This window comes from Pelophylax lessonae, assembly GCF_965119305.1.
Source record: "Pelophylax lessonae genome assembly, contig: HAP1_SCAFFOLD_356, whole genome shotgun sequence".
Taxonomy (NCBI): domain Eukaryota; kingdom Metazoa; phylum Chordata; class Amphibia; order Anura; family Ranidae; genus Pelophylax; species Pelophylax lessonae.
The window spans coordinates 41,528-113,616 of record NW_028119988.1 but is presented as its reverse complement, the minus strand read 5'-3'; the positions used below and the strand labels follow the sequence as shown (position 1 = coordinate 113,616).

Sequence of the window (72,089 nt, the reverse complement as noted above, 5' to 3'; positions counted from 1 at the left end):
CAAATTATAGGTGTAACTTATAACATGCTCTGAATGGTGAACTTATCCTTGAAAACCAGCACACCTTTCCCCATATCTCTTGTTCTGGTGACAATAACATTTAATTTTCCCGTCACCTTCTGTCCCAGTGGGAGAGGTCACCAGAACAAATAGAGGGGTTACTCTTCCCAAAAGACATACAGAGAGCAAATAAAACTTGAAAGGGTTTCTAACCTCCCTATCATTACTGTATTTAAAGCTTTAGAAGTTACACAAAGTACTGAAGCTTTTCGTTCGACATAATGGCCAAGCAACCAGCCTTGTTAAAATGATGCAATAAAAAGCAACAAACTCAGGTAAACACTTCTCCATACAACCCAACTGAAAGTTTCCAAAGCTGCATGCCAGTCCCTCCAATAATGCTTCACCGGTCAGCAGCAAATCCCGAACCCCAGTGTACATAAAGCTGTAACATATACCTAGCTGAACATTCCATGAGACACAAGTGAATGTCTTTATCCAGTTTTTCTTTATTCTTTTTTTTATGTAGGCTGAAGCAATCATTACAATGTAGAGGGAGGCACAATTACAGCAAAAAATGTATTGAAACAATTTGAAAACAACCCGCACAGGGAGAGAGAGTGAGAGATCAACTCTCAATTAGAGATGTATAGAACTGTTCGCCGGCGAACAGTTCCCGGCGAACTTAGCATGTTCGCGTTCGCCGCTGCCGGCGAACATATGCGATGTTCGGTCCGCCCCCCATAAGACATCATTGAGGCAAACTTTGACCCTGAACTTTACAGTCAGCAGACACATTTCCAGCCAATCAGCGTACCTCCCTCCCACACCCTCCCACCTCCTATAAATAAGCAAGGGCAGCATCCATCTTAGATCATTCTGAAGCAGTGTGTGTAGTGAGAGTAGGGAGAGTGCTGCTGCTGCTGCTGTTAAGCTAGGGACAGTTAGTCAGTGTTCCTGGTCTTGCAGTGTTCTTGGTCCACTACTGCTGTAATATCAGCACCCCAAAAAGCCCTTCTAAGGGCTGGTATTTGTGGTTTTTTTATATATATATATATATATATATATATATATATATATATATACCTAGCGTCCCCAAAAGCCCTTTTAAGGGCTGGTAATTGAGTTGTTTCTTCATATATATATATATCTATATCTATCTAGTGTCCCCAAAAGCCCTTTTAAGGGCTGGTAATTGAGGGTTTTTTTATTTATATATATATATATAGTGTCCCCAAAAGCCCTTTTAAGGGCTGGTAAGGTAATAGATTTTTTTCTTTATATATATATATATATATATATATCTATTGTACACTGCAGTTGCCTGCCCGCTGTGTGTGAGAGGCCACAGACCTACCACAGACTGTACTGTGTGCACACCACACTCATTTCGGGTGGCACAGGCACAGTACCTGGCATTTTAAAAAATATTTTTTTTTCCTCTGTCATAATTGCAGTGAGTGCTGTGTCAGGTCCACAGAGTGCACTGTACCCACTGCAGTGCACTGCCCACCACTGATATATATACGGTGGCACAGCATCTTGTTGCAATAAATTGAAAAAAAAAATATTTTTTATTATTGCAGTTGCCTGGGCTGCCAGTGACTGTCAGGTCCACAGAGTGTACTGTGCCCACTGCAGTGCCACTGTGTGCCCACCCACCACTGATATATAAGGTGGCACAGCAGCTTGCAAAGTAAAAAAAATATATATATTTTTTTAAATTGCAGTTGCCTGGGTGCCAGTGACTGCTGTCAGGTCCACAGAGAGTGTACTGTGCCACTGCCCACCCACCACTGATATATAAGGTGGCACAGCAGCTTGCAAAGTAAAATAAAATATATTTTTTTTAAATTGCAGTTGCCTGGGTGCCAGTGACTGCTGTCAGGTCCACAGAGAGTGTACTGTGCCACTGCCCACCCACCACTGATATATAAGGTGGCACAGCAGCTTGCAAAGTAAAAAAAAATATATTTTTTTTTAAATTGCAGTTGCCTGGGTGCCAGTGACTGCTGTCAGGTCCACAGAGAGTGTACTGTGCCACTGCCCACCCACCACTGATATATAAAGTGGCACAGCAGCTTGCAAAGTAAAAAAATATATATATATTTTTTAAATTGCAGTTGCCTGGGTGCCAGTGACTGCTGTCAGGTCCACAGAGAGTGTACTGTGCCACTGCCCACCCACCACTGATATATAAAGTGGCACAGCAGCTTGCAAAGTAAAAAAAATATATATATATTTTTTAAATTGCAGTTGCCTGGGTGCCAGTGACTGCTGCCAGGTCCACAGAGAGTGTACTGTGCCACTGCCCACCCACCACTGATATATATGCCTGCAAGAGAAAAAGACAGCCGCAGAGAAGCCGTATTCCTGAAAATATAAGAAAAATGCTGTTTTTTAGGGGTTCTGGACATGCTACAGAGCTGAAACTTGACAGGTACACTTTTTAGACCCCCCAGACACTAAATACAAAAAATGACATGCCTGCCTAAAAAAATGCCCGATAAATGCCTGCAAGAGAAAAAGACAGCCGCAGAGAAGCCGTATTCCTGAAAATATAAGAAAAATGCTGTTTTTTAGGGGTTCTGGACATGCTACAGAGCTGAAACTTGACAGGTACACTTTTGTGACCCCCCAGACACTAAATACAAAAAATGACATGCCTGCCTAAAAAAATGCCCGATAAATGCCTGCAAGAGAAAAAGCCAGCCGCAGAGAAGCCGTATTCCTGAAAATATAAGAAAAATGCTGTTTTTTAGGGGTTCTGGACATGCTACAGAGCTGAAACTTGACAGGTACACTTTTGTGACCCCCCAGACACTAAATACAAAAAATGACATGCCTGCCTAAAAAAATGCCCGATAAATGCCTGCAAGAGAAAAAGACAGCCGCAGAGAAGCCGTATTCCTGAAAATATAAGAAAAATGCTGTTTTTTAGGGGTTCTGGACATGCTACAGAGCTGAAACTTGACAGGTACACTTTTTAGACCCCCCAGACACTAAATACAAAAAATGACATGCCTGCCTAAAAAAATGCCCGATAAATGCCTGCAAGAGAAAAAGACAGCCGCAGAGAAGCTGTATTCCTGAAAATATAAGAAAAATGCTGTTTTTTAGGGGTTCTGGACATGCTACAGAGCTGAAACTTGACAGGTACACTTTTGTGACCCCCCAGACACTAAATACAAAAAATGACATGCCTGCCTAAAAAAATGCCCGATAAATGCCTGCAAGAGAAAAAGCCAGCCGCAGAGAAGCCGTATTCCTGAAAATATAAGAAAAATGCTGTTTTTTAGGGGTTCTGGACATGCTACAGAGCTGAAACTTGACAGGTACACTTTTGTGACCCCCCAGACACTAAATACAAAAAATGACATGCCTGCCTAAAAAAATGCCCGATAAATGCCTGCAAGAGAAAAAGCCAGCCGCAGAGAAGCCGTATTCCTGAAAATATAAGAAAAATGCTGTTTTTTAGGGGTTCTGGACATGCTACAGAGCTGAAACTTGACAGGTACACTTTTGTGACCCCCCAGACACTAAATACAAAAAATGACATGCCTGCCTAAAAAAATGCCCGATAAATGCCTGCAAGAGAAAAAGACAGCCGCAGAGAAGCCGTATTCCTGAAAATATAAGAAAAATGCTGTTTTTTAGGGGTTCTGGACATGCTACAGAGCTGAAACTTGACAGGTACACTTTTTAGACCCCCCAGACACTAAATACAAAAAATGACATGCCTGCCTAAAAAAATACCAGCTAAATGCCTGCAAGAGAAAAAGCCAGCCGCAGAGAAGCCATATTCCTGAAAATATAAGAAAAATGCTGTTTTTTAGGGGTTCTGGACATGCTACAGAGCTGAAACTTGACAGGTACACTTTTGTGACCCCCCAGACACTAAATACAAAAAATGACATGCCTGCCTAAAAAAATGCCCGCTAAATGCCTGCAAGAGAAAAAGCCAGCCGCAGAGAAGCCATATTCCTGAAAATATAAGAAAAATGCTGTTTTTTAGGGGTTCTGGACATGCTACAGAGCTGAAAATTGACAGGTACACTTTTTAGACCCCCCAGACACTAAATACAAAAAATGACATGCCTGCCTAAAAAAATGCGCGCTAAATGCCTGCAAGAGTAAAAGCCAGCCGCAGAGAAGCCATATTCCTGAAAATATAAGAAAAATGCTGTTTTTTAGGGGTTCTGGACATGCTACAGAGCTGAAACTTCACAGGTACACTTTTTAGACCCCCCAGATGCTAAATCCAAAGAAATTTTTTATTTTTATTTTTTTTTAATTTTTCCAATAATTGGCTCTCTATCAAAAAATTATAATTTTTAAGAACTTTTTTTTGCGTGATCCCTCTCCGGCATGCCACAGTCCAGGTGTTAGTCCCCTTGAAACAACTTTTCCATCACTATTGTGGCCAGAAAGAGTCCCTGTGTGTTTTAAAATTCGCCTGCCTATTGAAGTCTATGGCGGTTCGCCCGGTTCGCCGGTTCGCGAACATTTGCCGATGTTCGCGTTCGCCGTTCGCGAACCGCGAATTTTAGGTTCGCGACATCACTACTCTCAATACAAACTATCAACTAAACACACCAACATAGCAGAAGACCTCTTTATTGTCATGTACATAGCTCTTCTGCTAGGACAGTGCTATACAGGATGCAATAGAACACAAAGGAACAGTCCTATGGGAAAAGAGGGCAGAATCCTACAGTGAACGTTGACTCTATTGTGATATATGTATTGCATAAAGTGTACCGATTGCCTAGCACTGTGCAGACAGCCATATTGTAGGGGTGAGCAAAATAACCATTCAACCAGTCTGCCAGGAACTAGCAATATCACGTAGCACCAGAAACCATCATTGTCTGCACTTCCCAATGTGGCTTATGTTTGAACTGAATGGCATTGCCATTGTTAATCATTGCTAATTAATTGATACAATCCTTTCCAAAGTGGCCTTACTAGATGGCAAAGGTTGGCATCGGTTTACTCGGCCTTGTAATAAATTGATAGTGCCATTGATTACTTCTACAAAATGGCTTCTGTGCTGTCAATAGTCTCTGCTCAAATGGTGAGCAAATTTGTCGGATCATAAAAATCACTTTGTATGTTCATTATGAAATGGATCAACTATTTTCAGTTCAATGCGAAAAAGCGACCTTGGTTTTTCCCTTTTTTCCAGTGAACAGATAGGCTAATTGTAAGAGAACCAGTGGCCAAACACTAAAGGGCATATTTCTAAAGCTGTGGGGGTGACATTCACTGGTGTAGATGAACATGAAGCACCACCGTCACTTTTGAACGATGGGGAGTACAGCAGGTAAAAATGCCAACGCGTTTGGCCATAATTAAGGCCTGGTGGCCAAAAACATTGGCATTTTTATCTGCTGTACTCCCCCTCTCTCAGTAAGGGATATCCATTCGTATTGATCTATTTGTGTTCCAGCGTTTCCTTGTGGACTTCACAGTATTGGAGGCTATAAAGGCCCGTACACACGTACTGATTGTTGGCCGTAAATATTCGGCCAACGTCCGATCGGCCGATTGTCAGCATGATGCTTCCGACAACCGACTGCGACTTTTCGGCCGAACAAAATCTGGTGTGCCGGCTATAAAATTTTTGTAGGCCAACAAAGAACGGCCGATTGTTCGTCAGTCAGTACAGATTTTGGCCGACAATAAGCAGATGAGCAAAAAAAAACACACGGAAAGTTAACTATCACATGACATCACTTCTGCAGTCGGTTGTTGTTGGCCGACAAAATTCGTGTGCAGTCTTTAGCACTTTTCAACCTACACGACAGCCCTTGGACAAAAGACGGCAGAACGGGCGGCCGACAACCGGTGCGTGTGTACGAGGCTTAAGAAGCTCTTTTGTCTGAGCACCTGGTACTTGGAGCCATAGATATTGGGGATGTTGTAGCAATGTTTCACATGCTTGTGTAGATGAGCATGAGACCTTAGCTTATGACTAGTAGTCTCGATATGGCTATTGCACACTTATTGGGATAAGGCTTTAGGAGTAGCGGGTGCTGTAGCAAGAACCAGCTGGAACTGGAAACATCACAGATCAAATGTACATATTTAAAAGCTCACCACGGATGGTCAATTACGTCCAATTCTTTTTTGAAGAATGATCACATCACAGAAGACACAGTGCAACATTTTGGAGCCGCGCAGGATCCCTTCGTCAGGCATGCGGTCCCTACGCGGCTCCGAAACCTTGAACTATGTCTTCTGTGATGTGATCATTCTTCAAAAAAGAATTGAACGTAATTGAGGATCTGTGGTGTGCTGGCAAATATGTACATTTGATCCTAGCTCATGACTATTGATAAAATAGTCAAAATTTGCATATCAGTAAAAAGAGTGAGTTTGAAACATCCAAAAGAACAGATTATGCTTACTGTACATTATGTTTACGTGCTTGAAAAACAAATCGCTTCACTTTAAAGATAGGTAAAAGTTTAGTGTAGTTACATACTCCTGGTTAGCAGATGGGTTGAAACCCTATTCACACAACAAAATACTCCTGGTGTTTCCACCGGAGACAGGGAAATGAAGACTTCATTGCTATTCCCTCATTTGGTTTTGCATATGTTCAGCAAAACAAGATGGCTCTGGTGTTGCTACAAGTTCCTGGTTCACTTTAAAACATGGCTGCCCCCACTGAGTACAGGTAAGGGGTACATTTCAAAGAAAAATCTTCCAAAGGCCTAGCTTGCGGACAGTGCCAATGCCATTCTTTGTATTTAAAAAAGTTGGCTTTCCAATACCTTTTTTTCTCCCCTTGTGTGGTCACTGCCCCAACTAACAGTAGCCGAACTTACCATATTGACACCAAAAGGAGGCAAAAAAAATGACATACTTTTGAACCATGCCCTTTAATATTAATGTCATACTGTAACATAACATCTTGAAAGGAGTCACATCGGTGTACATCTTCATATATTAACACGACAACTTCACATACTACTTTACGCCATTAACAACAGCCAACAAGAAATTTGCAGACATCGTTTCTCTGAGACTAGCACCTTTACAGTATGGATATTTTGGCATCAAACAAATTCGGTGGCTGGACAACTCACTTTGCATTTCAGCTAAGCCACAAAAATCATTGTTGTCCAATGAGCGTAGACGGTGACATTAAATATATATATATACTTTAATAGGTTAAACAAATGATATTGCTCTAGAAAAAATATGTATTTGTATGAACATGCCTTCTCTATAAAAGAGCATTCTGTGTGGGAGATTTGTTTCTTTTTACAAAATGATTGTGGAGTGGTTACTGTGCACTATGGATGGAATATAAAGCATTGGCAATGCTTCCTTTATGTGACTTATAAAATGACATATGACATGGTGAACAAAGGGCGATTTAGTTATATTACAAAGCAGGAACTGGCAAAAAAAAAATGATTTTTTTCCATGTTTTTTTCCAATCAGTGTTAAACAAAAAGCAGGAAGCCATTTTGAATCAGCTAGAATAAACAGTATATCATATTACAGCTATCCACGGCCATTTTTTGTGGTGCAATATAATTGGCTATATTAGTAGCTTGGTATATTGCAAAAAATATAACTGGCTATATTTGTAGAAATAACACTGTAGTTTGTTGATCCAGACCAGGGAATATCTGATTGCCTTAGAGCAGTGGTCCTCAACTCCGGTCCTCAGAGCCCACTAACAGGCCAGATTTTAGGTATTACCTTGGGGAGATGCAGACTAGAGTACTGCAATCATTGAGCAGCAAATTATATCACCTGTAATGGATTTCAGTTATCTTGCAAACCTGGCCTGTTAGTGGGCCCTGAGGACCAGGGTTGAGGACCAGGGCCTTAGTGGATCAAGATTTGCATTAGAGTAAACTGGACCATGCTATATAAGCATTTTTGGTATTCTGAGGGTTTAGGGTTCTATTGATGGAAGTATAATTTATTAGGTTGTAATTTAATTGAACTCAAAAGGACAGATTATTGTATGATGCTAACTAGGTAACTCCTTTTCAGCCCACTGACTAGTTTCAAGAAACGCTTGATTCATCTCTGACACCCACTGGTTCCAAAATGGCAGCTTCCATTGGCATGGCCAATGAATGGCTGCCCATTCTGTCTTTCAGAAAAATAATGGTGGCTTTTGCCACTGGTTTACAAACTCTAATTATAGTATTTAAAGGCTTTGTGCATTATTTTACAAGCCAATTATCTTAACTGGTAAACTGTGGAAATTAGGAGGTTTAATAATGTACATATTTGTGTTCACAAGCTCTTCTGTTATTCCAAATGTTGGTATAAAGAGCTAATGACTGTATTCATTGGTAAAGCCTACAAAATGGCTGTAGCCATTTGGTGCATCTTTGGTGGACAATGATACATATCTATCGTCTTTCCCTAGCATTTGTACTTTTGTTTTTAGAGAAATTGATTATTTTCGGAGATAAAAAATTGTGTTTGTAATTTTACCCTCAAATTATTCTTATGGCACAGCTGCCTTGACGTTAAAGTAATGTAATTTCCCTAATTTAGTTTTCTAGACAGTTTATGTGGTATGTCCATCTAGGATTGCAACCCAAACTGAATATTCCTGTACCCTGCGTTTTCTAGACAGTTTATGTGGTATGCTTACTTGCTTATCCATCTGTAGCCTATCCCTCCTATGTTTTCTTACCTTAAATTTACAACCATTATAGCCTTTAACCTTTAGGGGTATCTGCCAGTTATCTTTAAATCTTTGTGAAGTGAAACTGCAGTATATGTCCAGCCCTAATTTATCAATTCCTGATTACTAATTGGATAAGCCCCCACCCCAGGTCTAATAGTATAAAATCAGCACATCACTTGGGGAAGGCACGTGTGCAGGGGGGGGGGCACGTTTGCTCTCGGGGGGCTCTCTTCTCAAAGTAGGGGCGATTTCTCTAAGTGGGACACACTTCTGAATCTGCACTTCAGAGAATGCACAAAGTGAGGGAACATAGGAAAGGCTGAGATATACACCACATATACTGCAGGTGATCTCCTCTTTTTTTTTTTTTTTTTAAAACAAACCTTCAGCTCTATCCTGGTAAAATGCACTCTCTGGCACTTCTTCTGACTGCCCTATCCTCCATCCTTAAATTCTCTCTACTTCACCCCTCTTCTCCACCCCACATCTTTTATATATCACCCTCACTTCTGTCCTCACCTTATTACTGCACTCACCATCTCCTGCTACTTCTAAATCCACATGCACACAAATCCTCCAGGAAACTGGGGCATGTCCCCTCATATAAATCCCACTCTCATATTACCACCCTCACCTTTCTGCTTCTCCTGGCCTCTGGAGACATATCCCCAAACCCTGGGCCTTCATCTACCCATGCTCGATACACCACGTACCCTACACCCTCTGGCTGCAGTCGCAGTCAGCACAATCTAGTTCCTATCTCTCTTCTTCCCAAGACTGGACTCCCTTTCTCTTGTGCCCTTTGGAACGCCCGCTCCGTCTGTAATAAACTCACCTCTCTCCATGACCTTTTCATTGCCAACTCATTTAATCTACTCGCCATCACCGAAACCTGGCTGCACGAATCCGACACTGCGTCTTCTGCTGCCCTATCCCAAGGTGGTCTTCTATGGACTCACTCCCCTAGACCCAACGGACGCAAGGGAGGGGGTGTCGGGATCCTTCTAGCCCCACATAGCTCCTTTCAGGTACTTCAGCCGCCTCCCTCTCTGTCACTCTCCTCATTTGAGGTACACTGCATTCGTCTTTTCTCCCCTGTCTCTCTAAGGATAGCTGTGATCTACCGCCCCCCTGGACCAGTATCAACCTTTCTTGATGACTTCTCCGCCTGGCTACCCTACTTTCTCTCTTCTGAAATCCCCACAATCATTCTCGGCGACTTCAACATCCCTGTTAATACTAACACTCCTACCACTTCCAAACTTCTCAATCTAACCTCCTCCTTTGACCTAAAGCAATGGATACACGCTTCTACTCACTCTGAAGGCAATATCCTTGACCTTGTTTTCTCCCACCTATGCACCCCACACAACCTTTCCAACAATCCCTTCCCTCTCTCTGATCACTACCTTATTAGTTTCACTCTCTCCCTCTACTCCACCTCCTCTCCCTCCAGCTACCGTACAGTTACCCGCAGAAACCTACGCCATCTCAACCCTTCTCTTCTCTACTCTGCTACCGGCCACCTCTATGACAATATTGCACCCCTGTCCTGCACCAACCTAGCCACTTCTGTCTACAACACTTCACTCTTAGCCTCCCTGGACACATTGGCCCCCCTCACCACACACCGAATCAGGCCCCGACCCCTTCAACCTTGGCAAACCGATAACACTAGAAGTCTGAAAAAGCATAGCCGTGCTCTTGAGCGCCTATGGCGTAAGACTCGGTCTCAGAAGGATTTCAACCAATATAAATCCGCCCTCCAAAAATACAATTCCAGTCTCCACACTGCCAAACAGACCTATTTTATCACTCTCATTAACAGCCTGTCATCACGCCCCCGGCAACTCTTCGCTACCTTTAACTCTCTACTCCGTCCTCCACTACCCCCTCCCACTGACTCACTCACTGCCCAGGAGATTGCCAACCACTTCAAACAGAAGATTGACACAATTCGTAAGGAGATTGTTGCTGTTCAGATACCTTCCTCCATGCCTTATGCTTCACGCCCACAAGTGCGATCATTACTTCCCTCATTCAACCCCACCACTACAGCCGAGGTTGCTAAACTACTTGCTAACGTCCACTTAACAACCTGCCCTCTGGATCCTGTTCCCTCGCAAATGCTACGTTCACCTTCTGGCTCTATTCTACACTCTCTAACCCACATCTTCAATCTCTCCCTCTCTTCTGGCATCTTCCCCAACTCTCTAAAACATGCACTAGTCAGCCCCATACTTAAAAAGCCCTCACTGGACCCAACCGATCTGAACAAACTACGCCCTATTTCCTTGCTCCCCTTTTCATCCAAACTCCTCGAACGTCTAGTCTACAACCGACTGTGCGACCACCTTGCCGAGAATAGCCTCCTTGATCCTCTTCAGTCTGGATTTCGGCCTCAACACTCCACTGAAACTGCACTCCTAAAGCTGACAAACGATCTGCTAACAGCCAAAACCAATGGACACTATTCTGTACTCCTACTTCTGGATCTTTCTGCTGCCTTTGATACGGTTGACCATCCCCTCCTCCTCAAAAAACTCCATGCCTTTGGTCTCCGTGACTGTACTCTTCACTGGTTATCTTCTTACTTATCCAACCGCACCTTTAGCGTTTCTTACAATTCTACTTCCTCCTCTCCTCTTCCCTTCTCTGTTGGAGTCCCCCAAGGCTCTGTTCTTGGACCCCTCCTATTTTCAATCTACACCTCCTCTCTAGGTCAGTTGATAGCCTCCCACGGCTTCCAATACCACCTCTACGCTGATGATACCCAAATCTACCTATCCACTCCTCAGCTCTCTCCCTCAGTCTCCTCACGCATCACTAATTTACTATCAGATATATCGGTCTGGATGTCTCACCACTTCCTCAAAATAAATCCATCCAAAACCGAACTTATAATTTTTTCTCCACCGCGAGCCCCTTCCCCTGATTTCTCCGTCAATATCAATGGCATTACCATCAGCCCATCCCCACATGCCAAGGTCTTAGGTGTTGTCCTGGACTCTGAACTCTCCTTCAAACCCCACATCCAATCGCTGTCCAAATCTTGCCGCCTCAGCCTCCGCAACATCTCCAAAATACGCGCCTTTCTAACCAAAGACACAACAAAACTCCTAGTTCACTCCCTGGTCATCTCGCGCCTCGACTACTGCAATTCCCTTCTCATTGGCTTACCTCTACACAGGCTATCCCCCCTTCAATCCATCATGAATGCTGCCGCCAGACTCGTCCACCTCACCAATCGCTCAGTGTCCGCCGCTCCTCTCTGTCAAGCCCTCCACTGGCTTCCGCTCACCCAACGAATTAAATTCAAAATACTTACAACATCTTACAAAGCAATCCACAGCCTAGCCCCCAGCTACATCACCAGCCTCATCTCAAAATACCAACCTAATCGCTCTCTTCGTTCTTCTCAAAACCTCCTGCTCTCTAGCTCACTCATCACCTCCTCCCATGCTCGCCTCCAGGACTTTTCCAGAGCCTCTCCAATCCTATGGAACTCCTTACCCCTATCTGTCCGATTATCCCCCACTCTATTAGCTTTTAGGCGATCTCTGAAAACCCTCCTCTTCAGAGAAGCCTACCCTACCAACCCTTAACAAATGTACCTCCTTTTCTCCATCAACCCATCCCCCACAGTTATTGCCTTTTGTTTCACTTGACCCTCCCTTCTAGATTGTAAGCTCTAACGAGCAGGGCCCTCTAGTTCCTCCTGTTTTGAACTGTATTGTAACTGTATTGTCTTCCTTCACATTGTAAAGCGCTGCGCAAACTGTTGGCGCTATATAAATCCTGTATAATAATAATAATAATAATAATAATAATAATAATAATTTATAACATAACCCAGCATTGTTCTAGCTTTTTCCACAGAGGAACCCTTAAAATATTTTTTATGTCTTGAGGATTCCCTTCAAAGCCCCATATATTCGAGTCAGTGGGAAAAATTCCCTTTACAGTGGTGTTCGGTAAGAACAAGGTCTCTTACAGTGATGACGTCAGCACGGCCTGACGAAATGTGCGTCGGGAGCGTGAGACCATAGATTTCCGGGTTGGCGGAACGCAGGCGTGGAGCGGCGTTCCATATACCAAACCTGTCGGTATTGTGACTGCTATAGAAGGCGGACTGTATAGTGATATGGAGTAAGTGCAATTTTATTATTAAATTGTTGATTCACTGGCATACTGCACTATTGGTCACATCCATTTGTTGGTGAGAAGATATTGATAAGGATGACCTGTAGTTATTGTGAATACTAATGCTGATTGCGACCCCCTATAATCAAGGGGTCATATCCTTCTGGTAAGGCGTATTTAATAAAGAGCACTGGGTGAAGGTGTGGAGGTGAAGGTTTCACATCACTTCTATCAAGTCCACGCTTCTAAACATTGCTGCGATTAACTATTTAATCACCTTGATTTTAAGCACTTTAAGGACTTTAATTATTCATTAAGGACTTTATTTATATAAGCTGGTATTGTGCTTTTACCTATTTTTGTGGTTTCTGCTACTAATGGTTTTAAGCATTGTGGAATTTTTATACCAGTCTTTATTCATTTTACTACATATTTATGCACAAGCACTTTTTGTGAATATTATTGTTGAGCGCAATATTTATCTTTGTTTCACTCTTACAGTGATGGTCAGAATGCCACTTATATAGACAGTTAAAAAAGGCCATTGGCGTCATGCTGATGGCTCTGCCAAGTGGCACTGCCCTGGAGCTAGGCAGGTACAATCTGATAAAAGTATAAACAAAAACAGGACCCAAGCTCTACTGCTTTGTTAACCTTGTGATGCTGAAAACCAGTGCACTGGGCTGGGATATTCACTCCAAAAACACAAGTCCATGATGAGTACAAGCCAGCTACTTGGTACGTTCTGAATTCTCAATCTTTATTTGCTACATGATACATTTACAGTGGATACAGCTATCAATTATATGATTAAGGCCATCATGGCCAAAACATGTTGGCTGTATCCACTCTAATTGTATCAAATAAAGATTTGGGTTTTCGGAACGTACCGAGTAGCCGATTTGTACTCATCACCTACTGATAGGTTAATTCAAAATCAGCCACAACTCAAGGAATACCTAGTAACCTCTGGAGGAACCCTAAGGTTCCATTGAAATCTTGGTTGAGAATGTCTGGCCCTATTCCTCAGGCCCGTGTTGGCCTAATATTCCATATCTGCCCTTGGTCCCACGAACCAGCCCTGCTTACCGTACATGCCAAGTGCACAATAGACAAAAAATTCCTTTACTATAAAAAAAAAAAATGATTGAAATATTTTCTTCTGCTTATTTTTTTAATAAAATCAGAAATATTCTTGTAAAAATATACCATTTATGCTTGGCACTTCTTCCGCAAATATTCAAGTACAAGAATGCCATCTTGAGTCACCTCACACCTTTGATGCTGGGTACTACCTCTGTAGATAGCTTTAAGTACACCCGGATTTATAATACTTATTTTCCCTTACAGTATTAATTTTATATTTTTATTTTTCTATACAGCTTTTTTTAATTGTTATGCCTAACCGAATTACGAATACAAAAGCACTCAGTTTAACCACATAAATGTAGGCCTCAGTGTGTGAATGAGATTCTCCCTTTCAGTCTCCACAGAGAAATTAAGATGTTGCTTCCTTCAGACACTTGAGCATGCAATTTCTATAATACCAATACTTATGTGATAATAAATCTGACCTGGGAAATAAGAGTTTGAATTTCCAAATAGCCATTTCTGAAGATTTCCTATGACCTCTAAAAGTGGGTATCACAGCAAAAGACAGTGTTAATTATTCACGTCTATTTTAAAAGAAACGAAAAACAAAATCTATACAGTTTTCTTTTCCATCTATGAACAATCCTAAAATACATAGAATACAAAAAAAAAAGGTCATTCGTGAGAACAGACTTCATAAAATTTAATTTTGTCCCTTAAAAACTAGACTGGGATGAAGTTGTGCAGTCCTACCACCCAATCGGGTTTCATCTTGGCCTGCTTGATCCGTTTTCTTCACTCTAGTTTTTAAAAGCCAGCATGGACGTTCCTTCTATCAGCATATGCAAAAAATTCTGTACTACATGTTTCTAACTTGCCAAAAAATAAACAAAGGGTGGTTTTAAAATGACTTACCTCTATGTTAATTTTAACAGTGCAGCGAACGTCTACATTAACGTGTTTAGGGGGGTTCAAATGAGACCCAGCCAGCTAGGTCCTGTGGTGCATATGTAAATTTTTTTAATATACTCCCTGCTACCATAAATATAATTATATAATTGCCTTAGCCTTTTAATGAATTATAATTACCTTTGTTATAACTATCCCTTTATTTAATTAGTGAAGTAATGTGAGCACACAGAAGAGAGAAGCACAAACACAAGAGTGGTTTGAGGATTTAGCATTGAAATAAAAATCAATCCCTTTTAATAGGGGCAGAGACCTAAAGTGCGCTATCGATGTGAGCAGTGGTGTAGCTATTTTGTTGGGTCAAAAATATTGAGAATATGGAATTTCAGCCTATTAAATTGGAGCTGAACTGAAAAAGCTAAGATCCGAGTTGTTATAGAGGACATCTAGAAACGTTTAGAGCTGGTCCACACTAGCGCGACTTGTCAGCCTGACAAGTCGCGCTCCCTCGCGGTCCATTGACCCCTACAGGACCCGTTCTAATAGGAGCGACACAAGTCGCTCCGACTTAGAAAAGGGGTCCTGTACTACTTCGGGGCGACCTCGGAGCGACTTGCATAGACTTCCATTATGTGAAGTCCCTGCAAGTCGCTCCGAAGTCGTGGTGCATGGTAATGCACAAGTCGCCCCCGAAGTAGTAAGGAGTCGTGTCGCCTTAGTGTGAACCGACTCTTATTGTACCTAAGCAGTACCCTGATAAATGTCTCTCTGGTCTTGCATTCCTCCTAAAAAATAGCAGTGCACTTCCTGTGAGTGTGCCTAGGCACTCCTATAGCTGCATATCTGCAGTGTGAGATCTAAGGCACTGCTGCCTCGAACTGCTAGTCTCAGGAGATCTGGGGTGAGGTTTGGTGATCTCAATGAGGAAGAAAAGCCCTGCCTTTGCCAAGGTAGCCACGTCCACACAAAACACAGTGCAGAACAAGGAATACTAAGTCAATAATAGGGAAACATTCCGATGCAGGGAGACCAAAGGAAATACTGGTCATTTGTCCTCTACTTGCCTTTTTTTTTGGGCACAGCTTCCAAAGTTCAGTTCCTCTTTAAGTACTATGATAGAAGTTAGATGTGATGTCACTGGTTTTGTCTACAGAGGACAGTCTACAGCAGCCTTTTTCAACCTTTTCAACACAGGAACCCTTGAAATAACTTTTTAGGCTCCGGGAACCCATGCACAAAATGACCATATCTCATGATACATTAGTGTGATGGTCAGTGGGAAGAACGCTCCTTACACTTGTGGTCATTGAGAAGAATTACCCACCTCAAGATACATAAAAAGTCAATGGTGTCATTGGGAACTTATCAGAGAGGCAGATATTGCTCATTGCTCAAGGAGCCCCTAGCAACCTCTGGAGGAACCCTAGGGTTCCATGGAATTCTGGTTGAGAAAGCCTCGTCTATAGACTATACAGAGGTAAGACTGCAAAAACTGATTAAAAATTGTATTTGTTCCGAGACAAAATGGTCCCCACACAAAATTGCTGTCTTCACTGTTGGTAGACCATGTTACACTTTAACCCTGGCTACACTGCAATACACTAAGTAATTAAAGTGGCATGCTGGGATTGACAAACTACTCCTGAAAGAATGAGATTTAATAGCATTTAAAAAAAATCTGGAACACTGTATTACTGTATGGCTTATTTGGACTGTATCACCATGGTAGATGCAAGCGGTAATGTCTAGATTACAGTGTGAGTGACAGCATGGTGAACAATGGTAGTCTTCATCACTAAATCCCCCATTACATGCTAAAACTTTTTTTTTTCAATTTTTATATTGCTCATAATTGTTAATAATTTATAATATCAGCATTAAAAAAACAAAAAAAACAACAAAGAATTTAAAATAATAATAAAAAAAAAAATATTAGCCATAGTGTTTGTATAGGAAAAGTTAGGTTGCTCTGACGCGAAGGTGGTCTACACCTCATATTAAGTAGCCCCATGGCTGTTCCATTGAACTGCACCCGCCCCTTGCCAAGCAAACGGGTTATCCGCTGTCCATCTGTACAAGTCCAAAACAGAATGCAAGAGGAGGGGCAATACAACCCCCAGTCCTTCATCCTTTGTAGGAACACTTTCTTATTCTTGCTTTTTTTTTTTTTTGTCCGGTCCAAAGCTTTTAAAATTTACAAGGGTTTCTTTGAAACTAAAATATGGGTTTTGGCACTTTATGGAAATAAAAATGAATCTGTGAAATGAAAAGCAAGAAAAAAAAAACATAAAAGGGATTAACTATGTGCAGAAGTAAAATCACTATTTACAATTGGAACATCAACAGATTCTAAGGTTGTCTTTTCTATGCTGCTGTTTTTGGAACTATTGTAGTATTTGTTTTTTGAAGAGTTTGTCAACCCTCTGTATGCTCCTACAAAATCCTCCGATCATAGATTGGAATGGATTAAAGACAAGTGTCAGGGTGCAGTTCCTTGTACCCGGCTCGGAAGACACTCCCTATTTTTTTTTTTATTTTTCTCTAGGAAATTCGAGGAGCCGAGCGATCATTTGTGGTGGTGTTCTTCAGTTTGACCCCACGGCGAATTGCGTTGAGCATATCTTCTCCCTGCGGTGCATCTATCAGAGCAGTATCTGCTGTCTCGGGGTCTGGTTGGCCTGTGGGTTCAGGAATGACAGGACCATCCTGTTCATCTTCTTCCTCTTCATTTTCTGACCGACCTGACCTTTGCTCTTCAGCAATAACACCAGGGGTTCCTGGGACAGGGGGGTTTACAGAAGCTTGTCCACTCCATAAGGATGCAGATATGTCCCCGCCCAGCACGGCTCCTTCTGTGATGGATGGTGAGTCAGGGCTCTGTTCAGGTGACTCTTCACTAGTGTTGCTGGGAAGACCACCTGGAATGTCTGGGACAGTTGGGGTTTTGACCGGGATAACTGGTGTCTTTATTGGAATGGGACCTCCTCCGATGGTTCCGCGTCTCACTGATGGCTTGGTAGACGGTGTCCTCCGGATAGTGGCCACTCCAGGAGTGACTATAACAGGCGCAAAGTTGGCTGGCAATCCTGCCGTGGACGCAGGGCGCTTGGATTGAAACATCCTGCGATATGACTGACTGATGTCGCTGTTTCTCGGGATGGTGGAGGACTTGTCGAAATCCTGTTGCTCTTGCTCCTGATCTCCACTCACCGAGAAGTAATCATAATCTGAAACTAGAAACAAGAGGGAGGTATGAGTGTTAAGTGAATTTCCTGTAGAAGACTTTGGGGTTTTATTAATGGGGCCGGGATAAATCCTGTATTGCAGAGTTATTTTTCACCATAACATGCAAGTAGGGTTTCCCTTTCATTCTTCCACACAGGCATAAAAAAAGAAAAGACTGTTATTAACAAAAGAAACTAAGATAGTTCTTCCTTAAAACTGATAAACCATACATATGGACACATTATCTGCTTGCCGACCACATAACTTAGTTATATGGTGGCAGAGCGGCTCTCCTGCGCTGGATCAACCGGCACTTTCAGGTAGGGGGCACTTGCTGTGGCAGTGCTGTGATTTAGCACATGGCATGCCAGCCAATAGATGTCTGCTGACACCCACTGATCGGCGAGGAGCGACACAGAACGGAGCTCTGCCTATGTAAACAAGGCAGAGCTCCGTTCTGAAAGGGGAAAAGTGATGGAGTTTGTGTCCCTGCAAAGCAGGAAATAAAATCCATCACTTCCCCAAGTAAAAAGCAGCACACATAGTACACAAAGACTGATTAGGCACAAATTAAAGCCTTTAGATGTTTAACCTGGTGTCATTAGTACAGTGACCATGCATATTTTTAGCACTGATCAATGTGGGAGGGAAGATTCTGGGAGGATGTCCATGGATGCCCTCCCAGAACTGGAAGCCTGGAGCTTGGATGGAGGAGGGGGGGGGTCCCTTCATGGTTTCTTGCTCCAGCCACCTGAAGGTTCTAGTTACGCCTCTGGTAAGTGGTGTCTGTAGATAAAAAAACAAACTGTGCCGCTCTGACTAAAGTTGAATAAGGCACTTGCAATAGGTGTTGGCTATTTACATACCCTATGAAGCCTGACTGAAATACTCCCAGGTTATTGCTAGGACATTGCTTAATGAGGCCCAGTCATCACTGCTCTCCTCCACCATCATTAAGCCTTCAAAATTCTACCAATGTAACACTGAATATTCAGATTTTTGCATAAGTCTGGTTATGACTGGCTCTCTTTAATATAACAACTCACAGTACCTTTGATGCTAATTCGAGGCTGTGTGTAACAGTTTTCATCTGTGATGTTTTAGAATAAGGCCTATTGTGTTCCTCACCTTGTGATGGGATGGTGTCTTCTGAACAGCATGGGGTGGTGGTTTGTGTGCTGTATCCACTGGAGCACTGCAGGGAATCTCGACTGCTCCTCTGTGTATCAAGCTGCAGTCCTCTGCTCAGGGCAAGAGCCAGATCGTCACAGTTTTCTGCTTCTTCCACTTGCTGGTGGGGGGACACAAAAAAAAAAAATGAATAAATGAAAAATTCCTGTGATCGAGTCTATTGTGGTAAACAGATATGGACAACCCGCAGACCTCCAACTCTTAAAGTCCTGGAATGTCTGCTCAATCAGGCTTCAACTCAACCTCTTTAGACCCTGAGCAATGCTGACACATCAAACTCTTTGCTAGAGGCCTGCAGGTTGTCTCCAGGCCAGAGGTGCCAGATCTGTAGATTATGATCCAATCCGATATATCATTTTTTCTGCTAAAACAAAACTCCTTGGAGTCCTTGCAGGGCAATTGGAAATTTGGAAATACTGAAAGAATAATGTCTGTGCCTCCATGCATTTGCAACTGAACCCAGAGCTGCATTTGCAATTGGGGGATCCACAGTCAAGCCAAAATGACAGATCTATCCCATTTATGGTCAGAGCCATATGATGGAGGGTGGTTGTCCCAAAGTATTTTGCTAGTTTGCAAAACTGCAGTCTGGGGTCATAACTGGGATAGGCCCATCTTTTGCCAATTTACTGTGCCAAAAGTGTAGGCTTATCAGCCTACAATTTTGGCAATCGTTGCCTTGCTGTTAAAAAAATAAATAAATGGGCGGGGCACCTCTGCTCAGACAATAGTAAACCAAATATCCATTCTGGCAAACTCAAAGTTGACAGTCAAAAAGCATAAAGAGAAGATCACCAGGATGTTAAAAGAGCCCTGTCATGGTCATTTCTATGGTTAGGCGTACTATAGTGCAGAAAGAGTTTCTAATTAAGCTGTAAAATAAAGCATGGTTTCCTGAAGATTGGTGTTAGCAGCTAGAGAAAGAAGAGAATCTGAGAACAAAGGGTTAGAGACATGCTTTTTGGTAAAATTAAACTTTACCCTTGATGCCATGGGCATTCTTGCACTGCGGGGTGAATGAGCCTCATTAATTAGTCCGGGATGCATGAACTGGGCTCCTGAAGAAAGGTCGACTTCACGTTTGCGTCTCTGAAGAGTGTTCATCACAGGCTGGTCGTATGGACCTGGCTTAGCCCAGTCCTGAATGAAAGGTTAGAGGCGGTATATGGATGTCACCAACATGACTCTTTTTAAGGAAAGATTACTGTCCCCCAAAGCAAGTACACAGAGAAATGAGAACAATGACATATATCAGGGCTGGATTTTTCATTATGTCAGGCTCTTATTTAGCCAGCAGAGATAAATCCTCTGCTTTAATACATGGCACTTGACTTAGTGAGATAATAAATAATACTGCTTCCAGCTAACAAAATCTGTTCTTTCTCCTTCCCGAAAAAAAAAAAAATCTCTACCTGGCATTGGTAAACCACATGCAGCTGGGCTCTTAACTGCTAGCAGACAAATTTCTACAAGTCTATAAAAAGGTCCTTATAAAACTCGCTTTCTTGCTGGTAACTGGATGTAAAGGTGTAAAAGTGCGCTAGAAGTAAAATAGTGAAGATTTCCCATCTGCACATGTTATTTGTTCTCTACTAGTACCCTAAATCAGCCTTTTTCAACCAGGGTGCCTTGGTTAAAAATGCCTAAAATTGCCCAAAAATTGTATGTACACAAACCAGCAGGTGGATGAAGCCTGCCTTTTAGTTACACAAAGCTACAGGTTTTTATTGTGCACCATTTCAACCTTCCAGCCACTGGCATCCCAACAAACAGCGAGGTCATCAGTGTTGAGAAGGGTGTTGATCACCTGCACAGTATCCTTGTTTGACCCTCGCCTGCCCCTCTCCATCAACACTGGGGTCACATTAGCTGAGTGCGAGAGAGAAACTGAGGGAGAGGAGAAACACTGGAATACTAGTCGGTACTAGTGTGCAAAAATGTATTTGGTTTGAAAGAATAAATCACCTCTAACGTTGGGTGTCCTACGTGTGTCGATGCTGCAGCATTATGAAAAAGTTTTTTACATTTTAGAACTGGGTGCCTTGAGACTTGTCCATAATTTTAAAGGGTGCCTTGACTGAAAACAGGTTGAGAAACACTGCCGTAAATAATATACATTTCTTCTTGAATGCTTCCTGAAAATAGCAGTGCACTTCCTGTGCCTAGGCACTCCTGTGCTCTGAACTTAAAAGCTGTAGATCTAAAGTAAAAGGATTCAGATTACAAAGGGAAATTTCTAAAGAGAGAAAATCTTAGGCACTGCTGCTTCTGACTGCTAGACTTAACAGATTTGGACTTAGATGTGGGCATGTCACTACTATACTGCCCACAATTCCCCTTGCAGGAGTGGAAGCTGTATCTGGGGGTCTACAGTGCAAGGAGTCATTTCTTTCTGCTTCATTCATTCTGTGGATCTGTGTTTGTGGATCTGGATTTGCACAGCCCTGCCCCTAAGCCTCCATCCCTCCATAGAGATATAATGTGAGGCAAGGCAGGTCGGTAATAGGGAAAAGCTGTACTAGCTCTAGTTTTTTGACCTTTGTGTGCCTCTTTTGGGCACAGCCTCTGTAGTACAGAGCATCTTTAACTTGTAGCATCCCTACACCTAAGAGGCCTCTGGCACAATAGACTCGATTGGCTCTATTGAAGTCTCTGTATAGTATTGCAGCCAATTCCTCTCCTAGTATTAGAATAGTAAAACTCCTAATGTAGTAAGAAGCATCCAAAACAAAAAGATATGCACAGAGCCCTGGTCTCAACCCCACTGAATGCCTTTGGGGTTAGAATGCCAATTATGAGCTTGGTGTTCTCATCCAATATCAGTAACCTCACAAATGCTCTTTTAGTTAAATGGGCAAATTCCCACAGAAAACTCCCAAAATACTGTAAAAAGCTATCTCATAAGAGCTGATGTGGTTAAAGCTGCAAGTTGGGAAGGGAGGGGAGGTTGGCAATAGTGATCGACCGATATCGTTTGGTCATCACATATCGGTATCGGCCAATATTGGCCGATATTTTTGTACATTAAAAAAATCGGATTTTTGTAAGATCTTACCGTAAAATCCTTTTCTCTTAGCTCATTGACAGACGTAGTCTTCTTGATTCACAAGAACTGGGTTATGTTGTCTCCGCAGGAGTAGGATTAGGCAGAAAGAAAAAACGTTCTGGCTCCACCCTAGGGGCAGTCCCAGAGGGTATATCCTCTTCCTGTCTGCTACAGAGAATCAGTTCTGTCACAAAGCAGCAACAGAGAATTTAACCCAACCCAACTCAATGATAGAGGGGCGGGTACTACGTCTGTCAATGAGCTAAGAGAAAAGGATTTTACGGTAAGATCTTACAAAAATCCGATTTTCTCTGTCGCTCATTGACAGACGTAGTCTTCTTGATTCACAAGAACTGGGACAGCCAGAAGCAGTGCCACAAATGAGGGGTGGGATTGACAGAAATCAAAATCCAATCAAGAAGGCCCAACCGGAGCTAACCAGAAGTATCAAAGGACTCATCGAGTAAACAGATGAGACCTACCCCACAAATCCTCGAGGTAGACCAACAGTCTCCTCAAACAGTGGCCTGCAGGAACCTTGCGGCCAGAAGAGGCATCTGACGATGCCTTCACATAAACCTTATACAATCTTGTAAAGGTATGAACCGACGACTAAACAGTCGCCTTGAAAACCTGAACCACTGACGCCTGATGGCGGAAGTTCCAGGAAACTCTAAGCGCCCGAGTAGAATGCGCCTTAACAGGGAACGGGGGATCCCGACCCTTAGATAAAATAAGCCTATACCACCGTCTGTCTGATCCATCTAAAGATGGTCGCAGCAGAACAGGCAACCCCTTCTTAGGGCCATCCGTGATCACAAACAGTGAATCCGTCTTACAAATTGAATCCGTAGTATTCAAATATATCCTGATCGCCCGAACTACATCCAAGGAATGCCATGCAAATTCTCGAGGATGATTGGGCTAAGGACATAGGAAGGACAATACACTGTCCTCATTCAATGAAACTTTGAAACCACCTTAGGAAGGAAGGATGGATTCGGATGAAGAACAACCTTATCCCTATGAACCACCAGATCTGGGGAACAACAGGATAATGCAGCCAGTTCTGACACCCTGCGTGCAGAAGTGATAGCCACCAAGAAGGCCACCTTCTGGGATAAAGTAAGCAAGGGAATCTCCCTGATATTTTCAAAGGGAGGTGTCTGAAGAACCGACAGCACCAAATTAAGATCCCAGGATGGTAACGGCGCGTGCACTGGCGGAGCCAGGTGTCGCACCCCCTGGATGAAATTCCGCACCAAGGAATGAGTAGCCAAAGGCTTCTGAAAGAAGATAGCAAATGCTGAAACCAGACCCTTGATAACACTCAAGGCCAGCTTCTGCTCAACTCCCTGTTGCAGAAAAGCCAATATTCGGGCTACCGAATAAAGATGTAGATGGAACCCAAGGGATTCACACCACACAATATAAGACTTCCATGTACAATGATAATCTTTCTGGAAGTCGCTTTCCTTGTTTTAACTAGAGTAGGAATAACTGAAGCTGACAATCCCTTGTCCTTCAGCACCTGGGTCTCAATAACCAGGCCGTTTAAAACCAGCGATCGTAAAGCAGGATGGAAGATCGGTCCCTGAGACAGTAGATCCTCCCTGAGAGGAAGTCTCCACGGGACGTCCGCCACCAGTCTGACCAAGTCGGCGTATCAAGCTCGACGAGGCCAGTCCGGAGCTACCAGAATTACTGGAATTCCTTCCTCCTCTATCCTGCGAAGAAGTCTTGGCAGTAACCCAAGAGGAGGGAAGGCATACATTAGCTGGTATTGCCCCCACGGGGTGACCAGTGCGTCTGCGGTCTCTGCTAGAGGATCGCGGGAGCGAGCCACGAATCTCTGTACTTTTCTGTTGAATCGTGATGCCAACAGATCCACATCCGGGGTGCCCCAACGTAGGCACAACTGGTGGAAAACTTCTGGATGGAGGGACCATTCCCCCTGATCCGGAGTCTGACGGCTGAGATAATCTGCCTGCCAATTTTCCACCCCCGGAATGAACACCGCAGAGATAGCTGGAACAAATTGTTCCGCCCAGCGAAGAATGCAAGCCACTTCTTTGGCCGCTTGGACACAATTGGTGCCCCCCTGGTGATTGACATAAGCCACGGCCGTGGCGTTGTCCAACTGGATCCGAACCGGGCTGCCCTGGAGCTGCTCGGTCCAGTGAATCAGACAAAGTCTGATCGCTCTCAGTTCCAACACATTTATCGGTAACCTGGATTCTTCCGGGGACCAAAGTCCCTGAACGGATAACAGACCGAGAATTCCTCCCCATCCGGATAGGCTGGCATCCGTGGTCACTATCGTCCAATATATTGACAGAAATGACTTTCCCTGGCTGAGTATCGGAGACTGAAGCCACCAGACCAGAGACTCTCTGGTCTGTTTGCTCAATCGGATCCGATAGTCCAGAGATTCCGGATTCCGATTCCGTCTGAGAAGAATCTCTTGCTGAAGAATTCGGGTATGGGACTGGGCAAATGGGACTGCTTCGAAGGAAGCCACCATCAACCCCAGAACCCTCATGCAAGTCCGAAGGGAAGACCAGCTGTTGGATAGTAACAACTGGACTGCTGATTGAATCTTCCGGAGTTTCCCTACCGGAAGGAAAACTCTTGTCCTGAACGTGTCTAGAATTAGACCCAGATATTCGAGCCTCTGGGTGGGAACCAGAAATGACTTTTGCTGGTTCACCAGCCACCCGAATTCCTGTAAAGAAATTATAGTGATTTCTAGGTTTTGTAGCAGGGTCTGAGGAGACTCTGCATGAAGCAGGAGATCGTCTAGGTAACCTAGAATCGATATGCCTCTTTGGCGCAGTAGTGCCAACATTGGGGCCAACACTTTCGTGAAGACCCGAGGAGCCGTGGCGAGACCGAAAGGTAACGCCACAAACTGATAGTGGTTCTCTTCTACGGAAAAACGTAGAAATCGCTGATGTCCTGCGAAAATGGGAATGTGCAGATAGGCGTCCTTGATGTCTATGGACGCTAGGTCATCCCCTGAATGCAGGAAGGCTGCTACTGTGCGAATGGATTCCATCTTGAATTTTCTTATGTTGAGAAAAGGAATTGAGTGCCCTTAAGTCCAGAATTGGACGCACTTTGCCCTCTTTCCTGGGTATTGTAAATAGGTTTGAATAAAACCCCTGTAAACGTTCTGTCCAAGGAACGTGGACTACCACTCCTTGTTGTAGTAAATCCATGACTGCTCTCCGTAGATCTTCTAGACGATCCGGGGATAGTCGGATATTGGAAGGGAAGAATCGCGCCGGTGGGAGAGATCGAAACTCAATCTTGTACCCTGACCTTATGACTTCGCAAACCCACTTGTCCGGGATTCTGGAAAGCCATGGATCCGGGAACCGGCGAAGACGTCCCCCCACCCCAATTATGGGTGGGGGCGCACCTTCAGGCTTTGGACGACTTATCTTCAGGTCTGGAGGGGGCGGGCTTTTGCTTGCCCGACCAACGTCCCCTGAAGCCTCCTGAAGGAGCTTTGGAGGACTTAATTTTTTCACCCGCGGGACGAAAAAACTTTTTGTGAGCAGAGAAAGAAGGCCCTCGTTTTTGACGAGTTCCTTTACCTTTAACATTTTGCGGTAAAAAGGTGCTCTTTCCACCCGTGAGATCCTTAATGATCTCATCTAAGTTGGCTCCAAATAAACGCTCTCCTAAAAAGGGGATATTAGCCAATGCTTTTTTTTTTTTGGAACCTTGGTCGGCTAACCAACCCTTTAGCCACAGTGTATGCCTGAGAACCACTGCTGAAACTGATGCTCGCGCCAATAATGGAGTGGCGTCTAACGCTGCATCACACACAAACTGTAACCCCTGTATCATCTGTTCCAACAAATCCGATACCGCCTGGGGGACCTCTTCTAAGTCCCGGCGTAACCATTTGGTCCATTCGGTTACAGTCTGCGAAACCAGCCCAATAGCAATTATTGGTCTGAAAGCTGATCCAATCAAGGAAAACATGGTGCGAGACATAGCTTCTATCTTGCGATCCACCGGATCTTTAAAAGACGGAGCGTCTTCTAATGGAATAACCGTGGCTTTATTCAATCTAGCAATTGGTGAATCCACCACAGGTGGTTCTGTCCATTTCTTAATGAGGGTTTCCTCAAACGGATAACGCCTGTTAATGTGTTTAGAAATAGCAGAAGTGCGTTTTGGCAGACTCCATTCTTCTTTGATTGGATTGCCAAAACATTTGGGCAATGGAAAAACCTTCGCCACTTTGATGCGTTTTTTAGTCCCAAAAGGAATTTCAGTTTCAGCTATTTCCGATGGAGTACCCTGTAATCTTAAGGTTTCTTGAACAGATACAATGAGTGCGTTTACCAACGCTTCCTCTCGGGCTATGGCTGATGCCGAAACATCCTCCTCACTGTCTTTAGAGACAGTACCCGAGACACCAATCCCAGATGAGGTACCTGCAACTGCAGAAATAGGCTCAGATTCTGAATCCGAAGTTTCAGATTTTAATATGGGGTTAGGCGGGGGCTTGCGCCCTGTCCCTGACAAGCCACTTCCACCCGGGACACAAAAGTTTCCATAATAGCTGACAATGATTCAATTGTCAGTGGGGTGCTGGAGGATCCTGCAGACTCCTCGAAGGGATCTGGTGGAGATACATGAGTGGCAGGGTCCATGTTAATCCAGGACACTTTGCCAGTAAAAAAGAAAAAACATCTTTTTTTTTTTTTTTTAAATAAAAAAAATACCTCTTTTTTTTTTTTTTTTTTTATGTGTATCCCCCTAGCGCAATAGCGCCCCTCAGAGTACCTGCTTCTTGATCCCCACAGAGAGAGAGAGAGAGAGGGACCCTCAAGGCTCACCACCCGAAGTTTCCAACCAACTGCAGTCAGCGTTTGTCTTTACAGACTGGAAAGAGCTGTGTTCGTTTTCCCGGGTAGAAAGGAAGTGGCTCCGCCCCCTGTGTACGCCTTCCGGCGTTCCCAGCTCTCCACGAGGTTAGCTGGGCTATTCAAACATGGCCGCCCCCATACAGGAGACAATAGACTCCAAAAACATGGCGGCCGGCGTGACCTGAGGACATTCATGCACCTGGTCTACAGCAAAATGGCGGCGGATTGCCGAAATATCGTTTTTCCCAGCACATCCACCTGCATATCTGCTAAATGGCGGTTTATCGATCTGCAGGAGGTCCACTACAATTAAGGTAGGATTATACCTCCTATGTCTGCTGCAATACTGCAGTCTGCTGGGTAGAGTGTTAGCTCTCAAACCAAGTCCACTTCCCACCAAACACATGCTGTATTTACAAGGGGGGACTTTTAGTGTCAGACAGATACTGACCATGTATGGAGGGGCCCATTTCCAAAACTGCCTCATAACGAGGGAAAAAAGGAAACATTTACTCACCATACCGAACCGACAGGCACCCTCTCTTCACAATACCCTCTCCACCGGGGTGGGGGGTTGTGGACCACTCCGGACGCCTCGACTCTCTGGTTCCTGGCGTCCAAGCGAGACTTTTAACTCGCAAGGTCAGTCCCTCCAATGGGACTCCGTCGCGGCCGACCCAGCGCGGAGCTCTGGTCTGCACGCGCTCATAGGCAGAAACCGGGGTGACCACTGGATCTCAACATCCAGCCCGTCGCCCGGCCCCGCATACTTACTTGAATGTGTCGCGGCCGACCAAGCGCGATGCAATGGTCTGCGCGCGCTCGTAGGCCGGCTGGGGTGACCACTAGTGTCGCCCAGTCCGGCATATTTGCTTGAAGATCTCACAGGAAAAAACACTGGAGAAAACTACCTAAAAAATATTTTTTCTAAAAAAAAATCTTGCCAGGACCAGAGATCCCAGCAAGGAACTTAGGTCCTTACTCCTGACTAGACAGAAAAAAACTGATTCTCTGTAGCAGACAGGAAGAGGATATACCCTCTGGGACTGCCCCTAGGGTGGAGCCAGAACGTTTTTTCTTTCTGCCTAGTCCTACTCCTGCGGAGACAATATAACCCAGTTCTTGTGAATCAAGAAGACTACGTCTGTCAATGAGCGACAGAGAAAACCTTTTTTTTTTTTTCTTAAAAGGTACTCTGGTGGAGGGATCGGGGGGTCTAAAAGACCCCAAACCCCTCCTCTGCACTTGAAAGCATTCAAAACGCCAAGTTTGGCTGTTTTGAATGCTGTAATTTTTTTTAATTTAGCGCAGAGTACCCGGAAGTGATGTCATGACATCACTTCCGGGTCTTTACATGGAGACCCGATTAGAGCTGAATGTGGCTTTGATTGGGTCTTCAGTGCCGTGCAGGCAGGGTGCCCCGGGTCTCCCGGTGGGATGGGAGACCCGGGCGTGCCGCAGAAGGCGGCGGGAGGGGTGGGGGAGCGTCCCATCCCGCTCCTTGTAATGACAGTCGAGTGGCTTCTCAGCTACATCGGTTGTTATTACAAGACAGCCGACCATCGGCTATGGACGCCGGTACCGGGGTGATGCCTCTAGCTGCAGGCATTACTCCGGTACAAGAACTTTCCGGAAATATCGGTAACCTCCGGGGCCGATTCCGATATATCGGGGAAAGTGCATATCGGCCCCCGATATATCGGCTTTGCCGATAATCGGTCGATCCCTAGTTGGCAACTCCATATTAATGCTCATGGTTTTAGAGTGGGATGTCTAACAAGCTGATATAGATATAATAGTCAGGAGTCAATAAACTTTAAGGCCATAAAGCATAATATCCAGTTATAACCACTGGTTTAAATGCTAGTCCTTGAATTAAATATACAAGTACAACTACAACATCACCAGAATGAAATAATTACACCTAAAACATCAAACTAGGAAACTGTATACGTTTTCTGTCCCTACCAGATGGTAGGAATTGAAGGAACACTACTGTCGGAAATATTTTATTTTGATAATTGGAGGCAGTTAAAACTTGTAATGAGAGTACCGAGAACATCCACTGCTTATTTATTTAACATTATTTTATTTGTGTGAATGAAGCCCAAGGTGACCAGCAAATCCTGGAGTCTTGGTAACCAATTATGTAAATCCAGCCCTGCTATAAGTACAAAGGAAAAGTAATAATTGAAGGGGCCGTCAAAAGTCAGCATGATCTTGAAGACAACATGGACCCATGAAAGGACTACTGTGGAATTAGAAGTCAGACACATATTGAGCAGTGCTACAGAATGAGAACAACAGAAGTTTAAAGTTGGAAACTTTAGATTTAAAATGATTACTTAGTTGAAGAGTCTCTTCAGTTAAAGGACCTTTGATCATGTAACTGTTTACTTAGAAGTTTGACCAAGATCTAGGCTGTGAGATGTGTACGTAGTTCATGGTTTGAGTTGAGGGTCACGTCACGTTGCACTTTAAATGACAATTGTGTGGTCATGCAACACTGTACCCAGACTACATTTTTATAATTTTGTTCACACAAATAGACCTTTCTTTTTTTAACCACTTAAGCCCCGGAGGATTTGGCTGCTAAAAGACCAGGGGGTATTTTGCGATTCGGCACTGCGTGACTTTAAGGGACAATTGCGCGGTCGTGCGACGCTGTACCTAAACTAATTTGACGTCCTTTTTTCCCCACAAACAGAGCTTTCTTTTGGTGGTATTTGATCACCTGTGCGATTTTTTGATCATGCGCTATAAACAAAAAAAGAGCGTCAATTTTGCAAAAATAACAATATTTTTCACATTTTTTTATATGAAATTACCCCCCAAAAAAAAGTAAAAATCTAAATTTTTTAACATTTTCAGCCAATTTGTTTTATGCTACCTATGTTTGGTAAAAAAAAAATTGCAAAAAGCGTATTTTGATTGGTTTGCGCAAAAGTTATCGCGTTTACTAACAAAGGGAAAGAGTTTTGTCATTTTTGTTGTTGTTTTTTTTAACGCGTAATGGCGGCGATCTGCGATTTTTTTTGCGGTACTGCGACATTGGGGCGGACAGATCGGACCCTTGACTGACATTTTTGACACTTTTGGGGTTACCAGTGACATTTCTACAGTAATCAGTGCTATATATATGCACTGTTACTGTAAAATTACACTGGCAGTGAAGGGGTTAACTTTATTTGAGAGGGAGGGGCTGTGTGTGTCCCTAGGGGTGTGATTCTAACTGTGATTGGCTGTGGCTTGAGCTGTAGGAACACTGATCAACAGTCCTACATAGTAGAACCGTATGATCAGTGTTTCTACACAAGCTGCCTGCCTTTCTCCCTCTCCCCCGACGATCGCAGAGTGAGTGGCGGACATCGGGTCCGCCGGTCACACGCGCAGGGGGGTCCGTGACCGCGTGGGAGCACGCCACCGGCGGCGCGCGCTCGCTCCCCAGAGCCTCACAGGCTAGTGACGTATATATACGTCACTTTGCCTGTGAGGGGCTGACCGCCGCAGTATATCTACTTGCGGCGGTCCGCAAGCGGTTAATAACCAATGTGTTTTTTTTTTTTTTTGCTAAATAGACGAAAAAAAAAAAAAACACGTTTGTTTTTGCTGTTATAATATTTTGCAAATAAATAATCTTTCTTCATGAATTTAGGCCAAAATGTATTCTGCTACATTACTTTGGTAAGAATAACCCAAATCAGTGTATATTATTTAGTCTGTAGGAAAGTATCCACAAGCTATGGTATATCTGAAAATTGATCAATCCTGATGTACGGATGGCCTATGTCATCATATAAAATGGGTGTGACAGTGATTAGAGACACTGGCTGGTGAAAGTACAGAAAAAAAAAATATTTTTTTTCCATGTTTTTTTTTTTTATTATATATATATATATATATATATATATATATTTTTTTTTTTTAACACACTTTGACCAGAGCAAATATAATGGTACCATAGTGACATTGTGCCACCCTAGGGAAGTGATCAGTCATTTATTTTTACACATTTGCTTATGGCATTGAGTAAAATCGGTTATTTCAGTTTTTGTTGTGATTAGCTGCAATTGGCCACAATTGATCACATGGCGCAGATGGGCTGTGATTGGCCCAGTCTATACAATCTGATCCCTGTGACCAATCACAGTTAGCAAAACTAAGGATGGCTTGAAAGGAAGTCAACCATTGTTTACAACTGTAATGTGACCTGCTGTGATTGGTTACAGCAGACACATGGTACAGTAACAGGAGAAAATCCAGAGGAAAATGATAGGCCAAATACAGAAAACAGCACAATCAAATATAATTATTTTAATTTTATAACTAGGACCTATAGATGTAAAAACAGTTATATGACCAAAAGTTCCCATCAAAATAAAACATAGGGCAGTGATGGCAAACCTTGGCACCATAGATGTTTTAGAACTACATTTCCCATGATGCTCATGCACTCTGCATTGTAGTTGAGCATCATGGGAGGTGTAGCTCCAAAAAATCTGGGGTGCCAAGGTTCGCCATCACTGACATAGGGTGTCAAAATCCAATCCAAGGCAAATAACTGCCAATTTACAATAAAGGAAGAAACATTACAGAACTGAATTTTAGGCAAGAAAATACAATTGGCCTTCAGTGAAATGTATGGGACTCCACAATGCCTACTAACCTCACCATAACTGAATAATTAGTTTACAGCCCATTTATGTTTCCACTTTGTGTGTGTTTACTATATGTGTGCCCCGTGAACGGTCATGTGTTTCTTTTATGCATTTTCCATCCTTTTCTGCACTGTCTGTAAATCCCCCCAAAACAAGTATCATTAAAACTCTAAACCTTCTGCATTAATCAATGGTTAATGTAGTATAATATTCTACTAGAGTTTTCAGGTTGAGATACACATATGTATAGTGTACCGTTTGCCTTTTATTGCCTTTAAGTGTTATCTATCCCTATGGAGAATGTTCTTGATGGTATCCACGCATTAGCTTAAATGCGGCTTGTTATGGGGTCACTCAGCAGGGGGGAGGAGCCCAGAGTGCCAGGCAGGGGACCCAATAACAGGAGGATCTGGGCTGCTCTGTGCAAAACCAGCTGCACAGAGCAGGTAAGTAACTGCGGCAGGCTGGCCCTCCTGCACAAACCGCTGTAGGTATATGTCGGTCGCGAGCCTGCAGCTAGGGGGCGAGCACGCACCGCCGGCGGCACGCTCCCACCCCCATTCAGCAGCGGGGACTCCGATGAATGGGCAGGCGTCTCCGATTGCCGCCTGACACCCGTGATTGTTCCCCGCTGAGAGAGAAGAACGGTCGGCTGTTGTAAACACAGCAGACCGTTCTTCTCTCCTGTGATCCTTCTATGTAGGATCACATGTCTCTATGATCATTTCACAAGCCCAACCCCCACACAGTTAGAATCACTCCCCTAGGTACAAATTTAACCCTTTGATCGCCCCTGGGTTAACCCTTCCCTGCCAATGGCATTATTACAGTAACAGTGCATATTTTTAGCATTGATTACTGTAGTAACGTCACTGGTCCCCCCAAAAGTGTCAAAAATGTAAGTAAGGGGTCCGATCTGTCCACAGCAATGTCGCAGTCCCGTTAAAATCGCAGATTGCCGCCATTACTAGTAAAAAAATAAAAAAATAAATAAAAATTATATAAATTTTTCCCATAGTTAGTAAACGCGACAACTTTAGCACAAACCAATCAAAATAAGCTTATAGCGATTTCTTTTACCAAAAATATGTAGCAGAAAACAAATTGGCCTAAAATGTTAAAAAACATTTTTTAAATTTTTTTTGGGAATGTTATATAGCAGAATGTGAAAAATTGTTTTTTTTTTTTTCAGAATTGTCGCTCTATTTTTGTTTATAGCGCAAAAAAAAATGGATTTTTGTAAAATCTTACCGTAAAATCCTTTTCTCTTAGCTCATTGACAGACGTAGTCCTCGGTGATTCAGCACCTTCGGGTTATGTTGCCTCCACAGGAGCAGGACTAGACAGGAAATAAAAAAGCTCTGGCCACACCCCAGGGGCAGTCCCAGAGGGTATATCCTCTCTCTCTCTGCCTCAGCAAATCAGTTATGTCAAAAAGCAGTCTTTAGAGATTTTAACCCAACCCAACTCAAAAACAGAGGGGCGGGTACTACGTCTGTCAATGAGCTAAGAGAAAAGGATTTTACGGTAAGATTTTACAAAAATCCATTTTTCTCTCTCGCTCATTGACAGACGTAGTCCTCGGTGATTCAGCACCTTCGGGAAGTCCCAGAGCAGTATCACCAATGAGGGGTGGGAAAATGGAAATCAAATCCAAATCTAGAAGGCCCAACCGGTGCCAACTAGAAGTTTACAATGCTCATCCTTAATGATGAGACTCAACAAAAAAGAAAATTTTTTTTTTTTTTTTTTCAAACAGAAAAAAAAAAACCCTCGAGGTAGACCACCGGTCTCCTCAAATTGCGGCCTGCAAAACCTTGCGGCCAAATGAGGCATCCGCCGATGCCGTCACATCAATTTTATAGAATTTTGTAAAGGTATGTACCGACGACCAGGTGGCCGCCTTACATACCTGGACCACTGACGCCTGATGGCGAAAGGCCCAGGAAGTACTGAGCGCTCGAGTGGAGTGCGCCCTAACAGGGAACGGAGGACTCTGACCCTTAATAGAATAAGCCTGTACCACCGTCTGTCTAATCCATTTGGCAATGGTCGCGGCAGATGCAGGCAAACCCTTTCTGGGGCCATCCGTGATCACAAAAAGTGAATCCGTCTTACGGGATGATTCCGTAGCTTTCAGGTATACCCTGATTGCCCGAACCACATCTAAGGAATGCAACGCATGTTCCCGATGATGCTTGGGCTGAGGACACAAGGAAGGTAGTACAATATCTTCATTCAAATGAAAATCTGAAACCACCTTAGGAAGAAAGGATGGCTTAGGATGAAGTACTACCTTATCCCTATGAATCACTAGGTATGGGGACTGGCATGATAATGCAGCCAGTTCTGACACCCTGCGAGCAGAAGTGATAGCCACCAAGAAGGCCACCTTCTGGGATAAAGTAAGCAAGGGAATCTCCCTGATGTTTTCAAAGGGAGGTTTCTGTAGAACCGACAAAACTAAATTAAGATCCCAGGGCGGTAAGGGCGCGCGGACTGGTGGAGCCAGGTGCCGCACCCCCTGGATGAAATTCCGCACCAAGGACTAGGTAGCTAAAGGTTTCTGAAAGAAGATTGCTAATGCTGAAACTTGCCCCTTGATGGTGCTCAAGGCTAGCTTCTGCTCAACCCCTTTTTGCAAAAAGGCCAATATTCGAGTCACCGAATAGGTACGTGGAGGAAATCCTAAAGATTCGCACCACGCAATATAAGTCTTCCATGTGTGATAATAGATCTTGCTGGAAGTCGCTTTCCTTGCTTTAATAAGGGTAGGAATGACTGAAGCAGACAAACCTCTGTCCTTCAGTACTTGGGTCTCAATGGCCAGGCCATTAAAACCAGCGACTGTAAAGCACGATGGTAAATTGGTCCTTGAGACCACAGACACTCCCTGAGACGAAGTTCCCACGGAACAACTGCGACTAGCATGTCCAAGTCGGCCAGGCCGGCTTGACGAGGCCAGCCTAGAATTTCTAGGACCACTGGCGCTGATTGGATCTGAACCAGGCGTCCCTAGAGGTATCTGGCCCCGACCATCCGAGAAAGTCTGGTCGTTTTCTGTTCCCACACATTTATCAGATACCTGATTCCTATCAGGAAGGGTGATCTTTTCTGGTTGAACCTCAGGGACCGAAGTCACCCGACTAGAGGCTTCTTGGCCTGTCTGGTCAACCAGATCCGATTCCTGTGGGGAATTGGGACTAATCTTAGGAAAAGGTAAAGGAAAAGATCTATTCAGGGAACGGTAACTACCGCTCCCTGTAGTACTTAAATGTTGGAAGGGAAGAATCGCACCGGTAGTAGTAGTTGATGCTCGATCTAATGTCCTGAATACCGGTGAAAACGTCCCCCCACCCTGAAACCGGGTGGGGGCGCACCTTCAGGCTGTGTACTCCTTTGCTTCGGGTTTGGCTGAGTTGGTCCTCTGTTTGTCCGACCAGCCCTTCTTGAACCCTCCTTGAGGAGTCTTGCCTTTCCCGCTTGTTCCAGCCGGGCGCCCTTTATGGGCGGTAAAGAAAGGTCCTCTTAGCTTTAGCAGCCTGTGGCAAAAAAAGTGCTCTTGCCCCCAGTGGCATCCTTAATGATTTCATCTAGGGTGGCCCCAAATAGACGATTCCCCTGAAAGGGGAGATTTGTCAAGGTCTTTTTGGAACCTAGGTCAGCTGACCAGAATTTTAACCACAGCACACGTCTGAGGATAACCGCTGACATAGATGCATGCCCTAATAGGGGAGTGGTGTCCAAGGCTGCGTCACAGATAAACTGTAGCCCTTGTATAATCTGTTCCATCAAATCAGATGTCTCCTGGGGAATATCTTTTCCCCTAAGGTCTTGGCGTACCATTCTCGCCCATTCCGTAAGTGTCTGGGAAACTAGACCAATAACAATTACTGGTCTAAATGCTGACCCTATCAGAGAGAAGATAGTGCGGGACTCTGCTTCCATCTTTCGATCCACCGGATCCTTAAAGGACGAAGTGTCCTCCACTGGGATAACCGTGGCTTTATTCAGCCTGGAAATAGGTGGATCCACCACTGGTGGTACCGTCCATTTCTTAATGATGGATTCCTCAAACGGATAGCGTCTAGCAATACGCTTGGAAATAGTAAAGGTACGTTTAGAATGCTCCCATTCTCCTTTAATCTTATTACCAAAACACTTAGGTACAGGAAAAACCTTCACCGTTTTGATGGGCTTGTTAGTACCAAAAGGAATCTCTGTTTCAGTTGCTTCTGCTGGTAAAACCTCAATTTTTAAGGTTTCCTGCACTGCCACAACTAGTGCGTCCACCAATGCTTCTTCCTGAATTATAGCGGGAGAAGAAACGTCCTCCTCACTGTCTGAGGGAGCTTTACCTGAGGTAACAGCCCTTGCAGAGGGACCTGCAACTGCAGTGACCATCTCTGAATCTGAGTCAGAGGTGTCAGATAGTATAGGGGTAGGCGGGGGTCGCTTCCTTGACCCCCGTCCCTGACAGGCCGCCTCCACCCGAGCCACCATAGACTCCAAAATTGCTGTAAATGCCTCTACACTCTGTGCACCTGCGGGTCCCGTGGCCCCCTCGAGGGAAACAGGTGGGGGAATATGTGTGGCAGGGTCCATGATAATTCCAGTCACTTCCTGGATAATATAATTCAAAAATAAAAAACTTTTTTTTTTTTTTTTTTTCAGACCCCCAGCGCCACAAAAGCCCCTTAGTGTTACCTGCTAGGGATCCCTATCGATCGACAGAGAGAGAGAGATAGACCCCCAGGCTCACCACTTGATGCTCAGAGTTTAACTGCAACAGGTTACAGCGCTGTCTTGACAAACAGGAAGTCTTTTGGCTGGCTGCCCAGGAAGAAAGGAGGCGGCTCCGCCCCTCTGCACGCCTTCCGGCGCCTCACCTAGCTCCACGAGGTGTTTGGATCACCTCAAACATGGCCGCCCCCATGCTGGAGACACGAGGCTACGCCAAAATGGCGGCTCGTGCAATCCAGCAAAAAAAATGGCGGCGGCCTGTACTGAATAGCGGTGTGCTGCAGGGCACACAACACTCTCTGCATGGGGATTTGGCGTGGTTGGCGGTACCGGTCCTGGCGGACCGCATGGCCGTTCGGAAGGCCTGCTTATAGCTGGAGATCTGATTTAGGAAGACAGTCTACATGTCCGTGGCTTCTGACTGGTAGGTACCTTATTCTTATCACAGTAAGATTCCCAGAATGCCACTGATTACAATCTTTTAAACATGTATACAAATAGATTGTTAGCTCCCAAACCAAGCCTCCTGGCTCTTTGCACATAAATCACACTCAAAGTAGGGGGATCTGTGTCATGTTATAGGATAGAGGGGGACTCTATCTTACCATACAGAGAGGGGCCCGCGTTCACCACAAGACCCGTCAGGGGAGAAGGGGGAACATACTACTCACCATACCGGAACCAGGCGGGCACCAACTCCTGACAGTACCCCTCTCCACCGGGGCGGGAGGGCTGTCGACCGATACGGACGCCGTGACTCATGGTCTTTGGCGTTTCAGCGAGACGTTTAACTCGCGGGGTCAGTCCCTTAATGGGACTTTGTCGCGGCAGACCCAGCGCGGAGCTATGGCCTGCACGCGCTCGTAGGCTGAACTGGGGTGACCACCGGATCTCAACATCCAGCCCGTCGCCCAGTTCAGCTTTCTTGCTTGAAGATCTCACAGGAACACTGGAGAAAAAAAGCTGTCTAAAAAATCTTTTAAGAAAAAAATCTTGCCAGGACCGAAGATCCCAGCAAGGTATCTAGGTCCTTACTCCTAACTAGACAGAAAATAACTGATTTGCTGAGGCAGAGAGAGAGAGGATATACCCTCTGGGACTGCCCCTGGGGTGTGGCCAGAGCTTTTTAATTTCCTGTCTAGTCCTGCTCCTGTGGAGGCAACATAACCCGAAGGTGCTGAATCACCGAGGACTACGTCTGTCAATGAGCGAGAGAGAAATAAAAATCGCAGAGGTGATCAATTACCACCAAAAGTACGCTTTATTTTTGGGAAAAAAAGGACATCTATTTTATTTGGGTACAGCGTCGCACGACCGTGCAATTTTCCGTAAAAATAACGCAGTGCCGAATGGCAAAAAATGGCCTGGTCATTAAGAGGGCAAATCCTTCCGGTCCAGAAGTGGTTAAAAAAAAAATCAAAAATTGTAGGTTTAATTTTACTTTAAGCATTCTGTGCTCCAGAGGACAAAGTACATGTAGTACTTAGTTCCATGTTCCTACGTGCTTTGTAAGCCTAGCTAGGAGAGTAGACTTCCCAAAGGCCATCCAACACACCCACCCAATTGCCACCACTGGTCTAAGGCAAGTTCTTGGAGTGGAGACGAGCGTCGGTTAACAAGAAGCTTGCTATCTACGTTGTTGAGCATCTCGTCCAACCTTTTAGCTAGGCCTACAAAGCATGAAGGAACAATGGACTATGTATTCCATGTACTTTGAACTAGGGATCGACCGATATATCGGGAGCCGATATGCACTTTCCCCGATATATATCGGAATCGGCCTTTGGATTTACCGATATTGCCGATATTTAGGGAAAGTGCATGTACCGGGGTGATGCCTGCAGCTAGAGGCATCATCACTCCGGTACCGGCATCCATAGCCGACGGTCGGCTGACTTGTAATGACAACCGATGCGGCTGAGAAGCCGCTTGGCTGTCATTATAAGGAGCGGGAGGGGACGCCCCCCTCCTGCCGCCTTCCACAGCTCGCCCCGGGTCTCACGTCTCACCAGGAGACTCGGGCATCCTTCCTGCACCACCGCCGTCTGACTGGGTCTCCATTTTTTTTAATTCTGCGCAGAGTACCCGGAAGTGAGGTCATGACATGACATCACTTCCAAGTACTGGCGGCACGGAATTAAAAAACCTTACAGCATTCAAAACAGCCAAACTTGGCGTTTTGAATGCTTTTAAGTGCAGAGGAGGGGTTTGGGGTCTTTTAGACCCCCAGATTCCTCCACCACAGTACCTGTAGGCAATAAAAAAGAAAAGAAATTTTAATGTCCGAAAATATCGGCCAATATCGGCCGATACCGATATTCTATGACCAAAATATCGGTGTCGGTCGATCATTACTTTGAACCCTGGGGGACAGAACAATGAAAAAATTAAGTGAGAATTCTTCTTGAAATCTGTACCAAAAAATAGCATTACATGGAACTACACTAGAAGATAAATAAAGCTGAGAGAGACAACACAGTGTAAGTAGTATTTTTTAAAATACTTATAATTTTATAATTCTACAGTTTTCCTTTTATTCTGATCAAAATGATTTTAATGCATAATCATTTTTGGACAATCTAGAGAGATGGTGAGTTCAGTACGGTTGTGTAGTCTTTACAAAAAAATCAAAACTTTACAGAAATTAGGAAACCCCGGACAATGGTTTGATTAGATGACAGGAAAGAGGAGATGGGACATCAAAGCCAAAAGCCGCACCACACAAACACAAACCTTCCAGGAAGGGATCTTGGATGATGGCAACATGCCTGGACCAATGGTGTAATAGTGATAGTCTGGATAAGCGGAATTAGATCGGGTCCAGGGGCGGGACACTGGGAGCGGGAAATGGGTGAAATGGCCTGCCATAGGCATTTCGCCATAGTGATGATACCCATTAGACAGCTGGAGACAGACAACATGGAGGAGGAAAAAAACGAAAAAAACAAAACAGGGAACAAAATGCAAAATCAATACAATGATAAAGGTGATTAAAATCAAGCTGAAATTTATCCACCTCTAAACCCAGGGGTAGCAGCCATTTTGTAGACAGCACCACAACAACAAAAAAAATAGAGGTGTTTCTAGAACACATTCGGTATTAAATTTTCTACCGTAGCTTAGGGTATGAAAGTGGACACCTATCTGTGGACAACACACTCCTTCCTTCCACAACTCTATTCTTGTAATACTGTACATGAGGCCTATTGAGGGATGATCATAACAATCTGCCGACAGTGACATAACTTAGGCCCATTTCTATAAACGCCTGTGAAGGTTCTTCTTTACCCAGGTCATGGTATAGTTAGTCGTGGTTAGTCACATTTAACTGGGCTTGAGGTGGTCAGCAGACTGGCTTAGTGGTTAGTACTTCTGCCTTGAGTCCTTGGTTTGAATTCTAACCAGGACACTACCAGCATGTAGTTTGGATGTCCTCTCCGTGCTTGCATGATATTTCCTCTGGGTAAATTCCCTCCCACACTCCAAAGACATGTTGGAAGGGTATTTTGCCCCTGTCTACAGTATATTGGCACTATAATGTGTATGCATGAAAGGTAGGGAGCTTAGTTAGATTGTAGTCTTCTTGAGGGGAGAGACTGATGTGAAGCACTGTGTAAATTGTGGGCGCTATATGAATACCCAATAAAAAATAAATAAAAAAACATTCTAATGCAGGGTTACTCAACCAAGGTTCCATGGAACCAGGGCCGTCTTTTCCATTGGGCATGCCCGGCGGTTGCCCGGGGACCCCACTTGCCAAGGGGCCCCACACACAGGGTGGCATTTACACTGTCCCCCCCCCTAGGCCAGTTTCCAGATTAGTTTACCTGGTGGTCTAGGCCCCCCCCCCCCGTTGTGCGCCGGTGGCTCTGAGTCTCCCTGCACACTGGTTGCTAGGAAGGCCAGCCGATTGGCATCTAGCAACCAGTGACGTTCTGAGAGGACCCATCATGCACAGCGGAGGAGGATCCTCCTCGTCGGCTCGTCCTCCTCTCTCCGCGCCTAGAAGATGGGCTCCACCCACCTCCTCCCTTCATGTGCTGTGCAGCCGTTATGGAAGGTAAGCAGACTGCTGCAGCTGCTTGATTTCTTTTTTCTCACTCTCTCTCCATCGACTGTGCCATCCTTTTCCTGCCCTATATATCCTCCTCTGTGTGTGCCATTCTCTCTCTCTCTCTCTCTCGGGGCCCCAGTGCACTGCATTGCCCGGGGGCCTATAAGGCGCTTAAGATGGCACTGCATGGAACCATAGGGTTCCTCCAGAGGTTGCTAGGGGTTCCTTGAGCATTGAGCAATTTCTGCCTCTCAGATAAGTTCCCTCTGACACCAATTAATTTTTAGCTATCTGTAGGGTGGTAATGCTTCCCATTGACCACAAGTGTAAGGAGCATTCTTCCCACTGACCATCACACTAAAAAGTCATTTTTAATAGGGGTTCCCTGAGACCTGAAAGTTATTTCAAGAGCTCCTCCATGCTGAAAATGTTGAGAAAGGCTATTCTAATGTAATTAGAACTGGAGACATGCCTTGGATAAGCTCAAATATCTTCAACATTACAGAACAAGTCCAGTTGAATGTAACCAACTACAACTAGATATCTCTTTATCTGAAATGTACTATGGGGGCCTAGGCTAAATTTTCACAATTAGCTCACAAAATGGCTGCCTTCACCCAAGGTAATGATGGCTCTGTGCAAAATAAAAATAAAAAAATATGATAAATGGACATGAAATGACAGTAGGGTAAATTGATGTGTGATAAAAAAAATACCATTAAACTCAATAACAATTTAAATGTGAAAGTATATGGAACCAACAGCATCCACATCCAAAATATCTTCACAACAAATATATACATAAAGCCCAGCTCATGATAATGGAAAATAAAAGAAAAAACTGCTGCAAAACCCCACATTACCAGAAAATAAACAAATTTTTATTATAAGGATTACAAAAATAAAATGTTGGCGCATAAACAGATAGTATTAGATGGCAAATATATAGAAAGTTTAAAGTGGTTGCAAATCCATACATATACCCCCTGAAGTGACTAGCCTCGGGTGATACAAGAGACCTCATTTCCACATTAGGTTAGATTCACACTCTTGTGGGTGGTACGGCTTGCGCTTGTGCCGGCACAGCAGCCCGTTGATTTGAACGGGATTTGAATGGGATGCTGTACTTGTGGGAAACAAACAATAAGGTCCTGGCGCTGATCCGCTGAGCAACCTTCTTTTTCCTCATGAATTTCAGCAGTCACAGTGCCCTTCATTCACAGGGTAATGGTGCTTTCCGCAACATCGTGGACTGCCCAGCGAAAGAGACGAGATGAAGAGGATTCTGCTGAACCCTAGACTGGCCTGAAGACTTACTATCTGACTCATATATTCCAATGAGTCAGATACGCTGTTATACCCAAGGGTGTCAAATATAATGGGATAAACTTCTCCTCCTTCCTCCTTTATAAATAAATTTTTAGCAGTGGGGGCTATCACAGGCTCGTCTGTCCGTTAACTATGGGAATCAACCTGGATGCGGCTTCCGTGCACAGGCTCCGCTCCCGTACGTGTTGCGTCACTCAAACGACTTCGTCAGCAGTAACACTTTTTAAGCTCTCTCAGGGGTGATGGCGAGAGATTGAGAAAAACATGTCTTGCTGCCCTGCTTTATCTTCTCAAAATGGTGGCTGAGTCACTTCCTGTACAGATTCTTGTGGGAAATGCAGGGAAAGAGTCCCTGGTCCTTTTAAAAAAAAACACGGCCACATGGAAATGCACCGTATTTTTGCACCTGAAAAGCTCTGCTTTTTCCGATTCTTGGGGGTGTCACTAGGAATCAATGGAACCCTTGTGCATCTGCAAGGTCGGGAACAAGAGCGGTTTGCACATGTTCCCTGACCCTTAATATTGTAAACTTAGGCTTACTTGGGATGGATGGCTCTCAGAAAAAAACCTCATGCTTAAAATGGTTGTAAAGGCTCAAGGTTTTTTAGCTTCATGCATTCTATGCATGAAGGTAAAAAACCTTCTGTGTGCAGCGGCCCCCGTAATACTTACCTGAGCTCCATCGTGATCCAGCGATGTGCACGACAGTCTCGGCTCTCTTGGGACTCTCACCGCTCATTAGCTGAGACAGATTGGCTCCCACTGCTATCAATCACAGCCAGTGAATCAATGAGCAGAGACAGGGGGTTGGGCTGAGCTGCGGCTGTGTGTGTGAATGGACACCCAGAGCTGCGGCTCGGGAGTGTGCCCGCTTGGGTGCCCCTACAGCAAGCTGCTTGCTCTGGGGGCACTTGGCAGGAGAGAGGTGTCCTCCCCCTCCCCCCCTTCCCCCCTCCCTCCCTGTCAGCTCCGACTGCTGCTATAATTTCTGAGTGTTCTTTCTACAATCCCCTGTGTTACATTAAATAAGGTGTCCCAGTGTATGTGGTTTTGTAAAAATAAGCCAATGTATATCTTTTTCATAGCGCCGCTCACGTGACCAGCTGCCTCTCTCCTCCTAGCTAATGTCAGTGAGGGTTTCTCGGCCCCTCCCACTGTAGCTGTCAGACTGGGAGAAGAAAGAGGAGGCCGGTCAGGTGAGCGCCAAGCGGTGCTATAAAATAAGGTATAGAACGGCCTATCTTTACAAAAACACATGCACTGGATACATCAGTTAATGTAACACAGGGGATTGTAGAAATGACACTCTGTGGCTTAAAGTGAATGTAAACACCATTCATAAAATCTGACCTGGGCACATATATCTATAGTGTTTACTGATCTCCCTCCAATGCCCTAAGTCCTGTGTCTTTATGCTGCTCTGTTTCTTCAGCATGATAACTTCTGGCAAGTTCTCCGACACAGGAGATAAAAGCAGCTGGAAATTTGTGTTGGGGTGGGTGCATAGAGATAGATTAGCAGAGAGCTGGTCTATTCACAGCACAGCTCTGCATGTTTATACCTTCATCTGCCTATGTGGAAGGAGGTGTGCCTTTCCTCCAATCTGGTGTCCCACAGTGTATGCCCAGACTCCCCACCCAGTGCTGGAATAGGAAGAGAAAATTCTAACACGATGTTCACTTTCTAGACAGTGTAGAAAGCTGGAGAGAGCAGATATACATGTAAAACATGTAGGGAGATTTCTTTCATCTCTGTGTATCATCTGAGGCTGTTCACTTCACTGTGTATATGTAGGGGATTAGGTCCGCTTTAATTCAGATAATGCAGAGCATGCTCTTAATGGCACCTATGCGAAGTGTGAACTCATCCTGTAAACGTCTCCTCCTGGATATCACTGGAGTATGTCTACTTCAGTGATTTCCAGCTTGTAGGGGCATCAGTCAGGTATGGCATATACTGTACATATGGCCAATGTAACTGTATAAAATATCTACACCTGGAAGCCATCTTTAGCATATTCTTTCATTTTTTTCTCCATCAATCAGTGATCTGCTTATCATGCATGATTCATATTAATATTGTCATTTTCTTTTCATTCCAACAAGTAACAGTTTTGTTTTACTTATACCACTATTGTATCTACTTTTACTATATTCTATATACTATATTCCACATACTTCAATGTCATTTTTCTCAGCAAGCTAGTGACCGATCTCCTCTCTTTCCTATGTAACACATTATACCTATAAAAACTTCAATAAAGGAAAGCAAACCAAAATATCCTGAATTCTGCACAGAACCCGCCTGTGTATATTAGTATCTTTTACACAGGGTCATTTATTATTCTGATTTGTTGGTTCTTAGATCAGTTGACCTGTAAAATTACTCCAATTTAAATTTTATCTCGATTACAGATTATCGGAGATTGAAACAGTGCAAGAAACAATATGAAAAGGTATTCGTTTGGATGCTACAAAATAATTGTTAGTTCCCAGGTCATCATCAGCTGTACATATTGTAATACAGGAACACTTCAATGGCTGAAAAAACATATTCACCTTGTCAGTGGAGGCCCACGCTCCCATGGTGGACCCGGAGCTCACAGATGTGGGAGAACTACACTCGCTGACCGACTGGCAGGTTTCAGACGCTTCAGAGGAGGCAGAGCTGGATGAATTCTGGAAACAAGGGAGACGTATGAACGGAATATTGGGAGCAATCAATAAGCACAAGCAAACAAAGCAAAGGAAAGAAGAAGCTGAAACATCACTGTTATCAGACTGTACAGGAATCCAAATTGCTTTAATTATTCAAAATATGATCACGTAAAACAGCCAACATGTTTCAGAGGCCAAAAACACTTCCCCCCTTCATCAGAGGAGGCAGAGCTGGATGAATTCTGGGAGACGTATGAACGGAATATTGTGAGCAATCAATAAGCACAGAAAAGCAAAGGAAAGAAGAAGCTGAAACATCACCGTTATCAGACTGTATCAACATCCAAATTGCTTTAATTATTCAAAATATGATCACATAAAACAGCCAACATGTTTCAGAGGCCAAAAACACTTCCCCCTTCATCAGGGCTCAGTGAACTTTAACAAGGCCTAGATTGACTCCGTAAAATGAACTACAAGATAGATCTGTAGTGCTAATAAAGAGATCAAGAAGGATGCATTCAGATGGGTGATCAGACCCGTCCCTCATATCTGAGCCGCTGTCTGCAGGGGTGCACTAGAAGCTTCTGGCTTTTCCTGCTCCGTACTTTGACAGGTAGGGGAGTTGTACTGATGCTACCCCTGGTCGGTTTTTGTGTCTTTTAGCCACTCATAACCTCTAGCACAGAACTGAGGGGGTTTTAGAGCACTTCCTGAGCTCCGTGGAACAAGTCTGATAGGCGGGTGGGCGGGGACAGAAGAGTGGGAGAGAGAACACAGCACTCACAACACTCTAGCTCCCTCCTTCCCAGGCTGACAGGAGAAGTGATACTGCTATCACTACTCCTGTCAGAAGCGGCACCCCCCTCAATGTAGTGCACGGTGCAGATGCCCCCCTGCCCCATCCCCCCTCTAGTTTCGGCCCTGCTTGTAACCCGTGCACAGCAAATCTTTCAGGATACACATTTAGAAGCTGGCATTGACAACCTATTTTTGAATCGTAAGGACTTGGGGCAATCATAGAAATTCTTACTTAATCTGCTTAACTGGCCATATACTAGTAGAATTTTACTGTCATTTTTTTTTTGTTTTAATACCATTTGATTTTCTAGTCATCAATGGGGTCAAACTGATGTTTGAATTCAACATCAGTTCATTCAACATTCAATTCAACCAAAGTGGGGAGAATATTTCAAAGAACCAGGACGACATTTTTTTTAAGAACAAACAAATTTCTAACCATGTATTTGGTTTTCGTTCAGAAATAAAATGTTATTGCTGTCTGTATCTCCATATTTTCCTTTAAAAAGGAAGTAAACCCTCCTCTGCAACTTTTACCTATAGGTAAGCCTATGATAAGGCTTACCTATAGGTACTGTAAATATCTCCTAAACATGTACCGTTTAGGAGATATTTACCTTACATGCAGCCATTGACATCACTGGCGCATGCGATCTGAAGGAACGGCCGCTGGTGCTGTTCCTTCAGAGCCCCGTGCACAGGAGTGACGTCACTGCGGCTCCGGCCAATCAGATGGGCGGATGCCGCAATCCCGGAAGATGGGCGACTGAACATGTCGCCCGTCATAAAGCTAAGCGGTCGACACGGCAGGGGCTCGTTCTAAGGTAAGTATTTCATAATGAGCTCTTATGAGATGCATACTAGCACATTATGTGTTTATCTTTCAGGTCGGAAAAAAAAAAAAAATTATGGGTTTACAACCTCTTTGCCGTGCCGTGATCGTCGGCTCCCGCACGTGTGCGTGGGAGTGACGTCACCGCGGCTCCGGCCAATCAGATGGCCGGACCCCGCGATCCCGGAAGACGGGCGACTGAACATGTCGCCCGTTATACAGCTAAGCGGGCGGCACGGCGGGGGCTCGTTCTAAGGTAAGTATTTCATAATGAGCTAGTATGCGATACATGCTAGCTCATTTTGTGATTCTCTTTCAGGTTGAAAAATTTTTTTTTTTTATGGTTTACAACCTCTTTAAGCAGAACTAAATCCATCAATTTAATGGTTTCAAGACAGTTACATTGCTGGAATGCCAGGATTGCTAACTGTCACATTTACTTGTGCTTTCAACCAAACTGTTAAACCATCAAATGGCTGATGTCCTAACTGATCGCATCAAACTGAGGCTAAGATGGCAGCTTCCTTGGCTGAAAACAATAGGAGGGTTCAGTTCTGCTTTAATTTGCCGTCTGATACAAGTTGTCACTGGGACAGGAAGTAAGGAAAAATCTCCCCAACAAGGCCTCAGACTGAAATAAAATCCCAATGGGAGTTCTGACAATGCCCAACTCTATTAAGAAAAAGTTTCAGTTTGAGAACCAAGTTTGTGGAGCATACAGTCCAATAAAGGTGTTGGTGAGCACCATGACCAATGACACTTAACAGACTCCAAATCACACAGACTTCTGGTTGACAGCTTCCGGTGGCATAGGCGATGGAGACTTTGACTGAAAAGCATCTTGGGAAATGAAGCCAGAATCATGGGAGGAGACGCTGGACAGCCTCATCGGCGCCTGCTGGGGCAGATTGGAGCTGCGATAGCGATAGTGTGAAGTAGGTGAGTGTGAGTGCGAGCCGCTCAACCTCGAGTCATTACTGTTAACGCTGTTCAGACTGCTGTGTGAGACAAGGGGAAGGTGGGAGAGGAGAATACGAGGGGGGTAGTAAAATGTGGGGGCAGAAGGGTGAGGGGAATGAAAAGAAAAAAAAGGGAAAGGGAAAAAGGGAAAGGGAAGGGGAAAAAAATCAAGCACCAAATTATAACTCCGACCGACAAATGACACACAGACACACTTAGTACAATGACTGCAGTATCCCACGTTTCAGGCTGTTGGAGATGCTTCTTCAGGGTGCCTGCTACAAGCTAGTGCTGCTGTATTGTGGTCAGAGGAAAAAAAAATTAAAGAAAGCTGCACCTCTGCCATGTTTCTTTTCTTCAACTTCAAAAAAATGTTATTGCCACTTGGATAAATTTGCAGCAAACTAGAGCACATTGCTCTGCAAACCCTATTCCAACTCCTCTGATTTGTTTCACCCCAAATATTATAGTATAGACCAGTGGTTGTCTGATGAGCTATAGGGGGGCCTCAAATGTGGCCCCTGACATCACAAAAGGCCCACATAATGTTCTTTATATGCAGTGCTTGGGAGGTCTGTCAGCGACTGCAGACCTAATAGAGGAAATGATGGTGAGAGTGTGGACAGGATAAATTTTTGGTTGGAGATATGCAGAAGACAATACGAAACTGGGTACATGTTACATGAGGATAGGGAGCAGTGCTATTACCCTAATCAATGTTCCCAATACAGACTGCTGAGATCCGAGGCCTGACATTATATACCAAAGGGCCACATGGGGCCCTCTGACCATAGGTTGGGCACCAGGGGTCTAGACCAAATATTCACTAGCCAAGAAAAAAAAAACTGTTTGATAAATGGGTGAATCAAATTAAAACAAATTCATTCATTTTTCTTGTTTTCTTGGGAGTTTTATTTGAATCAGCAAGATATGATTTGGAACCGAAAAAGAAAAAAAAAATCAGTAAAACCAAGCAAAGAACTTTAAAATAATCTTCAGTCCATCACAGTCCCCATCAGAGCCTCTTTATATTAAAGTCCCTATCAACTACCCCTTTTACATCTGAGTTCCCCTATATCAGACTCCCCATCAAAGTCCCCCCTTACATCAGAGTTCCCATCAGAGCTACCTTATATAAAGGACCTCATCAAAGTCCCCCCCTTACATCAGAGTTCCCATCAGAGCTACCTTATATCAAGGACCTCCTCAAAGTCCCCCCTTACTTTAGAGTTCCCATCAGAGCTACCTTATATCATGGACCTCCTCAAAGTCCCCCCTTACATCAGAGTTCCCATCAGAGCTACCTTATATCAAGGACCTCCTCAAAGTCCCGCCTTACATCAGAGTTCCCATCAGAGCTACCTTATATCAAGGACCTCCTCAAAGTCCCCCCTTACATCAGAGTTCCCATCAGAGCTACCTTATATCATGGACATCAAAGTCCATTCTTTCATCAGAGTTCCCATCAGAGCTACCTTATATCAAGGACCTCCTCAAAGTCCCGCCTTACATCAGAGTTCCCATCAGAGCTACCTTATATCATGGACCTCCTCAAAGTCCCCCCTTACATCAGAGTTCTCATCAGAGCTACCTTATATCAAGGACCTCCTCAAAGTCCCCCCTTACATCAGAGTTCCCATCAGAGCTACCTTATATCATGGACATCAAAGTCCATTCTTTCATCAGAGTTCCCATCAGAGCTACCTTATATCATGGACCTCCTCAAAGTCCATTCTTTCATCAGAGTTCCCATCAGAGCTACCTTATATCATGGACCTCCTCAAAGTCCATTCTTTCATCAGAGTTCCCATCAGAGCTACCTTATATCATGGACCTCATCAAAGTCCCCCCTTACATCAGAGTTCCCATCAGAGCTACCTTATATCAAGGACCTCCTCAAAGTCCATCCTTTCATCAGAGTTCCCATCAGAGCTACCTTATATCATGGACCTCCTCAAAGTCCCCCCTTACATCAGAGTTCTCATCAGAGCTACCTTATATCAAGGACCTCCTCAAAGTCCCCCCTTACATCAGAGTTCCCATCAGAGCTACCTTATATCATGGACATCAAAGTCCATTCTTTCATCAGAGTTCTCATCAGAGCTACCTTATATCAAGGACCTCCTCAAAGTCCCGCCTTACATCAGAGTTCCCATCAGAGCTACCTTATATCATGGACCTCCTCAAAGTCCCCCCTTACATCAGAGTTCTCATCAGAGCTACCTTATATCAAGGACCTCCTCAAAGTCCCCCCTTACATCAGAGTTCCCATCAGAGCTACCTTATATCATGGACATCAAAGTCCATTCTTTCATCAGAGTTCCCATCAGAGCTACCTTATATCATGGACCTCCTCAAAGTCCATTCTTTCATCAGAGTTCCCATCAGAGCTACCTTATATCATGGACCTCATCAAAGTCCCCCCTTACATCGGAGTTCCCATCAGAGCTACCTTATATCGAGGACCTCCTCAAAGTCCATCCTTTCATCAGAGTTCCCATCAGAGCCCCTGGTTTATCAGAGTCCCCATTAACATTCCCCCTTATATCAGAGACCTCATCAAAGTCCCCCCCCCACCCCCTATATCAGAGTTCCTCTTCCATCAGAGTCCCCATCCGAGTCCCCCCTAACATCAGAGGGTGAATATAATGTTGCCAAAGACCGGTTGTGGCCCAGGGGTCAGAGACAGCTGGTCTCAACTATGCCAAATTTGGGGTAAATCGCAACAGAGGAGTGGGAGCAGGGTCTGGTGGACAGTAACCTGCTCTAGTTTTTTGTAAATTCATTCAAGTGACAGTAAAGTTTTTAAAGCTGAAGAAAAAAACATGGCGGTGATGCAGCTTTCTTTGATTGATTTTAGTGCATTAGGAATAGGCAGGCCTTGTTGAGCCGGCACCCTAGATCGGCGGGTAAGTCATAAGAACACCTGGAGCAGTATCCTTTTGTGAATTTTCATCAGAGACTCCAGTTTATGGAACTTTGGAGGTGTAAATTATTTATTGTATCCCACAGCAACCAACCCGCCTGCAAATATAATTTTTCACAGTCCAGGCTTAAAACAAAGCAGCCGATTGGCTGCCATGCACATTAATAAAGAAATGAGCAAAATCTATCCAATGAGAGGACATTTGTTTTTTTTTTTGTTTTTTTAGAGTGAAGTGGAGAAGGGTGGGAACCTCTATCAGGTGTTACTGCTGTCTCTGTCCCTGTGGATGAGATCTCCTCTCTTCCTATGTGGTCAGGAAGTAGAGTGAAATCACTGAAGCAAGGACACGAAAGGCAATAAAAGAATTGACAGATGATATAATTCTTATCTATGGCAACAAAATCTAAAAAATATGTTTTGCCTGGAGCTGGATTTTTTGCACATTTCTATGCATATATTGGGCATGTTTTCCTCTTTATACTGTATCTGTACAACCCATAATCCAAATTTTGCAGAATCGGCATGTGTCAGCTAACTTAACAAAAGCTTTATGACTAATCTTCCCACCTAAATCATTATATATATATATATATATATATATATATATATATATTTAAGGACATATGACTCAGCAATAGTGGGGATTGACAGAAAGTATCTGCACAAAGCATTGGCTGGTGGCACTCAAAGAGAGGAAGTTTATAAGTGTATTCCCAACAATAGACACAGTGACTGTAAGTGGGAAGGTGTTTTAAGATTTTAAAAAATTAGACAGGGTGTTAAATACACAAAACACTTGCTGCTACAAACACGTCATCCCATATGTTAAAATTTAATGGAACAAGTGCAAGGTTTCAAGAACCCAAGTGTGAATGGACCCTACAAATTTAATTTTAACCACAAGGTGGCACTGTAGTAATAGAAAATGCAACCCCGCAGGCTGCAGAGCATATCCAATGAAACTGACATGAGCAACAGTTTAAAGGATTTAGTATATATTATTGCTACATAAGCCATTCTGTATCAAAATTCAAGTTGTCACTTTCATTAAATATGGAAGTGTGGTGTACATGCCCCAGAAATCTAATTTGGGTCGGTGTGACTGGCTCACTGCTGAGATACAAATCAAATTCCAGGCATCCCCTGCCACAGGAGATTCATTTTTGTTGAAGTTTCTCCACTGTAAAAGGATGCAGACACTGCAACTTTTCACATTACAGCACTCAGATTGCACCAGGTGGTTCTCATGAAGGCAGGTTCTCCCCAGGGGAGGACTGGGCCAGGGGGCAATTGCCCCCCGGGCCACTCTGATGCGCCGTAAAAATGCTGCACCGCTTCCACCACAGACATGCCTAAAGGATTCCTGGTGAAGAGAAGTAAAACGTCCCCACTGCTGACCTACTGAGTGTGGGATGAAGACAAGGACAGAGCGCAGACCTCTTCCCCAGCATGGATGGTGTAAACTGTGTCTGAGCAGAGGCCGGTTCCATGCCCCATTGGAGACTCTCCTCCCCCAGGCCGCCCTGACCGAGCTGAGCTAGCTTCCCCAACCGTCCCCTGCTGACCAGGTCGGGAAGCCGGATTCAGCCAGTGAGTAGAGAGTACCTGGAGCAAAGCTTCAGCCTGGAATGGGGGTCAGGAGGAGGCCGGGGAGAGGGAGAGTGGGAGAGGGCCGAGTCGCTGCACCATGGGCCTCTGGTTTGTACTTGCCCCCTGGGCTGAAAGTTGCCAGTCTGCCCCTGGTTCTCCCATAAATCAATTTGAGAAATTATATACAAACATTTAACACACACACGTACGTGCATATCATAAATTAGATCATCAAAAAGTTAATTTATTTCAGTAATTAAATTCCTATTTTATATAGATGCGTTACACACAGAGTGATATATTTCAACCATTTCTTTTTTAATTTCAATGATTATGGCTTACAGCTAGTGGAAAAATCTAAATTCAGTATCTCAGAAAATCAGATTACTAAATGAGACCATTAACAAAAAAAAAACAAAAAAAAGGATTTTTAATACAGAAATGTTGGTTTACTGAAAAGTAGGTCCATGTACATTATAGTATATCATACTTAGTCAGGACTCCTTTTTCATGAATTACTGCATCAATGCGGCGTGGCATAGAGGTGATTAGCCTGTGGCATTGCTGAGGTGTTCTAGAAGCCCAGGTTCTTCCTCTTGACAATACCCCACAGATTCTCTATTGGGTTTAGGTCAGGTGAGTTTGCTGGCCAATCAAGCACAGTGATACCATGATCATTAAACCAGGTATTGGTACTTTTGGCAGTGAGGGCAGGTGCTAAATCCTACTGGAAAAGGAAATTTGCATCTCCATAAAGCTGGTCAGCAGGGAGAAGCATGAAGTGCTCTAGAATTTCCTGGTAGAGGGCTGCGCTGACTTTGGACTTAATAAAACACAGTGGACCAACATCACCCGATCCCATGGCTCGCCAAATCATTAGGGACTGTGGAAAATGTTGCATTTCATTTGGAAACCAAGGTCCCTGAGTCTGGAGGAAGAGGCACAGAATCCAAGTTGCATGAGGTCCAGTGTGAAGTTTCCACAGTCAGTGATGATTTGAGGATCGGGGCTGCTCTGTGCAGTACCATTGCATAGAGCACGTAAGTATATCATGTCGCCCTAACGTTGTATAGTGCTGCGCAAACTGTTGGCACTAAATCCTGTATAATCATAATAATAATGTATATTATTTTTAAATTTTTTTTCCTTTAAAACCACCTTAACCACTTAAGCCCTGGAAGATTTTACCCCCTTCCTGACCAGGGCCTATTTTGCGATTCGGCACTGCGTGACTTTAACGGACAATTGCGTGGTCGTGCGACGCTGTACCTAAACGAATTTGACGTCCTTTTTTTCCCACAAACAGAGCTTTCTTTTGGTGGTATTGGATCACCTGTGCGATTTTTACTTTTTGCGCTATAAACAAAAAAAGAGCGTCAATTTTGCTAAAAATAACAATATTTTTCACATTTTTTTATATGAAATTCCCAAAAAAAAAAAAATGTAAACATCAAAATTTTTTAACATTTTTGGCCAATTTGTTTTATGCTACATATGTTTGGTAAAAAAGAAAAAAAAAAATTGCAAAAAGCGTATTTTGATTGGTTTGCGCAAAAGTTATCGCGTTTACTAAGGGAAAGATTTTTGTCATTTTTGTTGTTTGTTTTTTTTAACGCGTAATGGCGGCGATCTGCGGTTTTTTTTTCGGTACTGCAACATTGGGGCAGACAGATCGGACCCTTGACTGACATTTTTGACACTTTTGGGGTTACCAGTGACATTACTATAGTAATCAGTGCTATACATATGCACTGTTACTGTAAAATTACACTGGTAGTGAAGGGGTTAACTTTTTTGGAGAGGGAGGGGCTGTGTGTGTCCCTAGGGGTGTGGTTCTAACTGTGATCGGCTGTGGCTAGAGGTGTAGGAACAGTGATCAACGGTCCTACATAGCAGAACCGTATGATCACCATTCTTACATCGGGGAGAATGACAGGCGGCTTGTTTACATTAGCCGCCTGCCTTTCTCCCGCTGTACAGGACGATCGCGAGTGCCCGGCGGACATCGGGTCCGCCGGGCACACACGCGGGGGGGTCCGAGACCACGCGGGAGCGCCCGGTGGCGCGCGCTCACTCCCTAGACCCTCACAGGCTAGCGACGTAGCCCTACCTCACTCTGCCTGTGAGGGGCTGACCACCGCAGTAAATAGTCGTGCGTCGGTCGGCAAGTGGTTAATTCATGTGAATGTGTTTGTATTTTCTTGATGCAAATGTTGAGCTCTTCTGTAACAACAAAAATAACTCCTTTATAGATTGTTTTAATGAGAATTTAGGTGATAATAAAAATCAAGATTTTTAGAAATAAATAATTGGATTTATATGTTGCACTAAATCCTGTATCATAATAATAATATAATAATGTTTATTATTTTATCAACCATTTCCATACCAGGTGAATTCTGGCATTCCTCTCCTACATGTAAAAATCAGCATTTTTTTTGCTAGCAAATTACTCAGAACTGCCAAACATAATATTATATATTAGCAGAGACCCTATGGAATAAAATGGTGGTCATTGCTATTTTTTATGTCACACGGTATTTGCACAGCAAGGTTTCAAACACAATTTTTTTGGAAAAAAAACACTTTCATGAATTAAAAAAAAAAACAGTAAAAAAAAAAAACGTAAAGTTGGCCCAATTTTTCTGTATAATATGAAAGATGATGTTACGTAGAGTAAATAGATTCCTAACATGTTACGCTTTAAAATTGCCCGCACTCGCTGAATGGCGCCAAACTTCAGTACCTAAAAATCTCCATAGGCTACACTTTAAAATTTTTTACAGGTTACCAGTTAAATCCTCCCCTGCAACAATCCCCCCCCAATAAATCCTCCCCTGCCACATTACATTAGACCCCCCCCCCCAAAAAAAATCCTCCCATGCAACAATAGATCCTCCCCCCAACAACAATAGTTCGCCCAAGCAACAATAAATCCTCCACTGCAACTGCAACCCATTTAAAAAAAAACAAGGAAAAGGCTTTTGTGGTTTTAAAAACTTGGGCAGGAGGTGAGGCTACATCCGGGTGGAGACTTTGTTTGGGGCCCCTCTTTCTGTGCTATTTAGTGCGCTAGGTTGCTGCGAAGGGTCCAGCAACTGATGGGCTCACAGATGGTGTTATAATTCCACCATGCCTTTGCTCACAGATGGTGTTAATTCCACCATGCCTTACTGGTGCGCTGAGTTTCTAGGGGCTGTGCTGCAATTTGTGTGCTTGCACATTTGTATTACTTCCGCCATGTTATCTCTGGTGCGCTGTCACAGAGGGTTGTTGCTCCAACTTATACATGGTGCTTACACATGGTACTTATGTGCTTACACATGGTATCATCCAACCACGGCCCTTACTCTCCAACTGCTCTACATACTAAGGAATCCAATATTGTATATAAAACCCTCCAATTACAAAGCTTTCCAACTTATGGAGACTCTAATTTGAAACCATTAAAATCTTTCTTATTGGCTTGTATATCACTTCCCAATCCTTCCAGCTCTATAAACCGTCCAGAAACCCAAATTATTCACTTTCTACCAACCCTGAGCTGACAAAACCCATTACCCAGAATCCTTTGCGAAGATATGCAAATGAGCAGGTGCATCCAGCTAACTGATAACTGTCACCAGTGTGATGACAGCACTCAGCCCAACCTGCATGTTTTCAAACGGCTGCTGCTGTAACTGATCACGTGCAGCACCATGGCAACAGCAGGTCTGATGAGAGAACTCGATGGTGGCCCCTTCCTCAGCTGGGAATGATTGGAGGGTCTGCATTCCTTCTATCAATTCACAGATATCATCAGATTTTTTTTTCTCAAAAATCCTGCCCCCTCCTGGCTGTCATTTACATTGCGCTTCTATGGGGTGTACATGGAGGAGAGCTGTTTGGGGATGGTGATTAACCCTTTTACTGCCGCTGACATACACCATACATCAGCAGCAGTAGGGGGGTTACACACACTGCAGGAGCCGGGAAAGTGTGCAAATCTGACAAACCGCCTATTGGCTGTCAGATGGAAACGATCGGGTGGGGCTGTGCACTTCCACACACCTTGGCAGCACTGGAGAGCACCAGCAGGGGGCACAAGAAGAGGAGGATCGGGACTGCTCTGTGCAGTACCATTGCATAGAGCAGGTAAGTATAACATGTCGCCCTAATGTTGTATAGTGCTGTGCAAACTGCTGGCACTAAATCCTGTATAATCATAATAATAATGTATATTATTTTATTTAAAAAAAAAAAACATTTTCCCTGCAAGAGAAGAGCAAATGAGCTCTTCTGTAACAACAAAAATAACTCCTTTATAGATTGTTTTAATGAGAATTTAGGTGATAATAAAATCAAGATTTTTAGAAATAAATAATTGGATTTATATGTTGCACTAAATCCTGTATCATAATAATAATATAATAATGTTTATTATTTTATCAACCATTTCCATACCAGGTGAATTCTGGTCATCCTCTCCTACATGTAAAAATCAGCATTTTTTTTTGCTAGCAAATTACTCAGAACTGCCAAACATTATATTATATATATATATATATGTATGTATATGTATGTGTGTGTGTGTGTGTGTGTATATATATATATATATATATATATATATATATACACATACATACATACATATGCACATAAGCAGAGACCCTATGGAATAAAATGGTGGTCATTGCTATTTTTTTTGTCACACGGTATTTGCACAGCAAGGTTTCAAACACAATTTTTTTGGAAAAAAAACACTTTCATGAATTAAAAAAAAAAACAGTAAAAAAAAAAAACGTAAAGTTGGCCCAATTTTTCTGTATAATATGAAAGATGATGTTACGTCGAGTAAATAGATTCCTAACATGTTACGCTTTAAAATTGCCCTCACTCGCTGAATGGCGCCAAACTTCAGTACCTAAAAATCTCCATAGGCTGCGCTTTAAAATTTTTTACAGGTTACCAGTTTAGAGATACAGAGGAGGTCCAGTGCTAGAATTATTGCTCTCACTCTAACATTCGCTAGGATAACCCGCATGTGTGGTTTGAACCTCGTTTACATATGTGGATGCGACCTACGTATGCGTTCGCTTCTGTGTGTGAGCGCGATGGGACAGGGGCGTTTTAACTTTTTGTTGTTTATTTTATTTTAATTTTTTTTATTTTACTTTTACTTTAACCCCCTCCTTCCCAAACCTATTCTGACACTTCGCTCCTACATGGAAAAATTATTCAGAACCCCCAAACATTATATATATTTTTTCAGCAGAGACCCTAGAGAATAAAATGGTGTGTGTTGAAATTTTTTATGTCACACGGTAATTGCACAGCAGTTTTTTTTAAAACGCAATTTTTTTTGGGAAAAGAAATATTCATAAACTAAAAAAAAAAACGAAACAGTAAAGTTAGCCCAATTTTCTCTTTTATTTATTGACGGACACCGTTCCATATCTCCTTTGACCCTTGGGTTATGCTTCTCTCCATAGGAGTAGGACTAGGCGGAAACAAATTTGACTACGCCCCTAGGGCAGTCCTAGGGGGTGTACTTCCCACCTACTGCTATAGGACCTCAGTTTTTTCTGCCTAGTCAGGAATAAGGATCCGGTTCCCTGCTGGGATCTCTGGCCCTGGCATTTTTTTCCCTTTTTAAATGGAATTTTTTAAAATTATTATTATTTTCTGTTCCTGTGAGAATAACAATCAACTGGGCCAGGCACTGGATATCTTAGATCCTTACGGCCTCCCAAGTCTGGCCAGCAAGCGCAACCTAACTTTAGCTCCGCGCTAGGTTGGCTGCGTCCAGGACATTTTTTCTCCGAGAATAGGTGCAGGTACTCCCCTCTTCTGAGTCACCCCTCGTCTCCACCCCCTACCCACCTAAAAGCGCTGTCCTTTGGTTCCACCCTCTGCCCACCTCCCAGTACCCCCTCCCCCCTTTTTAGAGAATACAGAACCAAGTATCAAGTTGTGGTTCTAGGTAATTTGTATGGAATTTGTTAATGATAACTAGAAAAGCAGTAAAATAGGTCCCCTGGAATCAGTAACAATAGACCCCCCCCCCCCCCCCCACAAAAAAAAAAAAATCTTCCCCTGCAACAATAGAAAAAAAAAGTAAAATAGATCCCCTGTTATCAGCAACAATAGACCCCCAACAACAATAGCCCCCGGACAACAATAAATCCTCCCCTGCAACAATCGCCCCCCAACAACAATAGTTCACCCAAGCAACAATAAATCCTACACTGCAACAATAGCCCCACCCACAACAAAATGTCCTCCAGCAACAATAGATCCCCCCCATACAACAGTAGTCCCCCCCAGCAACTATTCCCCCAAGCAATAATAAATCCTCCACTGAAACAATAGCCCCACCCACAACAAATGCCCTTCAGCAACAATAGATCCCCCAGCAGCCAGCATCAATAGGCCCTTCAGCTCACCCCACTGACCCCAGCACCCCTTTGCCATTGCATACATTCAGACTGGAGGTTCCGGAACTGCGTTCCCCCACGTTCCCGCTGGAAAAAAGCCCTGGTTTTCTGAAATATTCCAATTTTCTGAGATACTGAATTTTGTGTTGTCACTAGCTGTAAGCCATATTCATCAAAATAAAAAGAAAGAAATGTTTGAAATCTATCACTCTGTGTGTGTAATGCATCTATAGGAGTTTCACTTTTTGAAATGAATTACTGAAATAAATTATCTTTTGGGTGATATAAAAATGTTATGGGATGCACCTGTGTACACATACATATACACACACACACATGCATTCACACGCTTGCGCACACACAGTATCTCGCAAAAGTGAGTACACCCCTCACATTTTTGTAAATATTTTATTCTATCTTTTCATGTGACAACACTGAAGAAATGACACTTTGCTACAATGTAAAGTAGTGAGTGTACAGCTTGTATAAGTGTACATTTGTTGTCCCCTCAAATAGCTCAACACACAGCCATTAATGTCTAAACCGCTGGCAACAAAAGTGAGTACACCCCTAAGTGAAAAAAGTCCAATTTGGACCCAATTAGCCACCCTCCCCCCGGTGTCATGTGACTTGTTAGTGTTACAATGTCTCTGGTGTGAATGGGGAGCAGGTATGTTAAATTTGGTGTTATCGCTCTCACGCTGTCATGCTGGTCACTGGAAGTTCAACATGGCATCTCATGGCAAAGAACTCTATGAGGATCTGCAAAAAAGAATTGTTGCTCTACATAAAGATGGCCTAGGCTATAAGAAGATTGTCAAGACCCTGAAACTGAGCTGCAGCATGGTGGCCAAGAACATACAGCGGTTTAACAGGACAGGTTCCACTCAGAACAGGCCTCGCCATGGTCAACCAAAGAAGTTGAGGTCACGTGCTCAGCGTCATATCCAGAGGTTGTCTTTGGCAAAGAGATGTATGATTGCTGCAGAGGTTGAAGGGGTGGGGGGTCAGCCTGTCAGTGCTAAGACCATACGCCGCACACTGCATCAAATTGGTCTGCATGGCTGTCATCACCAGAAGGAAGCCTCTTCTAAAGTTGATGCACAAGAAAGCCCGCAAACAGTTTGCTAAAGACAAGCAGGCTAAGGACATGGATTACTGGAACCATGTCCTGTGGTCTGATGAGACCAAGATAAGCGTATCTGGTTCAGATGGTGTCAAGCGTGTGTGGTGGCAACCAGGTGAGGAGTACAAAGACAAATGTGTCTTGCCTACAGTCAAGCATGGCGGTGGGAGTGTCATGGTCTGGGGCTGCATGAGAGCTGCCGGCACTGGGGAGCTACAGTTCATTGAGGGAACCGCGAATGCCAACATGTACTGTGACATACTGAAGTAGAGCATGATCCCCCTCCCTTCGGAGACTGGGCCGCAGGGTAGTATTCCAATATGATAACGACCCCAAACACACCTCCAAGACGACCACTGCCTTGCTAAAGAAGCTGAGGGTAAAAGTGATGGACTGGCCAAGCATGTCCCCAGACTTAAACCCTATTGAGCATCTATGGGCATCCTCAAACGGAACGTGGAGGAGCGCAAGGTCTCCAACATCCACCAGCTCTGTGATGTCATGGACGAGTGGAAGAGGACTTCAGTGGCAACCTGTGAAGCTCTGGTAAACTCCACGCCCAAGAGGGTTAAAGGCAGTGCTGGAAAATAATGGTGGCCGCCAGGGGTCAAGTCCTGGGAAAAAAAGTGTGGGAACTCACCCAGGATCCCCCCTCGACATTGCAAAAAAAGTGCCTAAAATGCCCGTATTCTGTGGTAAACAGTGCAAATATCAATATTTTAAATTATAAACATGTAGATAGCACTATTAGCAATGTGTGTTTAAGTTAAACAAAAGTCAAAAGCCATATTTCTCCATTTACAAGAAGGTCAGGTTAATATAACCTAGCCAACAAAGAACATCAGAGTCTGCAGGATTCCCCATTACAATGCAAGGGAACTCTGATATAATGATATAAAGAAGAATTTTGCTCTAAAAGGGAACTCTGATATAAGGTGACCAGAGACCACTTTATATCAGAGTCCACTGCATTCCCCTTTACATCAGAGTTCCCACTTACATCAGGGTCTGCAGCATTGCCCTTTACATCAGAGCTCCCCTTCACATCAGCGTCCACAGAGTTCCCCCTTGCACTGTAAGGGGGAATCCTGCAGATTGATGTAAAGGGGAATGCCGGGAACTCTGATGTAGGGGGGACTCTGGTGACCAGAGACCACCTTCCGCAGAGCGAATACACTGAGGAAGGGGGTGGGTCCTGATATAAGGAGGAACCTTTGCAGGTGGTGCAGGTTTTTAAGAATTACATTAGATGGTGAGGAGGCATCATAATGTTTCCTTGCCACCTAGCAAACACCCTCTGAAAAGTGATCCATTGTGGTTCACTCTTCAGAGGGCATAACTAGTGTGATTTGCACAGCAGTGTGCTGCACATCACATGTGAGGTCTGTCATTGCATATATGTGATATGTCAGAGACTGAGGACGTGATACAAAAGATGGTCAGAGACTGCAGACATGATAGAAGATAGAGGAGCACAAGGGGGGGCCAGGGAAAGCAGAGAGCACTGAAGGGCACGGGGGGGGGGGGGACTGGAGAGAATTAAGGGGGGTTTGGAAAGCATTGCAGGGGGGTTGGAAGGTGCAGGGAGTGGAGAGCACTGGGGGGGGGGGGGGAAACCAGGGGGATGGAGAACACAGGGGGAGGGGGCGAACTGGAGAGCACTGGGGGGGGGACTGGAGGAGCCAGAGAGCATGGGGGGAGATGAAAAGCACTGGGTGGGGGGGCTAAAGAGCATGGGGGGATTAAAGAGCGGGGGGGGGTTAAAGAGCACTGAGGGGGCGCTAAAGAGCAGGGGGGGGCTAAGACACTGGGGGGTTAAAGAGCGCACTGGGAGGAGGGGCTAGAGAGCACTGGGGGGGGCAGCAAAATAAGTTGTATAGGAGGGGGATGGGGCAGCTGCATAAAGAGGAATTGATCTTTCCATATTCCTCCTGCAGCCACTGAATATGGAAAGATCAATTCCATAAAGATCAATTCCTCTTTATGCAGCTGCCCCATCCCCCTCCTATCCAGCACACAGGAGGCTGCACAGCATGACAGCAGGCACTTACCTTCTTTCCCCGCGAACTGAAGGAGCTGTCACAGTGGCACTGCAGCTTCCTTCACATAGAGAGGCGGCCCAGCAGCGCCGTACAGGACACCGACCTGTCACCCGGCCCCCCGTCGCCGCCACGCCACTGCCCTGGACTGCCCACAGCACCGGCCCGGCTCCCCTGTGTTCCATGGGAGATGGTAAAGTCAGTGGACTATTTTTTCAGTTTCGGGTAGGCGGATTAATCCGCCACAGTGTTCCCAGCCTGTCACCATCTATTCACATTGAAGGCAGGTGACCAGGCTGGAATTGAATAGCGTGCTGCGGCGGATTAATCCGCCTACCCAAAACTGATAAAATAGTCCACTGACTTTACCCGCTCCCGTGGAACGCAGGGGGGCCCGGAGACATTTTTTTTCTGCACAGCGGGGGATTGTGGTTCCCCCTTGACAGCGGCCCTGCCTGCAGGACGCGGCTGGCAATGGGAACGGCGTTCCTGCTGTGAAAAAAGTGCGGGAAAGCCGTTCCCATGCGTTCCTGCAGGACTCGAGCCCTGGTGGCCACACAAAATATTGGCACTTTGGGCCCAATTTGGACATTTTCACTTAGGGGTGTACTCACTTTTGTTGCCAGCAGTTTAGACATTAACCACTTGCCGACTGCCTTCAGTATATTTACTGCGGCAGTCAGCCCCTCACAGGCAAAGCGACGCAAGTCTACGTCGCTCGCCTGTGAGGCTCTAGGGGGCGAGCTCCCGCCCCCGCTCGTTCACAGACCCCCCCCCCCGCGCATGTGCCCGGCGGACCCGATGTCCGCCGGGCACTCGCGATTGTCCGTTACAGCGGGAGAAAGGCAGGCGGCTAATGTAAACAAAGCCGCCTGCCATTCTCCCCTGTGTAAGAATAGAGATCATACGGTCCTGCTATGCAGAATCGTATATCTCTGTTCTTACACCACAAGCCACATCCCTTCACAGTTAGAAGCACGCCCCTAGGGACACACTTAACCCCTCCTTCCCCAATAAAGTTAACCCCTTCCCTGCCAGTGTCATTTTTACAGTAACAGTACATATGTATAGCACTGATTACTGTAGTAATGTCACTGGTAACCCCAAAAGTGTCAAAAATGTCAGTCAAGTGTCCGATCTGTCCGCTACAATGTCGCAGTCCCGCAAAAAAAAGATCACAGATCGCCACCATTACTCGTTAAAAAAAAAACAACAAAAATGACAAAAATCTTTCCCTTAGTTAGTAAACGCAATAACTTTTGTGCAAACCAATCAAAATACGCTTTTTGCGATTTTTTTTTTTTTACCAAACATATGTAGCAGAAAACAAATTGGCCTAAAATGTTAAAAAAAAATTTGATTTTTATATTTTTTGGGGGGAATTTCATATAAAAAAATGTGAAAAATATTTTTATTTTTGCAAAATTGACGCTCTTTTGTTTATAGAGCATGATCAAAAAAATCGCACAGGTGATCAAATACCACCAAAAGAAAGCTCTGTTTGTGGGAAAAAAAAGGACGTCAAATTCTTTTAGGTACAGCGTCCCATGACCGCGCAATTGTCCGTTAAACTCATGCAGTGCCGAATCGCAAAATAGGGCCTGGTCAGGAAGGGGGTAAAATCTTCCAGGGCTTAAGTGGTTAAGGAGGCCATAGAGAGATTAAAATTTGGCTGGATCAGCAGGAACCAGCCAAATTTCCATCAGCGTCTTCCTGTCCGCACTAAACAGAAGTCGACTGTTTGACTGACTTCTGTCAAAAGGACATGCTGGAAAACTTGTCGATCAGCGGCTGCAGCCAATCCTGAGTCCTGCTGTCAGAACACAATGTCGCCTGTAAGGGGGATTCCTCCATCCACCTCGCTTGTGTGGATGAAGGAACCGGTCAGTTTTTTTTCATTCAGCCTGCTGGCTCAAGGAAAAAAAAAAAAAAAGAAAACACCTGACTATGGCCAGCTTTACCTTATTCTTTGCTCCAGCAGGATCCCACCACTCTGTTTGACTGATCCCTGAACCTCTTCTTTTTGCCTCTCCATGCGGCAGTCATACTCTGATGTCATCACATACAGCGCAGGGCCAATAGTCTTGCATTGTACATGATGATGGGGAGGGCTCCCCACAAGTTAAGAGATTCAGAGAGAAGAGGAGAGATCTGAAAGAGTGCTAGAGCAAGGAAAAAGGTAAGTATTATAGCTTATCCCTCTAACCCCCGACCTAAGGGGGAAGGGGGGACTGCATGGGTAGGTTTTACAAAATTCCCAGAGATGAGCTTTAAAAAGTAACTCCACTCACAATAGACAATGTTTTCCTCTGTTGGGTCTTCTATGCATGTCAGATCCATAGCAGGTGAAACACCTCTCACCAGTGCAACAGAACAGGCTAAGCAGAATATTTTAGTCTAAATTTTCCATATATTTTAATGCAAAATATGCAGGGAATTTGTGTGTCTTGTACAATCCACTGGATTCTGCATAAAGAGATCTCAGGTTGATCCCAGTAGCCTTATTTTGCTGTGTGGTTAATCATCATATGGGGGAGAAGATGGGCATATGCAGGGCTTTTTTCTCAGAGAATAGGTGCAGGAACTCCCCGTTCTAAGTCACTTCGCCCCCTACCTACCTCCGAGCACTGACCCTTGGTTTCACCCTCCCAACCCAGCTCCCAGTATAGACCCTTTTGGAGAATATAGGGCCAAGTATCATTTTGTAGTATGGAATTTGGTAATGATAGCAAGAAAAGCAATAAAATAGATCCCCCACAGCCAGCAGCAAATGACCCCCCCCCCTCTCCAGCAACAACAGACCCCCAGCAGCAACAACAGATCTCCCAGCAGCTAGCCACAATGGACTCTCCAGCAGCCAGCAACAGCAGACCCCTCCCTAAACAGTAGATCCCTGCCAGTCACAATTAACCCCCAGTTACAAAAGATCCTCCACCAGCAACAATAGATTGGTATGCAAAAATAGATCCCCTCCAGCAACAATAGATCCCCCAGCAGCAAGCATCAGTAGACCCTCCAGCACACCCAAGAACCCCTTGCCATGTCATACATTCAGTGCTGGAGGTGCCGGAACTGCGTTCCCCCGTGTTCCCGCTGAAAAAAAGCCCTGGGCATATGTAATATTTTTTCAGGGCACCAAGCCTTGCACTGCAAATCAGCTGCGAAAAAGATGACTGGTTATATAAAAGGTTATTTCAATAAAGCATTATTTTTCCATTAGACCCGAGTTGGTCTTTAACCACTTTACCACCGGAGGATTTTGCTGTCTTACGTCCAGGCCACTTTTTGCGATTCGGCACTGTGCGACTAACTGACAATTGCGCGGTCGTGCGACGCCGTACCCAAACAAAATTTACGTCCTTTTTTCCCCACAAACAGAGCTTTCTTTTGGTGGTATTTGATCACCTGTGCGATTTTTACTTTTTGCGCTATAAACAAAAAAAGAGCGTAAATTTTGAAAAAATAACAATATTTTTCACATTTTTTTATATGAAATTCCCCCCAAAAAAAATGTAAAAATCAAAATTTTTTAAAATTTTTGGCCAATTTGTTTTCTGCTACCTATGTTTGGTAAAAAAATCACAATAAGCGTATTTTGATTGGTTTGCGCAAAAGTTATTGCGTTTACTAACTAAGGGAAAGATTTCTGTCATTTTTGTTAATGAGTAATGGCGGCGATCTGCGATTTTTTTTGCGGGACTGCGACATTGCGACGGACAGATCGGACCCTTGACTGACATTTTTGACACTTTTGGGGGTACCAGTGACATTACTACAGTAACCAGTGCTATAAATATCCACTGTTACTGTAAAAATTACACTGGCAGGGAAGGGGTTAATTTTATTGGAGAGGAAGGGGTTAATGTATGCCTGGTGCTTACTGACGTGTGTGGGGGGAGGTGAATGAGTGACACAGGGACAGATCGCAGGTTCAGCTATGTTGAACCCTGCAATCTGTCACTGTTTGTCACTTGGGAGATCCGCCCGCTCTGTTTACACAAGCAGGAGGACCTGCAAACTCGATTTCCCGGCGATCGGGGAAAAGCAGCGGCGATCGCCGCTGCTCCTCCCCTGGCCCGACTCCCGCTGTAACTGAAAACAGCGGGAGCGAGCCCCCGGCAGTGCGCGAGCGCCGCCCACAAGGGGAGGAGTCCAGCGAAGGTCTACATCGCTGGACGGAATCGAGCCACTTTGCCGCAGTACAGTCGCAGTGACTGGTCGGCAAGTGGCTAAACGTTTGATTAATTATACACTTTTATTTTCTGCACACTGAAGTACAGAAGATTACATATGAAAACAAGAAAAACACTTTATAGCCAATAGTGTGTGGGCTCCTGACCATGACACCTATATGGGCTTGTTAGCATTTCATTACAAAACCATGGGCACTGATATGGGGAGATGGCCACCTTTGGGGGGTTATAACAGCCTCCACACTACTTGGAAGGCTTTCCATAAGATTTTGGCGTGGGGTATGGGGGGGGGGGGTTATACCCATTTAGCCAAAACCAAATTGGTGGGGAAAAAGCAATGATGTAGAGTGAGAAGCCCTGGATCATACAGTGGGAATCGAAAGTTTGGGCACCCCAGGTAAAAAGTTGTATTATAGTGCATAAAGAAGCCAAGGAAAGATGGAAAAATCTCCAAAAGGCATCAAATTACAGATTAGACATTCTTATAATATGTCAAGCCCAGGCGTTTTTTTTAATTCTTGTTTTAGGTATCTTTGCCCATTCTTCCTTACAAAAGTCTTCCAGTTCTTTGAGAATTCTGGGCTGTCTGTCACGCACTGTTTTTTTAAGGTCTATCCATAGATTTTCAATTATGTTGAGGTCAAGAGATTGTGAGGCCATGGCAAAACCTTCAGTTTACGCCTCTTGATGTAATCCCCCATGGATTTCGAGGTGTGTTTAGGATCATTATCCATTTGTAGAAGCCATCCTCTCTTTAACTTCAGCTTTTTCACAGATGGCATCAAGTTACCATCCAAAATTTGCTGAAATTTTATTGAATCCATTTTTCCTTCTACTCGTGAGATGTTCCCTGTGCCACTGGCTGCAATACAACCCCAAAGCATGATTGATCCACCCCCATGCTTAACAGTTGGACAGAGGTTCTTTTCATTCAATTCTGTGCCCCTTCTTCTCCAAACGTACCTTTGCTCATTCCGGCCAAAAAGTTCAATTTTAACCTCATCGGTCCACAGAACTTGTTTCCAGAATGCATCAGGCTTGTCTATATGTTCATTTGCAAAGTTCAAACGCTGATTTTTGTGGTGAGGACGTAGAAGAGGTTTTCTTCTGATGACTCTTCCATGAAGACCATATTTGTACAAGTATCTCTTTATAGTGGAATAGTGTACCACAACTCCAGTGTCTGCCAGATCTTTCTGGAGGGATCGTGCAGTCAAACGTGGGTTTTGAATTGTTTTTCCCACAATCCTGCGAGCTCTTTTGTCTGATATTTTTCTTGATCTTCCAGATCTTGCTTTACCTTCCACTGTTCCTGATGACTGCCATTTCTTAATTACATTCCAAACAGAGGATATTGACATCTGAAAACGCTCTGCTATCTTCTTATAGCCTTCTCCAGCTTTGTGAGCATCAACTATTTTCTGTTTCAGTTTTCTAGACAACTGCTTAGAAGATCCCATGGTGCTGATTGTTGGGGCAAGATCAGATGAGTCTGGGCATTTAAAACTGTTGAGATTGACATCACCTGGTCTTCCCAGACGACGATTGAGAACAATCCATGACACTGGCAGGTCTCAGCCTTGCAAAGGGGGCAGTGCATGCTATAAATTCTGCAGGGTGCCCAAACTTTTGCAGACGCCATTTTTTTGTTTTCTATAATTTTGAAAGTGTCAATGATGGAAATAAAATCTAACTTTTGTCGACATTATAAGAATGTCTAATCTGCAATTTGATGCCTTTTGGAGATTTTTCCATCTTTCCTTGGCTTCTTTATGCACATTAATACAAATTTTTACCTGGGGTGCCCAAACTTTCGATCTCCACTGTAACTGGTGTTCCAATATATCCCAGAGGTGTTCAGGAAGATTGGGGGTCAGGGCTTCATACAAGCCATTCAAATTCCTCTACACCAAACTCACCAAACCATGTCTTTATGGACCTGGCTCTGTATACAGGTATGCTGGATCAGAAGGACTTTCCACAATGGTTACCACAAGGTTTGAAGTGGACAGTTATACTTTAAGGGTACTGTTAATGATACATCATTCAAAGACATTTTAGATAACTAAAGGCAAAACTTTAATTTCATTTTGGATAGAGGGGAGAAGAATAAGAATATTTGTCAGTTTTTATTTCTGCCTGTATCCCCAATAGGAAGATTCACCGCCTCCATTTGTCCTATTTGCCATTATTGAAAATGAAAGTAAAGGAAAATCCCACATTTTGGGTTGTCCCCAGAAAAGTAAGAGGGGAATCTTCCAATGTGGACACTATTTCTGATAACCTGGGGCTTCCAAAGAGATTCCCTTTATTTGCAGAGATTTCCTCTTACTTCCTATTTGGCTGTGGGACAGAAGGTGAAGGGGAATCTCCCCAATGGGACAAAGATAGCAAAAACAAACCTTATAAGGGTTAGAATTCTCCTTTACTCTATCCAATATGGAAAAATGGATTTTTGTAAAATCTTACCGTAAAATCCTTTTCTCTTAGCTCATTGACAGACGTAGTCCTCGGTGATTCAGCACCTTCGGGTTATGCTGCCCTCCACAGGAGTAGGACTAGACAGGAAATAAAATGCTCTGGCCACACCCTAGGGGCAGTCCCCGAGGGTATATCCTCTCTCTCTCTGCCACAGCAAATCAGTTATGTCACAAAGCAGTGTTTAGAGAATTTAACCCAACCCAACTCCAAAAGAGAGGGGCGGGTACTACGTCTGTCAATAAACTAAGAGAAAAGGATTTTACGGTAAGATTTTACAAAAATCCATTTTTCTCTATCGCTCATTGACAGACGTAGTCCTCGGTGATTCAGCACCTTCGGGACGTCCCAAAGCAGTACCACAAATGAGGGGTGGGAAAAATGGAAATTAAATCCAATCTAGAAGGCCCAACCAGTGCCAACTAGAAGTTTTACAATGCTCATCCTCAATGATGAGACTCAACAAAAAAATTTTTCAACAGAAAAAATCCTCGAGGTAGACCTCCGGTCTCCTCAAATTGCGGCCTGCAAAACCTTGCGGCCAAATGAGGCATCCGCCGATGCCATCACATCAATTTTATAAAATTTTGTAAAGGTATGAACCGACGACCAGGTGGCCGCCTTACATACCTGGACTACTGACGCCTGATGGCGGAAGGCCCAGGAAGTACTGAGGGCTCGAGTGGAGTGCGCCCTAACAGGGAACGGAGGACTCCGACCCTTAATAGAATAAGCCTGTACCACCGTCTGTCTGATCCATTTGGAGATAGTCGCGGCAGATGCAGGCAACCCCTTTCTGGGGCCATCCGTGATCACAAAAAGTAAATCCGTCTTACGGAACGATTCCGTAGCTTTCAGGTATACCCTGATTGCCCGAACCACATCCAAGGAATGCAACGCATGTTCCCGATGATGATTGGGCTGAGGACACAAGGAAGGTAGTACAATATCTTCATTCAGATGAAAATCTGAAACCACCTTAGGAAGAAAGGATGGCTTAGGATGAAGCACTACCTTATCCCTATGAATCACTAAGTATGGGGACTGGCATGATAATGCAGCCAGTTCTGACACCCTGCGAGCAGAAGTGATAGCCACCAAGAAGGGCACCTTCTGGGATAAAGTAAGCAAGGGAATCTCCCTGATGTTTTCAAAGGGAGGTTTCTGTAGAACCGACAAAACCAAATTAAGATCCCAGGGCGGTAAGGGCGCGCGGACTGGTGGAGCCAGGTGCCGCACCCCCTGGATGAAATTCCGCACCAAGGACTTGGTAGCTAAAGGTTTCTGAAAGAAGATTGCTAATGCTGAAACTTGACCCTTGATGGTGCTCAAGGCTAGTTTCTGCTCAACCCCTTTTTGCAAAAAGGCCAATATTCGAGTCACCGAATAAGTACGTGGAGGAAATCCTAAAGATTCGCACCACGCAATATAAGTCTTCCATGTGTGATAATAGACCTTGCTGGAAGTCGCTTTCCTTGCTTTAATAAGGGTAGGAATGACTGAAGCTGACAACCCTCTGTCCTTCAGTACTTGGGTCTCAATGGCCAGGCCATTAAAACCAGCGATTGTAAAGCACGATGGTAGATTGGTCCTTGAGACCGCAGACACTCCCTGAGACGAAGTTCCCACGGAACGTCTGCGACTAGCATGTCCAAGTCGGCCAGGCCGGCTTGACGAGGCCAGCCTAGAATTTCTAGGACCACTGGCGCTAACTGGATCTGAACCAGGCGTCCCTAGAGATATCTGGCCCCGACCATCCGAGAAAGTCTGGTCGTTTTCTGTTCCCACACATTTATCAGACACCTGATTCCTATCAGGAACGGTGATCTTTCCTAGTTGAACCTCAGGGACCGAAGTCACCTGGCTAGAGGCTTCTTGGTCTGTCTGGTCAACCGGATCAGATTCCTGTGGGGAATGGAGACTAATCTTTGGAAAAGGTAAAGGAAAAGATCTGTTCAGGGAACGGTGACTACCGCTCCCTGTAGTACTTAAAAGTTGGAAGGGAAGAATCGCACCGGTAGCAGTAGTCGATGCTCGATCTAATGTCCTGGATACCGGTGAAAACGTCCCCCCACCCTCAAACCGGGTGGGGGCACACCTTCAGGCTGTGTAATCCTTTGCTTCAGGTTTGGCTGAGTCGGTCCTCTGTTTGTCCGACCAGCCCTTCTTGAACCCCCCTGGAGGAGCCTTGCCTTTCCCGCTAGTTCCAGCCGGGCGTACGAACCCTTTATGGGCAGTAAAGAAAGGTCCTCGCTTGTTACGAGGTCCCTTAGTTTTAGCCGCCTGTGGCAAGAAAGTGCTCTTGCCTCCAGTGGCATCCTTAATGATCTCATCTAGGGTGACCCCAAATAAGCGATTCCCCTGAAAGGGGAGATTCGTTAAGGTCTTTTTGGAACCTAGGTCCGCTGACCAGCACTTCAACCACAGCACACGTCTGAGGATTACCGCTGACATAGATGCATGCCCCAATAGAGGGGTAGCATCCAAGGCTGCATCACAGATAAACTGTAGTCCTTGTATGATCTGTTCCATTAAATCAGATGTTCCCTGGGGGATATCTTTCCCCTTCAGGTCATGGCGCACCAATCTCGCCCATTCCGTAAGTGTCTGGGAAACTAGACCAATGACAATTACTGGTCTAAATGCTGACCCTATCAGGGAAAAAATAGTGCGGGACTCCGCTTCCACCTTCCGATCCACCGGATCCTTAAAGGACGAAGTGTCCTCTACTGGAATAACCGTGGCTTTATTCAGCCTGGAAATAGGTGGGTCCACCACTGGTGGTACCGTCCATTTCTTAATGAGGGATTCCTCAAACGGATAGCGTCTAGCAATGCGTTTGGAAATAGTAAAGGTACGCTTAGAATGCTCCCACTCTTCTTTAATTTTATTACCAAAACACTTGGGTACAGGAAAAACCTTCACCGTCTTGGTGGGTTTGTTAGTACCAAAGGGAATCTTTGTTTCAGTTGCCTCTGCCGGTGAAACCTCAAGTCTTAATGTTTCCTGAACCGCCACAACTAGCGCGTCCACCAAAGCTTCTTCCCGAATTATGGCGGAAGTATTAACGTCCTCCTCACTGTCTGAGGGAACTTTACCTGAGACAACAGCCCTTGCAGAGGGACCTGCAGCTGCAATGACCATCTCAGACTCTGAGTCTGAAGTGTCCGATAATATAGGGGTAGGCGGGGGTCGCTTTCTTGACCCCCGTCCCTGACAGGCCGTCTCCACCCGAGCCACCAAAGACTCCAAAACTGCTGTAAATGCATCCATACTCTGTGCACCGGCGGGTCCCGTGGCCCCCTCGAGGAAAGCAGGTGGGGGTACTTGTGTGGCAGGGTCCATGATGATTCCAGTAACTACCCGGAAAATTCAATCCAAAATAAAAATAATTTTTTTTTTTTTTTCAGACCCCCAGTGCCACAAAAGCCCCTCAGTGTTACCTGCTAGGGATCCCTATCGAGCGAGAGAGAGAGAGAGATAGACCCCCAGGCTCACCACTTGATGCTCAGAGTTCACTGCAACAGGTTACAGCGCTGTCTCCACAAACAGGAAGTCTTTTGGCTGGCTGCCCGGGAAGAAAGGAGGCGGCTCCGCCCCTCTGCACGCTTTCCGGCGCCTCCCCTAGCTCCACAAGGTGTTTGAGTCACCTCAAACATGGCTGCCCCCATGCTGCAGACACGAGGCTACGCCAAAATGGCGGCCTCGCGCGATCTACGGCGGTCTATTGCAGCATAGCGGCGTCCTGCAGAGTAACTAGGCATCGCAATCTCTTTCTCTCATGGAGCTCAGCTTGACCGGCGGTACCGAACCCTGGCGGAACCGCGTGGCCGTCGGGAGACATGCTTCAGCTGGAGGAATGACCTGGCAAGCCGCATACATGTCCTGTGGCTTCTGACAGGTAAGATAATTCTATTCTCACCGTAAGATTTCATTGCTGCCACATATTACAATCATTTAAACATACTTTGTAATTAGATTGTCAGCTCCCAAACCAAGCCTACTGGCTTTTTGTCCACACAAATCACATTCAATATAGGGGGATCTGTGCTATGTTATAGGATGGAGGGGAACCCATCCTTACCATTACAGAGAGGGGCCCGCGTTCACCACAAGAC

At 44.4% G+C, this 72,089-nt stretch overlaps 1 protein-coding gene across 1 annotated transcript; it reads right to left on the bottom strand.

Moving 5' to 3' along the window:
• Positions 1-17,359: 17,359 nt before the first annotated feature.
• LOC309543816 (protein MTSS 1-like) lies at positions 17,360-44,629 on the bottom strand (the record flags this gene model as incomplete). Its single annotated transcript, XM_082276251.1, has 5 exons — positions 44,512-44,629; positions 39,304-39,474; positions 20,216-20,374; positions 19,172-19,334; positions 17,360-18,051 (listed from the first exon to the last, which is right to left on the bottom strand). Exons 1-5 carry the CDS (start codon positions 44,536-44,538, stop codon positions 17,360-17,362), a joined length of 1,212 nt encoding a protein of 403 aa, XP_082132377.1. The 5' UTR covers positions 44,539-44,629.
• Between the last annotated feature and the right edge of the window lie 27,460 nt (positions 44,630-72,089).